The following is a 60,948-nucleotide window of genomic DNA, read 5'->3' on the forward strand; positions in this document are numbered from 1 at the left end:
CGTGTTGATCATATTTTCTAAAAAATTGATTTCGAACCATGGCATTCAAAGATCAACCCTTGTGTTGTTCATATTTTTCTAAAAAAAATTGATTGCAAATCATTATATTCAAATATCAACCCTTGTGTTGATCATATTTTTCTAAAAATTGGTTTTGAATCATTACATTCCAAGATCAACCTGCGTGTTGATCATATTTTCTAAAAAAAATTGATTTCAAACCATGGCATTCAAAGATCAACCCTTGTGTTGATCATATTTTCTAAAAATTGATTTCAAATCATTACATTCAAATATCAACCCTCGTGTTGATCATATTTTCTAAAAATTGGTTTTCAAATCATTGCTTCAAAAAATTAACCCTCATGATGATCTCTTGTGAATGATCCCTTTTTGAAAGATTAGCTCTCACACTTAATCCTCTTTTCCAAAAAATGATTTTTTAAAGATCCCACATGCAGGCAGGATCAAACTCTTTTTCTCAACTTTTATTAACCTTTTGTTTAACCATCTTTATCAGTTTTATCAATTTTTATTCATTTTTATTAATTATTCATCCATTTTATTAATTCTTCTTGATTCTTATTTCAAAAATTTCCCTTTCAGGTTAAGGGATAAACCTGATGCCTCTTTCCCATGAGATATTTCTTTTTCCTTCTTTTCTTTCTTTCCCCCCCTTCAGGTTAAGGGATAAACCTGAAACCTCATCCTACGAGGTCCTTCTTTCTTTAGGATAAGGGATAATCCTGAATGTCTTTCTCTTTTAAAGCTTCATTAATCTCTGCTAAATCTTTTTCTTCATCCAATTTTATCAATTTTATTTCTTAATTAAATTTTAATTCTTCCAAATTCTTTATCAAAGCTTTTTCATCAACTTTTGCCTAAATTTTATTCCTTTCCCATTCAGGATAAGGGATAATCCTGAAACCCCTCATAGGAAAAACAATGCTACCTGTGAGAATTCTTTTACAAAAATAAAATTCCATAAAATTACCTTGATTCTTCTCTTTTGTCAAAACTTCCATCAATTTCTATCTCTTTTCATCAGTTCTTTCTCAGATTTTATTTCCTCCCCAGTCAAGATAAGGGGGCAATCAGATAACATGCAAATAAATTCAGTCCTCTAAATGGTCATTCTCAATCCTAGGTCCGGTCCTCGCACTGGCAAATTTTCAAAAACTCAATCTTTTGATTAAAAACTTTCTGTCAAAAACCCAAATTCTCATTTAGGCTTCTTCCCTCTATTCTTTCATTTGAAGTTCTGAGTTCCGACCAGGACTTCCTTTTGAATCCAATCCTCGCATTGGAAATCAATCATTTCTTAGAAATCCGAGTTCCAGCTCGGGTTTTCCCTCTATTATTTTTCGTTCGAAGTTCTGAGTTCCGACCAGGACTTCTTTTTGAATTCAATCCTCGCATTAGAAATCAATCATTTCTTTAGAAATCTGAGCTCCAGCTCGGGTTTTCCCTCTATTATTTTTCGTTCAAAGTTCCGACCAGGATTTCCTTTTGAATCCAATCCTCGCATTGGAAATCAATCATTTCTTTAGAAATCCGAGTTCCAGCTCGGGTTTTCCCTCTATTATTTTTCGTTCGAAGTTCTGAGTTCCGACCAGGACTTCTTTTTTAATCCAATCCTCGCATTGGAAATCAATCATTTTTTTTCCGAGTTCCAGCTCGGGTTTTTCCTCTATTATTTTTCGTTCAAAGTTCTGAGTTCTGACCAGGACTTCCTTTTGAATCCAATCCTCGCATTGGAAATCAATCATTTCTTTAGAAATCCGAGCTCTAGCTCGAGTTTTCCCTTTATTATTTTTCATTCGAAGTTCTGAGTTCCGACCAGGACTTCCTTTTGAATCCAATCCTCGCATTGGAAATCAAACATTTTTTTAGAAATATGAGTTCCAGCTCGGGTTTCCCCTCTATTATTTTTCGTTCGAAGTTCTGAGTTCCGACCACAACTTTCTTTTGAATCCAATCCTCGCATTGGAAATCAATCATTTCTTTAGAAAACCGAGTTCCAGCTCGGGTTTTCCCTCTATTATTTTTCGTTCGAAGTTCTGAGTTCCGACCAGGACTTCCGTTTGAATCCAATCCTCGCATTGGAATTCAATCATTTCTTTAGAAATCCGAGCTCCAGCTCAGGTTTTCCCTCTATTATTTTTCTTTCGAAGTTCTGAGTTTCGACCAGGACTTCCTTTTGAATCCAATCCTCGCATTGGAAATCAATCATTTTTTTAGAAATCCGAGTTCCAGCTCGGGTTTCCCCTCTATTATTTTTCGTTCGAAGTTCTGAGTTCCGACCAGGACTTCCTTTTGAATCCAATCCTCACATTGGAAATCAATCATTTCTTTAAAAATCCGAGCTCCAGCTCGTGTTTTCCCTCTATTTTTTTTTGTTCGAAGTTTTGAGTTCCGACCAGGATTTTCTTTTGAATCCAATCCTTGCATTGGAAATCAATCATTTCTTTAGAAATCCAAGTTCCAGCTCGGGTTTTCCCTCTATTATTTTTCGTTCGAAGTTTTGAGTTTCGACCAGGATTTCCTTTTGAATCCAATCCTCGCATTGAAAATCAATCATTTCTTTAGAAATCCGAGTTCCAGCTCGGGTTTTTCCTCTATTATTTTTTGTTCGAAGTTCTGAGTTCCGATCAGGACTTCCTTTTGAATCCAATCCTCGCATTGGAAATCAATCATTTCTTTAGAAATCCGAGTTCCAGCTCGGGTTTTTCCTCTATTATTTTTCTTTCGAAGTTCTGAGTTCCGACCAGGACTTCCTTCTGAATCCAATCCTCGCATTGGAAATCAATAATTTCTGTAGAAATTCGACTTTTCAAAACTCGGGTTCCTCTTTATCTTTTATCTGAGTTCCAGCTCAGGTTTTTCATCTATTATTTTCGTTTGAAGTTCTGAGTTCCGACTCGGACTTCCTTCTGAATCCAATCCTCACATTGGAAATTAATCATTTCTATAGAAATTCGAGTTTTCAAAACTCGGGTTTCTCTTTATCTTTTATTCGATTTCCAGCTCGAGTTTTTTCTCTATTATTTAAGTTTGAAGTTCTGAGTTTCGACCAGGACTTCCTTTTGAATCCAATCATAGCATTGGAAAACAATCATTTCTTTAAAAAATTCAAGTTTTCAAAACTCGGGTTTCTCTTTATCTTTTATTTTCTGAAGATTCGAGTCTCAACTTGGACTCCCTTCTTTTTCAAAAAAATCCCCAATTGCCAGGCGGGACCTTCTTCCAAAATCTAGCCTTCCGGCTAGTCCGTTTCAAAATTTCAAAATTTCAAAATTCAGGTTTATTTCTTCCCTTTCCCCATCAGGTTAAGGGATAAACCTGATGCCTTCTGCTAACGAGCTATTTCTTTCCTTCCTTCCCCATTCAGGATAAGGGTTAAATCATGAAAAACCAGGCCACATACATTTAACTATGATGGCCTATTAAAATTCAGAAATTCCATCAATCTTTCCTTAAATTTTGTTACTCTCTATCAATCTTTCATCGATTTCTATCCTTCTTCATTTCTCATCAATTTTCCTATGCCCTTTTCAGGATAAGGGATAAAACCTGATGCCTCCTACTAACGAGGTATTTCTTCCCTTTCCCCTTCAGGTTAAGGGATAAACCTGATGCCTCCTTCTATTAAGGTATTTCTTTCCTTCCTTCCCAGTTCAGGATAAGGGGATAAATCCTGAAAACACACCACATGCAGTTAGGATGCGATGGTCCATTGAATTCAGAATCTCTCATCAAATTTTACTTTCCTAGCTCATCTTATTTCTCAAAATTCTCAATCATATGTTGAGCTCATTTAGAAAATCCGGTTCTCATGCCAGTAACCTTCTAAATTCAGTGTTCTGATCAAATTCTTTCCTTTTACAAAATTCAAGATCTGACTTAAATCTGATGTATTTCCAAAAAAAGATCCAACACTCGGTCATGTATTTCCAAACGTTCCAGCATTTTGCTGGTCAAGTATTTCAAACGTTCCAGCTCTTGCTGGTCAGGTATTCCAAACGTTTCACCTTTTGCTGGTCAGGTATTTCCAAAAGACCCAACACTCATTGGTCATGTATTTCAAACGTTCCAGTTTTGCTGGTCAAGTATTTCAAACGTCCCAGCTTTTGCTGGTCAGGTATTTCAAACGTTTAAGCTTTCGCTGGTCAGGTATTTCCAAAAGATCAACGCTCGTTGGTCATGTATTTCAAACGTTCCAGCTTTCGCTGGTCAGGTATTTCAAACGTTCCAGCTTTCGCTGGTCAGGTATTTCAAAAGATCCAACACTCGTTGGTCATGTATTTCCAAAACGTTCCAGCATTTTGTTGGTCAAGTATTTAAAACGTTCCAGCTCTTGCTGGTCAGGTATTCCAAACGTTCCGGCTTTCGCTGGTCAGGTATTTCCAAAAGATCCAACACTCGTTGGTCATGTATTTCAAACGTTCCAGTTTTGCTGGTCAAGTATTTCAAAGGTCTTAGCTTTTGTTGGTCAGGTATTTCAAACGTTCCAGCTTTTGCTAGTCAGGTATTTCCAAAAAATCAACGCTCGTTGGTCATGTATTTCAAACGTTCCAGCTTTTGTTGGTCATGTATTTCAAACGTTCCAGCTTTCGCTGATCAGGTATTTCAAACGTTCCAGCTTTTGCTGGTCAGGTATTTCAAAAGATCCAACACTCGTTGGTCATGTATTTCCAAAATGTTCCAGCATTTTGTTGGTCAAGTATTTCAAACGTTCCAGCTCTTGCTGGTCAGGTATTTCAAACGTTCTAGCTTTCGCTGGTCAGGTATTTCTAAAAGAGCAACGCTCATTGGTCATGTATTTCAAACGTTTCAGCTTTTGCTGGTCATGTATTTCAAACGTTCCAGCATTTTGTTGGTCAGGTATTTCAAATGTTCCAGCTTTCGCTGGTCAGGTATTTCAAATGTTCCAACTTTCACTAGTCATGTATTTCAAACGTTCCAGCTTCTGCTGGTCATGTATTTCAAAGGTTCCAGCTTCTGCTGGTCATGTATTTCCAAAATCAAAAGATTGCAACTCAAGATCTCATCAAAATCTATACTGAGTGATTATTTAACACAGAATTCATGAAAACTTTGCCAATTTGCTAAAAGCATTTGTTGATTCTAAATATTCTTACTGCACAAAAAGAATTTTCTCAGATTACCTCCAGTATTTCCTTCCAAAAGGTGAAACTTTTTGCGAAAGAGAGGTAAAATTCAAATCTTTTCCTGTTGATCAACCAAAAGGATGTAAGAAATGTCCTCGATATGATCAATGAAAGAAATCTTCAATGATGTTGAAAAGCCAGAAGTGAATTGATATTGATCTTGGCTATGGCGCATGTTTTAAAAAGACTTTCTAGCAATCAGGCAGTGGAAATATCTCGAGCTATAGAAAGAATCCACTCGACCCATATCTTCTCATTCGTTTAAATTTGCAATCAAATATCCGCAAAAGGGATCTCTCAATTGTCGTCAAGATGAAGACGAATATGCGAGCTAGACCCCCGGGGCCAAAGAAGATTTGAATCATCTCCGAGATGAAGGAGTTTATGAAGGATCCTTCCAGGGAAAGTTCAGATCACCGTCGAGATGAAGGCGAGTGCGATGAACCTACCAACAAACCCTAAAAGATATTTAATTTCTACTATCATCTAAAGACCTTTTGAGCCAATATCATCAATAGAATCCCTGAGATAAAAGAAGGATCAGAACATCTGCAAGATGAAGGAGTTTGTGACGTACCCTTCTCTGAAAAAGAGAGAAAAGTCAGGACCCATCCAAATGAAGTATGATGTAAAAGCCCGAAAAGCCCAATGACTCAAAAAGAGTGCAAAAAAGATCATCATGGGAAAACACCCAGATATCAAACTGCCAAAGTTGCCAGAAGTCATCTTTTCTCATGCGAAATTCTTTTATCAATATCCTTTCACTATTTGCTTTTATGAAATTAAGAATATTTCTTATCTTCTCATATCAAGGAACTGGATAGCTTCCTTGAAGCAAATCATCAGCGCTAAAATTTTGAATCTGACTCTTAGAATTGAGGAGTTAACCTCATTTGGGGGGAATACTCTAGGTAAAAGAGGGAATATCTTTTGCACATACGTGCACATTTCCAAGCGTTTGAATCAGCTATAATTTTATCTTATTGGCAAAATTTTCTAGCTATTCCAAGAATGAAATAAACATTCAATATCCATTTTTGATGCAACCTAGCATTGTCTATATCTTCAAAAAGAGTTGCTTCATTCAGTTGAAGTATCTCTTTCTGTCCCATCACGGTTTCTTCAGTCAAGGATTCTGTATGGTGTTCCCACTCAGGTTAAGGGTCAAAACCTGAATTTTCTGCGAGAGGTCATTTGATTTCAAAAAGCTATTTCAGTCTCAGCAAATGAGACACCCAAAATCATTCCTTTTTCCAAGCTTTAAGAACCCTATCCTCTTCCTCTCGTAAAACCCCTTTCGGATTTGTTCGTCCAAGCTCCGAAGGTTCCATTATAGTTTCTTCATTTGAGAAACTCGTATGGTAGATTTCCTATTCAAGTTAAGAGTTAACCCGAAACCTCGCTTCGCGAGGTATCTTCCTTTCAGGTTTGGGTTAAACCTGAGACTCGTTCCAACGAGATTCCTCGTTCTAACAAGACGTTTTCTTCCAATCCCATCATGGTTCTTCCCATCAAGGAACCCATGTTTTGTATATCCGTCCAGGATAGGATCCTACTTGAGCTTCATTTCATGAGGCATTCTCCAAAAATGTCCCATCAAGGTTCTCATGTATTCCTTTCCTCATTCAATTCATTTTTTATATATCCTCGTCCCATCCAGGTTAAGGGCTAAACCTGAATCATTCCAAAAAGAGTATCTTGTCTCACCCATGAGACCTGATCAAAATTCTGATTTTCCACCATTTCGGGATTTTCATTCAAAGTCCCATCATGATTTCCTCATCTTTTACTCAATCATATCATCTTCGAGGATTTCGTCTCCCCAAAACCATTCAGGATAAGGTTTTAAGCCTGAGAAGCCATGTTTCTAAAATAATTCTTCCACACCCAGTTCGGATCTGCTGACTGGGGCATTTTTAAAATTTGGAGTGTTATCTTTGCCACTAAGCTCGGCTTTCAACCGGCTTAGTAGCAAAGAGGGGCATCTGTGAACACCCCAAATTTTTTAAAGATTTGCAAAATGACCCTTTTGCCCCTGACTCCATCTTTTGAGAAAATCAAAGCGATTTCAAAGCTAAATTTCAGTCATTCTTCAGATTTTCTAGATTAAAACCCATATTGATCCATTCAAAATCGATTTCGAGTCCGAACCCAGTGTTTTAAATCCAAATCTGAGTCACGTTGTTCGATTTCAAAATTAAAATTATAAAAATACCAAAAATGGTTCTAAACGGCTCGGGCAATTCATCTAGCACTCTGTTGAATCCCCAATCCTATATTTCCCAGTTCGAGGTTGTAAACCTCGAATATTTCCTAAAAATCCAGACATAAATCCACTTTCTGAAGAAATTTTCTTAAAAATCGCCTTGAGTTCTCAGAAAAAACTCCCTTTTGTAAATATTTTACAAAAACACAAAAAATTAGTTTTAATCTTCGTTTTTTTGTAAAACTTTAGGATTTTATTCTAAAAATGCAAAAAAATGGAAAAATAACACAAAAAACCAAAAAAAATTAGAAAAGCTACGAGAAAATCAAATGATTTTAAAGTCTTTAAAAGGGAGCCCCTCTTGGTAAAATCTTGAAAATCCAAGGGGCTCCTCTGTAAAAGCTTGTTTTAGGGTTTGAAAACCCTTCGTAAGCGAGGAAGAGGAAAAAGAAAGTCGCCCCCCTCTCTCTCCCGTTCATCTCTAACTGACCAATCCTTCCCGACTCTTCTTCTCGGTTTATTTAAACAAACCACCCTAATTCCATTTTTTTCATCCGTTATCACCCTTCCCCATTGTATCTTCTTCTCCTTCACGAGGACCGCGTTCCACCCCTGCACCCCTCTTCTCTGTACACAATCCGTTTTTCACCCCTCCACTTGCTTTTATTTCCCGATCTTCTTCCTTTCCTCTGGATCGAACCGCTTCTTCACCTCCGCATTGCATCTTCTTCACCTTCAACAATCCAGCCTTCTCTCACGCCAATCTTGCAAAGCCACGCTGAAGGGAATCGACTCTCCTTGCAACGTTGAAGGAAGCTAACCCCTGCAACCATCAGGAGTTCAATCGGCTCCAGTAATCCTGCAGCAAAGGGGAAAGGGAAATTGACCCTCCCTGCAGCAATAAGGCAGGAGCAATACATCTTCCCCCCTTAATCAAGGCATTTGCCACAGTAAGGATTTCTGTCTTTTCTTTTTTTCTTTCTGCTTCACAAATTTCTGAGTAAGCCTCTTTGTAGCATTGATCTACATATGGTAGAATCAACTTACAAATGGCAATATTAATAGGAATGTTCTCATTCCGACATATTTTTTTTTAGTTTGGTTTGCTGTTTTGTTTTATTGGAATTTTTCTTTTACTCGTTTATTTGTATCTTTCCCCGGTGGTATATAATTAGCACTGATTTCCTTGCATCATCGTTCACTCTGATTTTGATTTTGTTGTAGCAGCGTGACTGCACCTTCTCATTACATTTCATAGCAACACGCTATGTTCATTGGATTTCATCAGCAACATGTTTTGACTCTGTAAATCATTGTTTCCTATTCCTGCGTTTGTTATCTTTCATGTTAGGTAGATACCTATTTCTCTCTGTATTTTCGATCTCTATTTGCCTTTGTTGATTTCCTGTCATTGTTGATATTCATCCATGATTTGCCATTTTCTTATATAGAACATCACCGACTGAGACAACCAAAAGTTCATTCCTATATCACGATGTTCATTTCTTTGAATTTCATGGTTACTTTTACACAACACTCACTATTTAGCATACGCCCCTTCGTGCCATTCTTTATTCTGCATATTAATTTTCTTTCTTTCTTCAGTATCATAGTCTAGATTCATATCTAAAATTACATTTACATCTGCATGTCTCGAGACATTGCATCTTCTGCACATTTCACCCTGTATCCATTTACTTAAAAGCCTTAACTCCTTAAGTTTTTTTTCTATGGAAACAAGAATCCCCACTAATGACTGAAATTTGCATTATGCTGGACCTGTCAAGTAACCATCCATACCTTCATCTACTGCGCCTGCATCTTCATTATACCCCTTTGCAATCCAAAACTGACCTGCATTCAAGGCACAATGATGTGAAAAATTTGGAAAAAGGAAAGATATAGCTACTGCTTTCACTCTCCTGAAACAGGTGAGCACGCGAGGTTTCGTTTCACAGAGGTATGTGGGAAATCGGTTGCAAAAACAACAATCCATCGCAATCCATTTTTCGTTAATGATTCACTCATTATTTCATTAAGTACTGAGAGAGGAATCTTCCGATTTGCTAAATGCAAACTTTGAATCGTTATGAAGATATCAGAAAGTGTGATATAAGGCCAATTCATGAGTGGTCATTTTTGCAAGAAATTTATTCATTGATTAACCTTGTGTTGCTGAATATGATGAATTTCTTATCTGTGCAATGGGCTTACAAGATTAGGTCCTTAGTTTACAATTACACCTGCTACTCATATGAGGGTTATTGCTAAACTTAGAGTATGGCGTGTTGAAGGGATGTTCCATTTGGAGTACGTATAGGGAAGGGCAATAATCTTACTTAATTCTATGTGGGTCGTCCAGCTGGGAATTGAGTTAGGACTGTAGGAATCATTTTAATCAGAATTTAAGGTTGAAATAGCTATTGCATGGGGTCAATTAACCCCCGTTTCGAGTTTAATATATTTCAGTCTCCAACTTTGGGTTCTCATAAAATCTTATTAAATTCTCTCTCACTGTATATTAGCATTATTGAAATTCCTACATTTTTTTTTCTTTAAGATTACCTGTTATCATTGCTCTAACATCTGTATATGTTGTTTTCATCATCTATTTTTCTGCAACACTGTCACATTCTCACCTCCCTCATCTGCATACACTCATTCACTGCATACTTAAGCATGTTTTTTTTCTCTTCTTTTTCACCAACTGTATATGCACATCTCCACTTCGTTTCTGCACTTAAAGTCTCCATTTTCACACACCACCTTCCACAGCTTGTACTTATATACCATCAGTTCACCTCTCCTTTTGTACTGTTACAAGTTGACATGTAGGATCTGCAGGTTTGATGAACACGTGATTTGAAGTTCTTAAAGAAAAATTAAATTCATGCTGCATAGTGTTTCTTTATCTAATCTGATGTGATTTGTCCAGGTTATGTGTGTGCTTTCTGTTATTTGTTGAAAAATGTGAAATTCCTAGTTATATGGTCGGTGGGAACAATTTTAGAATCGTGACTGATCTTTGAAATCTGCATGCCTATCATAATTTTGGATGCTTCTTTTTCATCAAGGCCAAACAAGCATTACTAATGAGTAGGTACTAGGTACACAATAAAAATATAGAGAAACAAAGCATAAATGAGTTGTGAACTGCGTCTAGACTCTTAGGATTTGTAGAGGTCATGCTTTGTGTTTTCAAAGTCCTTGGATTATTATTATTATTATTTTATTTATTTTTTGGTATATTGTAATAGTTAGATCTTAATGAAAATTTTCATTTTCTGCTTTAGATAGAATGAATGAGCATTACAAATATCATGAATTACTTGTTCTCATATTTTCTCCTTTATTTTTAAAATTCATGAATGGGAACACGAATGGCACGTGCACCATTTCGTAAGAGGTAATTAATCCTAAGTTGATGATTTACATCAATGGCCATAGTCAGGATGTAAACAAAACTTTGGATTTTTATCTTTTATAAAATAACATTGGATCTACACTGGATCCTCTCTTCAAAAATCATCATATTTTCAAATATTTCTGTCTTTTATTAAAGTTTAACTTAAAATTAACTCAAAATATATACCAATGGTCATAGTCAGGGTATATTGAGAGTTAATTTCATTTTAAACTCTATAAAAGCACAAAAATATGTTTTATTCTTCACTTGAATTTAAATATAGATCATTATATAATACATTCAATGACCATAGTCAAGGATATATTATATTTTCAATCTTATTTCAATTCATGTAAAGAATGAAATATGATTTTCAAAATCCAATTTCAAAATTTAAATTCATTCATCATTTAGGATAGAACTGCATCATATTTTCGAAATTCTTTTCAAAATCCAAGTGATCTCAAATATCCTTCTTCAATCTATATTTCAATTCATTCTTCTATCTTATTTCAAAGATTTAGATTTTAATTTCAAAGTCCAATTTGACTTTGAGATTTCAAAAATTCAATTTTATATTCAAAAATTCCAATTCAAATCAGATTTCAAAGATCAATTTGACTTTGAAATTCCAAAATTCAATCTATATTCAAAAACTCCAATCAAATTCAAAGTTCAATTTAACTTTGAGATTCTTTTCATTTTGCTAAATTCTAAATTCCAAATTCAAAAGCTCCAAATTCAGGTCCAAATTGACTTTGAAATTTATTTGTATATTCAAGATTCAAATTCTAAATTTCATTTTTCAAGTTCAAATTCAAACTTGGAAGTTCTTGATTCATCTTCTGAATTTAACAAATCCATTTTAGGATCCAGGATTCAACATTCATATCGGATCTCAGACTTCAGATCCAAATCCATGTTAGGATCCAGATTCCAATTCTACTTTGGATCTCAGATTTCAGATCCAAAATCCATTCTAGGTTCCAGATTCAAATTCTACTTTGGATCTCAGATTTCAGATTCAAATACATTCTAGGATCTAGATTCCAATTCTACTTTGGATCTCAAATTTCAGATCTAAAATACATTCTAGGATCCAGAACCCAATTCTACTTTGGATCTCAGACTTCAGATCCAAATCCATTCTAGGATCCAGAACCCAATTCTACTTTGGATCTCAAATTTCAGACCCAAATCCATTCTAAGATCCAGAACCCAATTCCACTTTTTGATCTCAGATCTTAGATCCAATTCCATTTCATTCCAAAAATTCAAATCCAATTCCATTTCATTCCAAAAATTCAAATCCAATTCCATTTTCATTTCAGATCCAATTTCTATTTCCAGATTTTAAATCCAGAATTCAATTTTGAACTTTATTTAGAATCCAGACTTTGGATTCAGATTTCATTTTGAAATTCCAACTTTCAAATTAATTCTATTTCTCAATTCTATTTTTCCATATTTTCATTCTGATTTCAAACTTCAAAAGTTAGAATTCAATTCCATTTCATCTCTATTCTGATTCGAAGTCCATTTATGACTTTGAAATTTCCTTTCTTCTCCTTTTATCTTAATTATTCCTTTCAAAGCCAAGATTTATTCTCAAACTCAGATTATTCCAAAAAAACTTAGAACTTTAAAATCTCAAGTTCTAAGTTAGAAACCATTTCTTCATTCTATCACCAGATTCAAGAAACACTTGGAAAATTTCAAAAACATCTTTCAAAAGAGAGCATACATCTTTGCATTGCACAAGCATGATTCTTTGTGCATTTTTTTAGACTTAGAATAAATTCTCAGATAATTTCTTAGCAAAGCAAAAGGCATAAATTCGACCCTTGGTTCGATTACCCCTGGTAAAGGCGCCAGGAACGGTCGAACCTCATACCGACGAGCGGATCCCGTCTCCCAGTTTTCCCGCAAATATTTCAAAAATGGAGGCGAGTTATTTTCTCAAATATTTTTAAAATTAAGGTCAAGTGAGACCCCGTAAAAGAGTTCCTCTTCTCTTCTTTTCTTTTCTCTTCTCTCCTTCTTTTCGTCTTTTATTTTCTCCCTTCAAAAAGGAGGAAATAGAGGTTGAAAAGGAAAAGAGAAGGAAGAGAGAGAATATTACGAGAGAATTTTTTTTGCGATGATCACACTTGATCTCTCTCCCCCTTCAACGATTTCCCTTTGAGTGGTTTGAAGATTAGTTGCTTTCAACCTTTTTCCTCTAAAGTGTAGTGTGAGGTACCAAGAAGGGATTTCACTCTACACGATTTTGAGTCTGAGGTTTCTCTTGTGATTTTGTGGAAGTGTTCTTCAGAAAAACTTGGTAAATTTTCAATAACTACTTTGTTCAAGCTTTAACTTTCACCCACATACATACATGTATTTATATGGTAATACATGTAAGTATGAGTATGGATAAGCATGGAAAAAACCTATGTACATACTTGCAGATGTTCTCTTTAACCATTTGTAATCTAGTTATATTTTCAAATGGTTAGATTTTATGTATTTTGATTCTTAATGGTAGTTTTCCATTTTTAACTCATGCCCATGGTTAGATCTTATGTATTTCAATTTTTAATAGTTGTTTTTCATTTTTAACTCATGTTCATGGTTAGATCTTATGTATTTCAATTTTTAATGGTAATTTTTCATTTATAATACATGTTCATATTTAGATCTCATGAATTTCGATTTTTCAATGGTAGTTTTCCATATTTAACTCATGTTTGTGGTTAGATCTTATGTATTTTGCTTTTTAATGATGAATTTTTATTTTTAATACATGTTCATAGTTAAATCTCATGTATTTTGATTTTTCAATAGTAGTTTTCCATTTTTAACTCATGTTCATGGTTAGATCTTATATATTTTGATTTTTGATGGTGAATTTTTATTTTTAATACAGTTTCATAGTTAGACCTCATGTATTTTGACTTTTTCATAGTAGTTTTTCATTTTTAACTCATGTTCATGGTTAAATCTTATGTATCTTGAGTTTTAATGGTAGTTTTCTATTTTTAACTCATGTTCATAGTTAGATCTCACGCATTTCAATTTTTCATGGTAGATTTCCATTTTGAATACATGTTCATAATTAGACTTCATGTCTTTCAAATTTTAAATAGAGGTTTAACAATTTTAATACATGTTCATAGTTAGACTTCATGTATTTTGATTTTTAAATGGTAGTTTTTCACTTTTAATACATGTTCATAGTTAAATCTCATGTATTTCGGTTTTAATGGTGGTTTTCTATTTTTATAATGTATTTTTGCATTTTAAGGATGGCTTTCTCATGTAGATGCATGTGATACATGTTAATCATCATGTATTCCCATGTATGCATAAGCTGGATTTAAGGATGAATCAAGTGCGGGTTCCAAATGTGGAACTGCACAAGATGTTCTAGGATCCAATTCATGAGGGATTGTCTAGTTCGAAAAGAAAATAAGTATAATATATACATCTCGACAATTCTCAAATATGTTATGTTTTTAAAACAAAAAAATATATGTTATATATATATATAATCATTTATGGTTGATGGCTCGGATCAGACCAGACCCAAGCCGAGTTTGGTTCAAGTTAGATCTAACCCAGTCCGGTTTAGTGCAGATCTGACCTAGGCTGGTTCAGACTAGACCTAAATCAAGTATTTGGTTTAGGTCAAATCTGAACCGCAGGGTTGTTCAGGACCGAACCTGAACCGATTTGAACTAGGTTCAGTTCAGATCGGGTCTGAATTAGGTCCGGTTCATACCATATCTGGACCCAAGTGAGTCTAGATCTGATCTGAACCAGCAAGCCCTGTTGAGCGTGCTGTTAACAAAAAAAAAGGAAAAAAATGATAGCAGTAGAAAAAAATTAGAGGCATATACTAGCTAGTGCACCCGCAGGTAGATGTGTATATATACAAACACTTCAGAAAAAGAATAGATATGTATGCAGTTTGTATGTATGTGTGTGTGTGTGTGTATACGCGGATGCAACTATTATAGATGTCGTGGCAGGGGCCAAGGGAGAGATTTTCCTCAAAATTCGCCTAGTGGCACTCAGGTTACACAAAACCAAGGAGGCCGCAGGGCAGTCACTTGTCAATACTATGAAAAATGAGGTCATATTGCCAAAAATTGTTAGGATATACCTAAAGCCTTTTCTGCAATGTCCCTTCATCAATCTACCGATGACTATTGGTATCCTGACACTGGTGCTACAAATCGTCTCACTATGGATGACCAACAAGTCTCCAATAAATCCCAGTATTATGGAGGCGAGACAATCATGGTTGGCAATGGTAAGATGCTTCCCATCTCTCACACTGGTAATCTTATTTTGATATCACATGGTTCTACCTTTGATTTAAAAAATATTCTTTATGTTCCTGATATCAGGAAAAACCTTTTTATCTGTGAGCCAATTTTCTGAAAATAATGATTGCATTTTTTAATTCACACCCTTTGAATTTCTTGTTAAGGACCAACAGACAAACAACATCCATCTCAGGGGGCCAAAATTCAGCACGAGACTTTATCCAATCAAAATCGACGACCATATAAAAGTGGTGACCTATGCAGGAAAAGTGACATCCTTTGATCTCTGGCATCAATGTCTTGGGCATGCAAATAAGAAGATAGTTTCTTTCTTAAATTTCAGTCATGCAATTTCTGTTAATAAGAATAAAAAAATAAATGTGTGTGAGCTGTCTTATTGAAGAAGCTCACAAATTTCCTTTTAGCCACTCTCTCTCATCCACAATATCACCTCTTGAACTTCTCCATGCCGATGTCTAGGGACCCGCTCTAATTTCTTCCAGAGAAGTGTTTCATTTTTATCAACTTATCGTGTATGACTTTACTCGTTTTTCATAATTTTTTCTAATGCATGCTAAGTCTTAAGTGTTTGAGTGTTTCAAGACTTTCAAGCATGTAACTAAAAAGCAATTTCAACTTTCCATCTGATAATGGAGGTAAATTTATTGGTCATGATTTTGAAAGCTTTTTACGCGAACATGATATCCTTCATTGATTTTCATGTCTGCATACCCGTAAACAAAATGGATTTGTTGAGCGCAAACATTGGCATATTGTTGAAACCGGGCTAAGCCTGTTGCACACTGCCTTTCTTCCTTATACTTTTTGGGTAGTTGCCTTTCGCACAACCATTTATATCATCAATCGTCTTCCAACCTTAGTGCTTGGTTGCAAGTCACCATATGAGCTTCTTTTAAAAAACTCACTGATTATTATTAGCTCTCTGTGTTTTTGGTGCTCATTGCTATCCTCTTATGGCCCCTTATCGTACCTCTAAATTTTAACCCAAAACCAAACCCTATATTTTTCTTGGTTATGTCTCTCATCACAAGTGTTATCTATGCTTTCATCCTTCCTCCAACAGTACATATATTTCTCTTCATGTTTACTTTGATGAGTTTGCATTTGGTTCTGGACATCAATATGATCATCCCCTCAACCAATCTGCCCGAGTCGGGTCTTTTCCAGCCCGTTGTCTTACCCCCTCTAGATCCTCCTCACTTGAATTTTCCTATTCCTACAACCTCTTATGTTCTTACCGATTCACCCGGTCCGATTGTCCCAACCTCCTATATGGTCCTTCTTACCGTTGATGACTCACCCGACTCCCCTCGGCTCTAACCCTCATCCTCTATTGTCCCTTCATCCCCTATTGTTGATGCCCCATTAGCCGACCAATTGATCATATACATCCCATGATCACCTGCTTTATGACCAACTCCCTTGAGCCTCGAGCGTTCTTCACTACCCGCTATCCTATTTCCCTTTCTTGCTTGAGCTCTGTTTTACTAGCAACCAAGCTCACTACCTTTAAATAGGCTAATCTTGACCCTAAATGGTGCATGCCTATGCAAGATGAGTTTCACGCTCTCCAACTCAATCATACTTGGCATCTCATTCCTCCTAAACCCCACTATACTGTCATTGGATCCAAATGGGTTTTCGTATGAAGCGGCATGCCAATGGCTCGGTGGCTCGCTACAAGGCTCATTTGATCGCTAAGGGTTTTCATTAGGAAGAATGCATCAATTTTTTTGAAACTTTTAGTTTTGTTGGTAAACTCACCGCTATTCGGGTTGTTCTTACACTCGTGGTTTCATTACACTAACCCATTCACCAATTGAATTTTAATAATGCCTTCTTAAATGGTTTACTTTCTAAAGATGTTCATATGGCCCAACCTCAAGGTTTTGAAGACTCTTCTTACCCTCATCATGTGTGCAAATTGGATTGGGTTTTGTATGAACTCAAACAGGCCCCGTGAGTCTGGTACCAACGTCTCAACTCTTATCTTCAGTCCCATGGATTTCTTATTTTCCTCTCTGATGCCTCGTTGTTTATTTTTTAAGATAACAGTTTGATTGTCTATTTACTGGTTTATGTTGATGATATCATCATCACGAAGAGTTTAGCTCTTGCCATTAAACAGTTGATTCAGCGCTTAGGTCTTGCATTTTTCATTAAAGATCTTGGATATCTAAATTATTTTTTGGGTATTTATGTTCATTATGCCTCCTCCGATCTTTATCTCTGTTGATGGTATTTTTGTAAGCGTTATTTTAAAACATTATTTTATCATTGAAAGCATTTTGGAAAATCACCAATCAAGTAATAAAACCATTTTCCCACGTAAGTGGCGAGTATGGGTCAAATCCTCAAGGAACGGGATACATTCACAATTAAATCTAAAACTTCAATTTATTAATATAACAAAAGTTTACAATTACGTTAACATTACAATTCTAATTGAATTACAGTCTAAAAATGAAAATGAATTGAAATAGATTGTTAAGTCTTATCCATATCGCCAGGGTAATTTTGCCTTTTTGCCACACGTGCATTTGCACTCGCATTTTAAATACACCTATTGATATGTTTCTAACTTATCAACCTAAACAAAAGAAAATCAAAAGTTAGTAACAATTTCAGCAGTAACTCTAAAAATTAAACTAACACTAATTCTGAACTAATCACTAAACAAAATTACAACTATAGTAGAAATAAGAGAAAATGTAAAATCAACTAGACTAACTAGGCATATTAATTCTAACTAGTCTAACTACTATCAGTACATTAACTACATGCTAGAAAACATGAAAAAATACTGAAAATCAAACAATTGGTAAAATGACTGCTTTGCCCTCCAATAGTAAAAAATTGGATTATGATAGGTTTTCGCAATCAGGGAATTTGAAGGGGGAAACGAAGTCCGATTTGAAATATTTTTCTTTTATTCTGTGCCCGACAAATTCAAGAATCTGTCAGACTTTACAGAACTGAAACTTTTTCGGAAGCTCCAGATTTACTCGTTTCAAGTTCGATAAAAATTCTAGAATCGTTTGACCCAAAATCTAAAATCGCGAAAAACCTAATTTTGGAAAACGCTTAAAGGGCAAACCAAATCAACTCGAAATGATATGAATTTTTGGTTTGTAAACAATTAACACACTAATTAATAGAATAGAGCAGTAATTTTAGAAAAACTCAGAAAATTGCGAATAAAATGACGATTGCAAGTTGGTGCAAAAATCTGGTGTTTTCTTGAATGCACTATTCATATCGAGGAATCCAATTTATGCACTATTGAATTAAGACCCATTCAAAAACAATCATATGGATCTATGAACTAACTAAATATCAGTAAATAAAAGTAATTACTAAGGAAATGCAATCTAAAATACTACCTACATTACTTAGAAAAATACAAGTTAAAACACAACTAGATAACCCCCTAAATGAACTACCATGGGAACTTAATTCTAATTACCTGACTTACACTAAGATGCAAACTTAACTCTGATTTAACTAGTTTACTTTATGCCTAAAAACATTTAATCCAAGCTAACCAAAGTTAATTTGCTTAATAAGAGAACAAGGGACCGAACTTGATATTGCTTTAGACTTAAATACTCAAGCCCCCCTTTTATTGAATGTACCTACTACCCAAAGACAAAACGCCAGCATGCACCATTTAATTGAATTAGCTAATATGCATCATAATTAATACATGCCATAAAAGATAACTCCATCCCTAAATTGGGTCATACTACTAAATTACGAAAATGAGATACTTAGGTTAATAAATCTACAAGGAAGGAACGTTTAAAGAGGCTAGGTGGACTTGCTCTAACCGTGGACTCCACAACTCCTCCTTTCTAGAAAACACAATTTCTTTTGGGAAGCTTGAACGTTAAAAACACATGCTTCAAATGCTCAGTCCTGTTTCACTTCCCAAAAAAAAAGGGAAAGTCTTCTTTGAATCACACGGTGTGCATAACAGGTAATGGTTGGAGAATTTAAAAGTTCTTTCCTACTGTGCACTCTTTTCTATGCTGATTTTTAAGAAAGATCCAGACTTTCTTCAATACAATCTCCTGAAAATGGAAACCCAACCGATAATGCTAATGCCTAACTTTGATATCCCCAAAACGCCTTTTATTGAAATTTTAAATCTTAACTGGTACTACATTAACCTAATGCAAGCTAATCTATACGCTAGCTAAATTCCTTAATGCAAGGACAATCATGGAATGAATGACAATACAGACCCAGACAACTCGTGACTAGCCAAGTTAGTCAAATTAATGCCTATGCTAATCAATTTATGAATGCTTTTCAAAAACGTATTGACCCACTTACCCAAACTACCTTAATGACTGAATTAAGAAATAGCCAATCTGATCGTAACTTACTAAACTTGACCTGCTGGACCCTTAATGGATGCCTTCTCCTTTGGAGAAGATGGCAGCCATTAGAACAGTACAACTCGATTTTACAAAATGACAAATAAAGAATACTTTTGAATTAACAAATCAAGCAAGTAAAACCCTAATTTTAATTGGACTAACCCACGAATCAACCTACTCTAGACTGAATAAGCAAAACCACAACACTTAACACATGTTGAGGGCTTCAATTGGATTGCTTCAGCCTGCTAGAATAGCTCTAGCGGATTGGATGTTAACAGCGAACCAATGCCAAGGAAGCCAAATTTCAATAAAAAAACCAAACACAATTACGCCATACACACTAAATGCATCTTATACTGATATAATCTATGGATTAGAAAGTAAAACATCTAATGCTAATATTAACACAGAAAATTATCAAGGTTAGCCTAATTATATGAAACACATACATTGAATTAGCATCTACTTATTCACAACTTCGAAACTTTGAAACAAATTAAACAAAATCCCTAAACTACCAATTACCGTGCTGGTTTAAGCACAAAACCTCTATACTATGGCTGTAACAACATGAAAAACGCAGACAGTAAAAAAAAAACAGAAAATACATCACGCAAATAGGTTTTTAACTAGAAGAGGGGGGTGAGAAGCTTACCGGTGGCCTCTTCCGGTAATCCGACGATTGAAGGGGCGAAGGTAGAATGGTTCAAGCCATGGAGAGGGTTTCTACCAGTATGCCATGATGCCTACCTGCTGTGTGCTCCACGGTATTGCAGTTTAGAGGTGCGCTGAGTTGGATGGAATGCAAACCGAGTTTAGTTCGGGTGGTGAAGAGGCTGACAAGAAGAGACCGGCGTTTCAGACGATGTGGGTGTCACACCGGATGGAAGAAGCACCCTCTTTGTGCTGCTACACTTGCAAAACACAGAAACTTGACATTAGAAGTTGCTGAGAAAAATTGATTAGGGAATGAGAAGGAGAAGAAATCAAGATGGGAGGGGCGACTAAGGGGAAGAAGGTAATGGAAAACCACCAAAACCCAAGAAAATGGAAGAAGGGATATGGAGGGCTGAAAGAGAGGGTAGAAGAGACAGTGGAGAGGAGAGGGCGACTGCTGGTTAGTGCAGATTCCAAAGCAAGAACCAGGCATTTAGGATTTTGGGTGGTTTTTAAAGACAATCTCTCAAATTTTGGTATTTCCAAAAGAGAGATTAAAAATTTCTTAATTGCTAGGCGCCTAATCTAAGGGTTTTTTTAGCAAATTGTTTTCAAATTCGTGAATGAGACTAATATGGGTTAGATTGGGTACGTTTTGGCCCAGATCCGAGGCACAAAGGGCCCTTTTGCATTCGAAATGACCCGTATCGCCTTGAGGTTTGACCCGTTTCACTAAAAATGCAATATCTCTTTCGTTTTAAGTTCAATTTGAATGAAATTCAAACCGTAGCTCAATGACATCTATATGCATCTAAGTGTAGGTTCTAAACCTATAAATGATGCATTTATGCAATAAAAATATATTATAATTATGAGTAATTTATGCATCATCATCTGTCAGTGCACGTATGCTTTTACTTTACTTCAGTGAGCTTCTATGGTAGATGAAAAGCCTATATCTACTCCCCTAAGCTCCATTACCAAGTTATCAAAAGATGATGCTCCTCTCTTTCATGATCCTACTTTATATCGGAGCATCATGGGCGGGTTACAATATCTGACTATCACAAGACCCGACATTGTCGTTGTTGTCAACAAGGTTTATCAGTTCATGCATCAGCCCATGGTTACTCATTGGTCTGCTGTCAAACGCATCCTGCGCTATCTCAAGAATACCATCCATCATGGGTTATTTTTTGCACGCTCATCTTTTTTACAACTGGCACCTTTTCTGATGCTGACTAGGATGGCTGCCTTGACGACCGAAAGTCTACCAGTAGCTTTGCTATTTTTCTTGGCTCTAACTTAGTTTCTTTGTCTTTTTGCAAACAAAGGATAGTGGCTCGATCTAGCACCAAAGCTGAATACAAATCCCTTGCCTGTGTCGCATCTGAACTTCTTTGGCTCAAGTCACTTCTAATAGAGCTTTGGTTTCATACCTCCTGCACCACCCACTCCTTGGTGTGACAATATTGGGGTCTTATATCTAGCTTCCAACCTGGTGTTTCATGCTAAAACCAAATATGTAAAATTCAATTTTCATTGTGTTCGAGATCATGTGCAAAAAGGTCATCTTCAAATTCAGTTTATTACCTCTTCTGACTAGTTGGCCGATGGCCTCACCAAGCCTCTCCCATACACTCGGTTTATTTTCATTTGAGACAAGCTAAACGTGGTCTACCCTACGTTGAGCTCGCAGAGGCATGATAAGGATAAAAATCAAGAAGTTAAAACCGATAAGATCACTGTGAAGAAGTTCGTCTTAGTAAGAAACTCCAGCATCAAATGTGAAAGAAAAATGGAGTCCTTCCATAATGGATGGTCTCACATTTTGGATAAACCAAAGGAGTTAACATCAAAATTATCATTTTTGATAATATTGTTTTTGTATTTATTAGTTTTGATAATTATTGTTATTATCTTTTGATAGTTGTTATCGTGTTATCAAAATAGTGTATTCCATAACTATTATAACAAATTATGTTTATATAATAGAGTGCTCGATCCTCTAGGTGGACATGACAATGATTATAAAGTTTGTCTATCGAGTTTATAGTTCTTTCACTTTTCCCTTAGGAAAGTGATTTCCGACCTTATAAAGGAAAGACACTAGGGTTTTGTGTTGTAACCTGTAAAGTTAGGTCTCAGGGAGTGTTGTCAGTGCTTCAATTCCCATCATTCGTTTTTGGGAGTAGAGTCATCTTATGCAGATAAGGTTGGTAGGTCGCATGTGATGATGACATTTTGAACGCAGGGGTGGATACATATAATTCATGCAAGGATCCACACTGAACATCAGACAACATATGTATTTTTTTTCTTTTTTACCTTTTTCCCTATCTATATGCTAGATTTGTATCTGAATTAAGAATGGATAGATTTTATTCTTTAGAAAATATGGATTCCATTCAATTGAATCACAACTACACTCATGCTCATTTTTTTTATTAAACCCATCGCACCACATTGCCCCCATGGTTTTAGGTCTCTTGAAGGCCTCCTGAGTTGAAAGTGTCAGGATCGAATCTTTCTACGTACTTGCTTTTTTCATGAGAATGGTCCTTGTAAGTTGTTTCTAGGAAAGTTCCTCATCATAACGGGTCATTTGTTTCATGCCCCACTTTCATGTGAACGGCATCTTTAACATGAAAAGTGGTGCTCTTTCCTGCCTGGGTTGAAACAAACACCAAGCGAGAAAGTGTGAGTGTGTAAGAACCAAGATTTTTCTAAGAAAATATAATGTATGTTGTGATTCAGTGATGGTAAGTGGCTTGTGTTAATTATGAAGTTTTCGCATATAGTTATGCATTATACATATGTATATGTATATAAGTATGGATATACGAGACACTAAATCATGTAAGTAAGATGTACGATAATGATTGAAGGCAATCTATAATTCATTAATTTCTGAAAATTCTAAGGTAAATTTATAACGTATATATTTAGTTTATCGCCAAATTTGGGACACAAACGAGGAAAAAACCTTATTATTTCATGCGAATTACTGGAAAGTGTATATCGATAAGATGTGGGTCATAACGAGAGCGATTTTCTTAAGAGATGAAAATTTAAATTTTTGAGAACCCTACAGTAAATTCATAATATATTAGATTAGCCAATCCTTGAATTTGAGATTAAAATGAGGAAAAAAACTCGTTATTTCATGTGAATTACTGGAAAACCTATATCAATAGTATACAAGTCGTAACAAGACCAATTCTTGTAAACAATGAAAAAGCTTATGAAGGAGCTTTAAAAATTTAATGGTAATTGAGAATTTTTAAAATAGACATATGTCATGATATTTTTTTTATTTTTTGAATAAATAATTAAAAAGGCATTATATATTTTTTTGAAAGAAATCATCTTTGAGCTAGGTCCGATCGGGGGCGACCCAAGCCCTTGGTCGACCCCCATTTAGGACGTTTGTGGCCTTGGTGGACCAGCTGGTTAAGGGTTGACCATCTGGGTGGTGGCATGGGTGTAAAAACCCATCTTTCTATTTGAATGCTAGCCATGGGTTCGCCAAGTGGGCGGCCGCCCATTGCATTCTTGAAAGAACTCAAGTGCAACCAAAATGGTGCACTCCCAGTGGTTGGAAAGGGGTGGCAGCCTTGGGGCTCCCCTTGTAAATTTTCCAAGTTTTAATGATCTTTTAATACCTTAAAGAATGGTATTTTGAAAACCTTTTTGAAGCTTTTGAATAGAGGAAAATGTATGGTGGAGTGGGCGGCTATGGGGGGAGCGTGAATCACCCCAACCCTTCATATTTTCTCAATGCATCCTAGCCATCCATTGTGTTTAACCTACATACATAGGCCTTGAAGAAAGAGAAAGAACCCTATGGGAGATTTTCCCTCTCTTTCTCTCTCTTTCCCGCATTCCCTCTCATTCTCCTCTCCTTCCCAAAAACCGTGGGGTGTATGTGTGGGAGTTAAGCATCATTTTCGTGGAAGCTCCTAAACTTCTCATCCGAAGCTTCCTCTCCATCATTTTGAAAGCCTTTGAGGGTGAGCTGCCATTTAGCATTTTTCCATGTTGTGGGTTTGTGTGTAACTAAGCTCTTATGTGTTCCCCATCATTTTTAAGAGAAACTTGTTTTCCATGAGCCCCCCCTCCCCCTTTCTTTGAGAAAAACTGTGTACTTCTCCATGAAGGCTATACCCTCATGGTAGGTGTTGCCATGAGTGGGAAGTGGCCGGATTATAAGTGGTTTCTATTCCAAAAATTTGCTATCTTCACTTTGCCTTTGATGCACAAATATGCTCACTCACGCAAGGCACCACGCCGACCATTTTATGTTGTTTTGATGCAAACCGTGTGGTTGTATAAGTGTGTCCTTGAGGTAGCATGACGCAATCTTTTTATTTCTTGCATTTTCTGTTTGTTTTCCTTTCATTGTCATTTCTTTTTTTGTTGTTCCATGGTAGCCTATGGTCCTTCCCTATTATGGCAGCGAATTCGGGCTGCCATGGTGTGTTCGGTTGGCCCAGTCCAAGCTGCTGGACGTGTCCAGCAGATGGGACTCGAAGCCGACCACAACCGGGTTAGCCTGGGTCCACTCTCTCCCTTTTGTCTTGCACGACCCACGGCAACGCCCCCAATTCGGGTGGCTGTGGATTTGGTTTCTTTTGGTTTGACACAGTCTGAACTGAATCTGGTCCAGACCTGTCAGAAGCCCTTGGTCGAACTGGGTTCGGTTAAGGGCATTTCACCATTTTCGACAGGCTAAGGCTAGCGTTCGTGGGCCTGCTGCAACCAGGTTACGACAGGTGGGATGCAATCGGGTGCAGGCACGTGGGCCTGCACCCTCCCTTCGGTGGTGGCTGAGCCACACTCGAGTCTGGACACCCGGTCCAGACCGTACTCAGATCTAAGCAAGCCCAGCATGGGTCTGGACCAGTTGGTCTAGACCAGTCAGTCTAGACCTGGGCTATTCACTATTGCCAAGACCCACTCCTGTGGTCTTTCCCCGGACCAAACCCACTTGGTCCAGGTGGTTCGATCCCTACAACAAACTGAATGTAGATGCCTTGCAGCGTAGTCTGCTGCCCCTTTTTGGTTCAGCAGTGCTGCCCAAACCGGGCCCTGCTGTATGTGCATGTGGTGCCCCATGGCACCGTGTGGCTCATGACCTGGCGGGTCTGATCTGGCCAGACTCGTGCTTAGCTCATTGGATTTTTCCCTCTCTCGTGGTAAGCTACTCTTCGTGCTTTCTAGCCTCGTTAGCGCGCCTTGAGGCTGCAGCTTTTTGGGGCTGCATGTGAGCATAGGGCACAGGTTCCCATTGCTTTGACAAATTCTGTAGATTTTGACTTGTCACATCATGGACGATGTGCGCGATTACCAAAGCAAAGATATATATATATATATAATAGAGCCTAATAAGTAAATGCACATAGTATGGTTTCATACTCTTGCTCATATTACCACCTTTGCGAAATAGAATGCATAGTGTTTGCGAATGACACCTTATCAAGTGCGCAATAAAATGATATAAGGTTATTGCATGAATAAGAGGCTTATTGTGTATGTTGAATCGTAACACTTTGCTTAAAATGATGAAAATGTAGTGTTATTCTTGTCGCACACTCTACCACGAAAGCAAGTGCACAAATGAATGTTAGCATACTTTAGTATTTGTTATTGTGGACACATAAATCAGTTTGGGCACTCAATGTGTCCCGTGAGTATAAGGGGGCTCGAGGCATATGGTGAGGTTATAATGGTTTTATGAGGCTTCTTGAATGTTGGAACTCCGTGATGAGTTATGTGTGGGCGATGAACTCACCTTGTGAGTCGAGCTCACTTATGCTAGAGATGCATGGCCACACATACTCTCTCTTTTAGTACAAAGCTGATTATAAGTTTTCAGACATGACTTACTTTGGTTAAGTGTTTTCAATTGTCTCATAGCGATGCATGTAACTTTGTATCATTTACTTACATAATTCGCTTAATTGCATTGACTTATGTTTTAAAAGCATGTTATTACTAGTTGTTATCACTTATTGCTTCGCGTTCAGTTTGCTTACTGTCTTTATACTTGCTTATGTTATACCTGTGAAATCATGGTGAATGAATGATAATGTTATGTGTTGCATAATAGCTTTGCTTTCGATTTTCACAACCGATATTTTCTGATTCGTTTATCTCACCAGCTCGCAAGAGTATTGACCCCATTTTATGGAGATACAGGTGTTTGCTTGCTTCCCGTAGTGCAATAGAGCTTGATGGGCAGCGGAGGACTGAACCCACACTCTACAACATTGAAGATCTTGGCAATTGTCTTTTGTAAAGAGAAATGTTGTATCATTTTGTAAGAAGTATTAATAAAATGTTTCTCCTTTTTGTTTTCTCTATAACCCGCCCAGAGTTTCTACTTGTTTTTCTCTTAAGTTTTTTCGCTTTGCGCAATGCATTTAAAAAAAAATACTCTAAAAACTTAAGGATTTTCCAAGTTGAGATTCTGGGGCGTTACAACTTTGGTATCATAGCTGTGTTTTAGAAGTGTGGTTCAAGTCTTTGCACGCATCGACCATCACACTGTAAGTATGCCTAAATTACTAGAATTATGTTTCTATTGCTTAATTGCTCCTCTTGCATGTTTAGATAAATTTGAATGATATTTCAGTTGTCGTCCGATATGAGACATGATTTTATGCTTAAGGCCTTGTATGAATTAGCTCAAGGTATCAAGTGTCGAATCCAAGAGGTTCAGACTTCTATGCAAATAGAATTTGTAAGGCAAATTGGTCTCGGTCTGCTGAGCTTTGGCACCTATTGTGGTATGAGAGGACACTTAGAGATTTAAGTGTCAGTTAAAACTTGGTATAGAATTCTTGAGCGATGGTGCTTCTACGCTTGTGGATATAGTTTCCCAAGCTAGGTCATGTCAACTTCTGCGAGAGTTGAAGTCGTTGATCTAACCCAGAGACCTCTTGCGTATTTCACTTTCTCGTTCCACATTACTTGAGTGGAGACGATGGATGAATCGTAACAAATATCGAACTGGTGCACTAATCGTGTTAAAGACGATGTGGTTTTGATAAGAGTCGTTCGATGTAGCTCCCAGCTAGTGTTTTTCCTTCTCTAATTTCGTTGGAGATGCTTGTGACCCTATCTTTGATGAAGGGTACCTCTCTGGGTGTGATCTTCGGACAGAAGGTGACAACATAACACCGGACTTCAGGGTGTTATTGCTTTTGAGAAAGCATTGTGGGAAATTCTTGTTTCCTAGCCATAGTCATAAGGGATTGTGGTGAGATGAGTTGGCTCAGGTGGTGATTCTTGGTAGTGCCAACATTGTCATTAGGGTGGTGATTCTCTAATGATGTTGTTGAAGTGGTGATTCTTCAACAATATCGTTAGGGTGGTGATTCCCTAACGGTTCTATTAGAGTGGTGATTCTCTAATGAAGGTTGTTAGAGTGGTGATTCTCCAGCAATGCTGTTAGAGTGGTGATTCTCTGACGATGTTGCTAGGGTGGTGATTCTCTAACAATGCCATTAGAGTGGTGATTCTTTAATGAAGGTTGTTAGAGTGGTGATTCTCCAGCAATGCTGTTAGAGTGGTGATTCTCTGACGATGCTGCTAGGGTGGTGATTCCCTAACGATGCCATTAGAGTGGTAATTCTCTAATGAAGGTTGTTGAAGTGGTGATTCTTCGACAATATCATTAGAATGGTGATTCTTTGATGATGCAACTAGGGTGGTGATTCCCTAACGATGCCATTAGAGTGGTGATTTTCTAATGAAGGTTGTTGGAGTGGTGATTCTCTAGCAATATCGTTAGGGTGGTGATTCTCTAATGATGCCATTAGGGTGGTGATTCCCTAATGATGTTGTTGAAGTGGTGATTCTTCAACAATGCCGTTAGAGTGGTGATTCTCTAACGCTACCATTTGAGTGAAGGCTTTTTGTTTTGTTGTCGGAGTGGTGATTCTCCGTATGGTGAATTAGAGTGGTGATTCTCTAATAATGGTCATCTAGAATGGTGATTTTCTAGCGATAACGTGGTGTTGCTTGAGGTTGTTCAAAGAACATGTTCATAGATTGTGTTGCTACATAATTGGGTTGCAATGTGGCATTTGCCCAAGTTGTGTGTAGTGAACTCGTTGGCATTTGAAAGATTGTTGCGATCATTATTTATCAAGCTTAGTTGTCAGACCTATTGATTAATCATTATGTCTTTTTGTCCTGAAAGATGGCATGAGAGTCCAGGTGTGATGATATCATGGGCACTGTGAGCAACCTTGCGGAGGTTGTGCAACAACAAGTGATTGCAATGCAATAGATGGGTGTGAACCTTCAACATGTAGCCGAAGTTGGGCAGAACATAAGTATGGTTATGTAAAAGCGCTTCATAGAATTGGATCCTCCTGCTTTTGAGGGTAAGACAGACCGTGAGGGTGCAGAATCATGGATACGCGAGATAGAACATATTTTTCATATTTTGAATGTCCCAGAGGAATTGAAAGTGAACTTCGGTACCTATCGTTTGAAAGGTTGCGCTGAGAAGTGGTGGGACACGATCTCTTCGGTTAAATTCAGACATGAATGCTACGTGGGATGAATTTGTAGAAGTTTTTAACTTGGCGTATTTTCCTAAGCATGAACGAAGTAAGAAGATGTAGGAATTCCTAGACCTACAACAGGGGACGACAACCCTGTCTGATTATATTACTAAGTTTCGTTGTTTGGAGCGATATTGTCCAAATATTTACGTCACAAAAAAGGAACGAGCAATGAAGTTCGCTTGTGGTTTGAGGCCTACTCTGAGAACCAAGGTGTTTACTAGCCGACTAATGTCACTCGAGGAGGCCATTGAAGTAGCTACTCTACTGGGAGAAGACGGGATCGGGGAGCAAAAGAATCAGTAGAATGAAACCGAATCATCGATTTTGATGCATATGCATACCAGTGAGAAGAATCCCAGTAGGAAGGAGTCCTCGCCACCTACTAAAAAGTGAAAGCATTAGAAAGGACATTAGAACCGCCAACAAAGGCAATCCAAGTGACCGAATGTCCAACAAAAGTGTCAACGATGCAACGAAGATCATCTTTTCAGAATTTGCCCTCTCTATGATGGCAAATGTTTCAAGTGTGGACAACCGAGGTATATTGCCAAGTTTTGTCCGAGGAAGTCTACTAGAGACTTAGTTGTTGCCGATTAGGCACCGTCAAAGGAAATCTAACCATTTTATTGTCGTTTGATGTTTGGGATTTTGTGGACGAAATCCTTTTTAAGGAGGGTATAATGTAAGACCTGAGATTTTTCAGAGAAAATGCAATGTATGTTATGATTCAGTGATGGTAAGTGGCTTGTGTTAATTATGAGGTTTTCGCATATAGTTATGCATTATATATGTATATGTATATAAGTATGGATATACGAGACCCTAAATCACGTAAGTAAGATGTATGACAATGATTGAAGGCAATCTATAATGCATTAATTTCTAAAAATTTTAAGGTAAATTCATAATGTATATATTTAGTTTATCCCTGAATTTTGGACCCAAATGAGGAAAAAACCTCGATATTTCATGCGAATTACTGGAAAGCGTACATCAATAAGATGTGGGTCATAACGAGAGCGATTTTCACAAGCGATAAAAATTTAAATTTCTGAGAACCTTACAATAAATTCATAATATATTAGATTAGCCAATCCTCAAATTTAAGACCTAAACGAGGAAAAAACCTTGTTATTTTATGTGAATTACTGGAAAATCTATATCAATAATATATGAGTCGTAACGAGAACAATTCTCGCAAACAATGAAAGAGCTTACGAAGGAGCTTTGAAAATTTAATGGTAATTGGAAATTTTTAAAATGGACATATGTCGTGATATTTTTTTAGTTTTTTAATAAAGAATTAAAAAGGCATTATATATATATTTTTGAAAGAAATCGTCTTTGAGCTAGGTCCGACCGGGGGTGACCCAAGCCCTTGGTCGACCCCCATTTACGATATTTGTGGACTTGGTGGACCAGCTGATCAAGGGTTGACCAGTTGGGTTGTGGCATGGGTGTAAAAACCCATCTTCCTATTTGAATGCTAGCCATGGTTTGGCCAAGTGGGCGGCAGCCCATGACATTCTTGAAAGAAATCAAGTACAACCAAAATAGCGCACTCCCAGTGGTTGGAAAGGGGCAGCAGCCTTGGGGCTCCCCTTGTAAAATTTTCAAGTTTTAATGGTATTTTAATACCTCAAAGGATGGCATTTTTTAAAACCTTTTTGAAGCTTTTGAATAAAGGAAAACGTATGGTGGAGTGGAAGGCTATGGGGGGGCGTGAATCACCCCAACCCTCCATATTTCCTCAATGCATCCTAGCCATCCCTTGTGTTTAACCTACATACATAATCCTTGAAGAAAGAAAGAGAAACCTATCGACGATTTTCCCTCTCTCTGTCGCTTTCCCTCATTCCCTCTTATTCTCCTCTCCTTCCCCCAAAATCGTGGGGTGTGTGTGTGGGAGCTAAGCATCATTTTCGTGTAAGCTCCTAAGCTTCTCATCCGAAGCTTCCTCTCTGTTGTTTTGAAAGCCTTCGAGGGTGAGCTGTCATTTAGCATTTTTTCATGTTGTGGGTTTGTGTAGCTAAGCTCTTATGTGTTCCCCATCATTTTTGTGAAAAACTTGTTTTCCATGATCTATGTACTTCTCCATGAAGGCTATACTCCCATGGTAGGCGTTGCCATGAGTGGAAAGTGGTCGGATTAGATGTGGTTTCCATTCCAAAAATTTGCTATCTTCACTTTTCCATTGATGTACAAATATGCTCACTCACACATGGCACCACGCTGACCATTTTATGTTGTTTTCATGCAAATCGTGTGGTTGTATAAGTGTGTCCTTGCGGTAGCATGAGGAAATCTTTTCATTTCTTGCATTTTCTGTTTGTTTTCCTTTCGTTGTCGTTTCTTTTTTTTGTTGTTCCATGGTAGCCTATGGTCCTTCCCTATTATGGCAGTGAATCTGGGCTGCCATGGTGTGTTCGATTGGACCAGTCCAGGCTGCTGGACGTGTCCAGCAGATGGGACTCCAGGTCGATCACAACCGGGTCAGCCCAGGTCCACTCTTTTCCTTTTATCTTGCGCGACCCACGGCAGTGCCCCCAATTCGGGTGGTTGTGGGTTTGGTTTCTTTTGACGTGACACGGTCTGAACTGAATCTGGTCCAGACCTGTCAGGGGCTCTTGGCCGAACTGGGTTTAGTTAAGGGCATTTTTCCCTTTTCGCCAGGCTAAGGCTGGCGTTCATGGGCTTGCTACAACGAGGATGCGGCAGGTGGGCTGCACTCGGGTGTAGGCAGGTGGGCCTTGTGATCATCGCAAAATTTTTCCTATTCTTGTGGATTCTCTCTCTTCCTTCTCTTTTCCTTTTCTAGCCTCTATTTTCCTCCTTTTTAAAGGAAGAAGAATAAAAGATAAAAAAAGAAAGAGAGAAGAGAAAAGAAGAGAAAAGAAGAAGAGAAGAGGAACTATTTTGTGGGATTTCACTTGACCTTAATTTGAAAATATTTAGAAATTTAACTCACCTCCGTTTTGAAAATTTGTGGGAAAAATGGAGAGACGGGATTCGCTTGTCGGTACGAGGTTCGACCGTTCCTGGCGCCTTTACCAGGGGTAATCGAACCAAGGATCGAATCTATGCCTTTTGCTTTGCCTAAATATTATCTAAGAAATTATTCTAACTCTAAATGCACAAAGAATCATGCTTGTGCAATGCAAAGATGTATGCTCTTTTTGAAAAATTTAATTTGGAAATCTCCAAGTTTTATGAGATAGACTTGATAATGGAGTGAAGATTTGGTTTTTGAATGGTAGAATCTAACTTAGAACTTGAGATAGATGAGAGAAGTTCTAAGTCTTTGAAATGATCAGAGTTTAGGAAAATAAGTCTTTGAATTCGGAAAGAATGATTTGAAGATGATAACAAAGGAAATGAGGCTTCAAAGTCAGAAATGGACTTTGAAGTTGAACTTGAATTTAGGAAAGGAAATGAATACTTGAGATGAATTTTGAATTTTGACTTTTGAAGTTTGAAATTAGAATGGATCTGAGAAATCCAAATGGTATTTAAAAATAGAGATGAATTTAAGAAATTCAGATATGATCTGTAGATGGATTTAGGTCTGAAATCTGGAAATGAAATAGAATTGGATTTGAAAAGTTGGACTTGGGAATGAAATTGAATTCTGGATCCTGGAATGGATTCGGATCTTAAAGTCTGAGATCCAATGTAGAATTGGACTCTGGACCCTAAGATGGAATTTGGATCGGAAGTCTGAGATCCAAAGTGTGATTGGATTTCAGACCCTAAAAGGGATTTGGATCTGAAGTCTAAGATCCAAAGTAGAATTGGATTCTGGATCCTAAAATGGAATTGGATCTGGAGTCTGAGATCCAATGTAGAGTTGGACTCTGGACCCTAAGATGGATTTTGGATCTGAAGCCTGAGATCTAAAATATAATTGGATTCTGGATCCTAAAGGGGAATTGGATCTGAAGTCTGAGATCCGATATGAATGTTGAATCCTGGATCTTAAAATGGATTTGGAGTTTGTTAAATTCAGAAGATGAATTAAGAACTTCCAAGTTTGAATTAAACTTGGAAAATGAAATTTAGAATTTGAATCTTGAATATACAAATGAATTTCAAAGTCAAATTAGACTTGAATTTGGAGTTTGAATTTGGAATTTAGAAGATGAAAAGAATCTCAAAGTTAAATTGAAGTTTGAATTTGATTGAAGTTTTGAATATAAATTGAATTTGGAATTTCAAGGGCAGATTCAACTTTGAAATCTGGTTTGAATTAGAGTTTTTGAATATAGCATGAATTTGAAGTCTCAAAGTTAAATTGAACTTTGAGATTGAAGATGAAATAGGATTTGAAAATGAAAAGATGAATTGGATTTTTACAAGAATTGAAGATTTGATTGAAGAAGATATTGACATCACTTGAAGTTTTTGAAAAGGAATTTTTGAAAATATGATGTAGTTCTATTCTAAATGATGAAAGAATTTGAAGAATTTGAAATTGGATTTTGAAAAGATATTCCATTCTTTAGATGAATTAAAATAAGATTGAAGATATAATACATCCTTAACTATGGTCATTGAATGTATTATATAATAATCTGTATTTAGGTTCAAGAGAAGAATAAAATACATTTGGTGCTTTTATAGCATTTAAAATGAAATGAACTCTCAGTATACCCTGACTATGGTCATTGGTATATATTTTGAGTTAATTTTAAGTTAAATTATGATAAAAGTCGAAAATATTTAAGGAAAATATGATGAATTTTGAAAACGGATCCAGTGTTATTTTATAAAAGATAAAAATACTAAGTCTTGTTTACATCCTGACTATGGCCATTGATGTAAATCATCAACTTAGGATTAATTACCTTTTACGAAATGGTGCGCGTGCCATTCGTGTTTCCATCCGTGAATTTTTGAAGAATAAAAGAGAAATAATATGAAACAAGTAATTTTCATGAAAATGCTCATACATTCTAGTCTAATAATTCTCATCTAGCTATTACAATAATGGAGATTGAAATTTAAAATTACAAAAATCCCTAATTTAGGATGAAAGAATAGTACTTTCCATGTATTTTCTGCAAAACAAGGTTAGCACAAAACATATATAGAGACAGATGACAAATATCATATTGAATTTAGGAATGCATAGGAATGTGCCTACACTAATGAAGAAATGATCATGCAAGAGATCATGTTTATGGAAATGATGATGTACACACCTTATGAGAAAATATATGTATGAGCCCATGTATAATATCTTATGTGAATGGAGATCTACATATGAGAAAGGCATATATGACGCTTTATATTAAATGAAAGTCTGCATATATTCGCTTAAGGCCAATGGAGATCTGTATGAGAAAAGGGATGTGCAAGTGGTCATGCTTATATTGATGATGAAAAGACTACATGCACATCTTATGAGAAGATATCCATATGAGTGTACATATGTAACTTCTTAAGCTAGGGATAATCCATATATATGATGACATGTGCAGGGCCTTGGTTTAGTGAGGATGCATGTAATGGGTGATAGGCATTGCTACAACTACAACAATGAGATATTGGAAGTGACTGTTGTGCAGTGCCATGATGAGTACAACAGGAAGTGGTGTGCTATAAGCGAGTGCACAACAGGTAAAGTGGGTGAATGTAGCCAATATAAGTGATGGAATGAATGATATAGTATGAATGCAGGAAGGTGAATATGAAAAGTGAGTATGGTATGCTGATGTGTATAGGTGCGGTGAATGTGTTGTCATGATAACAGATGGTGTGATGGCTATGTCAGCAACTAATTCAGCATTTTCACAGTGGTGAGAATATGCAGAAATGTGGGGGTGCTGTAAAGTGCTATAGTAAGTGAAGCTACAGGGGAAGGTGAAATGTTACAACAGTGGGTATTATGTGAGTGAAATTAGCAGTGACATGAAAATATAGATGAGGTGTTGTGTAACAAATGTGAAAGGTACTGAAGTTTGTAGGGTATAGTTTACTGTTGTGCATGTGAAAGTGCTGGAACACACGGAGGATAAAGGTGCAGTGATAGGCTGGGATGCGCTGCTACAATGGATGAAGTCAAGTGAGAAGACTTGGTTGTAGGTGGTGAGGGCAATGTAAGTGCAGGTGAGTATTAGCATGAAGGTGAGGAAAAATGACAAAGGGCAGCAGTATATTGTGCTTAGGGATACTGTTGTTTGAAGGATGATGGAATTGGAGGTGTGGTTATGGAAAATGGCAAGTGCGGCTGAAGCATAGGGGTTGTTGTGAAAGATAGTGCAATTGAAGATATGCAGCTGTAGGAGTATATGCACAGGGGATGGAACCAGGGTGAAGCAATGGATAATCGCATCATGGTGGTAATAGTGACAGTGGGACATAATTTGGTATGTGGTGCGTGCAATGGATATGCAAGTGAAGAAAATGAAAAAAAAGGGACAATAGCTGTGAAAAAGGGGGCTGTAGGTGTTGTGGATGATATGACCAATGAGATAGAGAGGTCACAGTTAGATGGAGAAGGAGCTCACTGACCCACATAACCAGATAGAAAACAAAATTTAAAACAAGGAACTTCAATTCAGAATACCAACTTTTATATACAAAATTTAATATTGCCAACTTGAATAAAAAAAAAATGAGCTCATGTAGGGTCAAACTAAATACCAACTGCTGTAGATTGTCTCTAATGCCCGAACCATAAGCCATATCAGCATCATGCGAAGATGAAATTCCCCAAAACAAACCTGCAAATTTCCTTGGATGCTTGTTGGAGACCTGTGACAACTATTTGTATCCAACAATGAATTACAGGAAGGGGCTAGTCACAGAGAAATCCTCAGTAGGACTGTAAATCTCTTGGCTAATGCTACTTTACAAGTCATATTTAAACATGCACGTGCTTACTGCCAACTGGTCTTCCTACTACTAGAAGAAACTTACTTACTGCCAACTAGTGGCCCTATCTTGTTTAAACCATATAGTCAAAGGATACGACACATAATATGCATAATTGATCAAATGGTAAACAACAAATGCAAGTATTTTATCATCACAGAGGAAGAAAAAAAAAAAAGACCCAGTTGTTGATACTAACTCCTAGAGACACTTGGGTTGATTAAGATTTTGCCCTTTTGATAAACAAGATGAAAGACTCCAACGTAACTTCCTTTTTTTTTTTTTAGGCCACGCTTTCAATCAAAGAGTTATATATTGTATTTCCTGGGGTTGAACAAGACAGTCGAACCAACTATGTTTGCATCATCTCAACCAGGAGACCTTGGATTCAAGTCTTACTGGGATCAAACCCCAGCTTAACTATATCTTGAGGAAAGAAAGAAAGGACTTTTAGGATTTTCGGGTGAAAAACTTGGGTTGCAGATAAGGTAGTGATGAATATTGTGGGGATATAGTGTAGATAAACAAGAACACATACTACACAGAAAATACATGTGAATGTCGGGGCGGTTTGTTGTAGGAAAAGGCCTAATCAGAAAAGAATATAACATGACCAGAGAGATGTTATGCAGAACAAAGGATCGTGATGGATAGGATGACAAAAAAAAAAAAACTTATGGGAGCTAAATGCACAACGGATGCATGATTACAGGGATGCAAAGAGCAAAGAGAAAAAAAAATGAAATGAAAAGAATTAAAACAACAGTAGATAATGATTCACTGAAATATGGAGAAAAGATGTATAACACATATTATACCATTACAAAAATGGGACTTAGACAAATTGGAAGCTGAAATTATGAATTGAGAATGAGATACGAACTGAAGTAACAAATGGATTCAGCATACAAGGCTAGAGATACCGATAAAACTTGAGTATAAAAACAACTATACCAAGCTTGATCTAGAGCATACTTTCAAAATTACTATAGAAAATCAAGCGTGTATATAGAGAATTGACTATGATACATTGTAACCTCTGAATGGGCCTTGATACTGTTACAAAGTTGTAACATCGGCACTGCTATAGGCAGCCCGATGGTACAGAATATGCTTGTAATGAAGGCTAAGAATGGAGATAAAAATAAAGAAATCGGGAAAAATCAGGGAGAGTGAAGGGAAATAGAGAAAAGAGGAGAAAAGAATCGTTTCACCTTGGTTCTCTATTACAGGATTAGTTCGGGTTGCTGGAGTCGATTGAAGATGCAGATTCAGTGAAGAAGGAGGGAGAGAAGAGGGATCTAAAGAGGCACACATGGGGCGTAAACAAACGATTAAGGTGAAACAGGAAAAGGCAAACAAGGAAATCTGATGTAAATTAAATATGTATTGAAAATGAAGAGGAAAAATGTTTTATACCAATCCATAAACAATGTTGAGACAAGATTAACTAGCAGATCACATAGAGCATACAAAGAGTTAAAAGAAATGTCTAAAAAAAAGAAAAGGAAAAGAAATAGGAACAACGGATGTTGGAATCAATATATTTCTGTTGATGTAGCAGTGGATGGGTTGATTTTGCTATATGCAGGTCAATCCCATCACTCTGCCTTACGATAAAAAAAAAGATGAAGAAGAATAGAATTTAAAATAAAGGGATGCTATGAAGGAAAAACAGAATTTCTGCAAAGAATCATTGATAAAGGGGACGATCACTTACCTGTAACTGCGGTGGATGGTCGATCGATCTCCTTCGGCTCTGGTTGCTGGGATGATTGATCGACTTCCTTCAGTTGTAGCTTGAGCTTCAAAGTGGTGTTCGATCTTCAGTCATTTTGGGGGAATAGAAAACAGGGAAATAAGAAGAAGAAAATGAAGAAGAGGAGAGAGGTGGAAGGAGATCGGGAGGAGAAGATGTAACTGTGAAAATGAAAAGTGGAGAGGTGAAAAACGAATGTTCCTGAGATTAAATGGATGGAAATGGGTGCCGGATGGAAACTCGATTGATGCTTCTCCCCCCCTTGAGAAAAACCTTCCGCCCCCTTCTTAAAGAGAGGAGGGAAGCTTCCTAAAGGGGAATCGGTTAAGAATCTATGGAGGAAAATGAAGGTGGCTGTTTGAAGATGGACGATGGTGGGGAAAGAGGAGAACACGCGGAAATGATCCGTTGTGGATTTTCCCTTTTTCAAAAGAAGGGTTCCTTTTTAAAAAAAAATCATAAAAATGGTTTAAAACGAGGTTTTTGGCAAAATTCAACTTTTTCAAGTTTAAAAACCATTTGCCTTCCTTAATTTTTTGGATTTTGATATCATTTTTCTATTTTTTTATTTTTGTAATAGAAAAGTAAGATTTTATGAAAAACAAAGTTTAAACACTAAATTTTTGTATTTTTTCTGAGAGATATTTACAAAAAATGTTTTTCTGAGAATTTCAGGCCCTTTTGGGGAAAATTCTTCAGAAGAATGGGTTCGGACCTGAGTTTCGAGAAAATGTTCGAGTTTTGGAACTCGAATCGAGAAATACAACATGATGGATCCAAACGAATGTCGGAGGGACTGTCCGAGCCTGTTAAAAGGTAATTTTGGTAATTTTGAGAATTTTGATTTAAAAATTGGGCAACGAAGTTCAGATTTGGATCTGGACAATGGATCCGGATCTAAAATCAAGTCAGACATATAAAATGAATTTAATTTCAGTAAAACTTGAGAAATGAACTGAAATTTAGAAAAAGTGGCTCAATGGCTCAGAAAATGATATCAGGGGCAAAAAGGGAATATTTAAAAGATTTTGAAAAATTTGGGGTGTTCACAGATGCCCCTCTTTGCTACTAAGCCGGTTGAAAGCCGAGCTTAGTGGCAAAGAAACACTCCAAATTTTGAGAAATGCCCCAGTCAGCAGATCTGAACTGGGTGTGGAAGAATTTATTTGAAAGACATGATTTCAGGCTTAAAACTTTATCCTTGAATGGCTTGGGGGAGACGAAATCCTCGAAAATGATATGACTGAATAATAGAGATGAGGAAATCGTGATGGGACTTTAGGTGAAGATCCCGAAATGATGAAAGATAAGAATTTTGATCAAGTCTCATGGGTGAGACAAGATAAGCTATTCAGAATGACTCAGGTTTAGCCCTTAACTTGGATGGGACGAATATATCTCAAAATATCATGAATGGGAAGGGGAATATGTGAGGACCTTGATGGGACATTTTTGGGAAAATGCCTCGTGAGATGAAGCTCGAGTAAGATCCTATCCTGGATGAATATACAAAGCATGGATTCCTCGATGGGAAGAACCATGATGGGACTGGAGGAAAACACCTCGTCAAAACAAGAAACCTCGTCAGAACGAGACTCAAGTTTAACCCAAACCTGAAAAAGAAAGATACCTCGATGCACGAGGTTCAGGCTTAACCCTTAACCTGAAGGGGACGACCATACGGAATCCTCGAGTGAAGAGACCATGATGGGACCTTCGGAGTTTGGACGAACAAATCCGAAAGGGGTTTGCGAAAGGAGGAAAAAAATGGGGTTCCCTAAAGCTTTGAAAAAGGGATGAACTTGGATGTCTCATTGTTGAGACTAAATCAGCTTTTGAATTTAATGACCTCTCGCAGGAAGTACAGGTTTTGACCCTTAACCTGAGTGGGAACAACCATACAGATTTCTTGAAACCGTGATGGGACAGGAGAGATACTTCAACTGAATGAGGCAACTCTTCTGGGAATATATAAACAATGCTAGGTTGCACCAAAAATGGATATTTGAATATTTATTTTATTCTTAGAATATCTAGAAAATTTTGCCAATAAGATAAATTTATAGTTGACTTCAACGCTTGAAAATGTGCACATGTGTGCAAAGATATTTCCTCTTTTACCCAAAGTATTTCCCCCAACGAGGTTAACTTCTCGATCTTAAGAGTCAAATTCAAAATTTTAGCACTGATGATTTTCTTCAAGGAAGCTATCCATTTCCTTGGTATGAGAATAGAAGAAATGTTCTCAATTTCATAAAAGCAAGTAGTGAAAAGATATTGATAAAAGAATTTTGCATAAGAAAAGACTTCTGGCAATTTTGGCAGTTTGATATCTGGGTGTTTTTTCCACGATGATCTTTTGCGCTCTTTTTGAGTCATTGGGCTTTTTCGGGTTTTTTACATCATCCTTCATTCGGATGTGTCCTGACTTTTCTCTGTTTTTCAGGGAAGGGTACGTCACAAGCTCCTTCATCTTGGAGATGCTCCGATCCTTCTTTTATCTCAGGTATTATATATGATATTGGCTCAAAAGGTCTTTAGGTGATAGCAGAAATCAAATATCTTTTAGGGTTTGTCGGTAGGCCCATTACACTCGCCTTCATCTCGATGGTGATTTGAATTTTCCCTGGAAGGATCCTTTACAAACTCCTTCATCTTGGACATGATCCAAATCTTCTTTGGCCCCGGGGTTCTGCTCACCTATTCGCCTTCATCTTGACGACAATTGAGAGATCCCTTTTGCAGATATTTGATTGCAGCTTTAAAATGAAATGAGGAGACATGGATTGGAGTGGATTCTTTTATGGCTTAAGATATTTCCACTGCCTGATTGCCAGAAAATTGTCTTTAAACACGCGCCATAGCCATGATCAATATCAATTTGCTTTTGGCTTTTCAACATCATCGAATATTTCTTTCGCCAATCATACCGAGGACATTTCTTTCATCCTTTTGGTTGATCAACAGGGGAAAGATTTGAATTTTACCTCTTTTCCATAAAAGGTTTCACCCTTTTGGAAAGAAATACTAGATGTAATCAGAGGTGATTCTTTTGGTGTAGTCAAAATATTGGAATCAACAAGTATCTTTAGCAAATTGGCAAGGTTTTCAAGGTTCCTTTGTGAAATAATCATTCGATATAAATTTTGATGAGACCTCGAGTTGAACTTGGGAAGGAATATTTAGATTTTTGTTTTGACTGACCAGCTCGAAAGCAGGATTTATTTGCCGACCAGCTCGAAAGCAGGATTTGTTGGAAGTACCAACTCGAAAGCAGGATTTGATGGAAGCACCAGCTCGAAAGCAGGATTTTTGATGGAAGTACCAGCTCGAAAGCAGGATTTTGGATGGAAGTACCAGCTCGAAAGCAGGATTTGTTTGCCCGACCAGCTCGAAAGGAGGATTTTGATTGTCCGACCAACTCGAAAGCAGGATTTGATTGACCGACCAGCTCGAAAGCAGGATTTTGATTGATCGACCAACTCGAAAGCAGGATTTTGATTGACCGATCAGCTCGAAAGCAGGATTTGTTTGCCCGACCAGCTCAAAAGCAGGATTTTAATTGACCGACCAGCTCGAAAGCAGGATTTGATTGCTCGACCAGCTCGAAAGCAGGATTTTGATTGACTGACCAGCTCGAAAGCAGGATTTGTTTGCCCGACCAGCTCGAAAGTAGGATTTTTTGCCCGACCAGCTCGAAAGCAGGATTTTGATTGACCGACCAGCTCGAAAGCAAGATTTTATTGGTAAGAATGATTGACATTGATAGAGTTATGACCTGAAGGTTTTGAGAATTTTGATGAGATTGTAACCCGAAGGCTTGAACTTGATATACATTGATGAAGTTGTAACCCGAATGCTTGAAAAGGATATACGTGGATGAATTTGTAACCCGAAGGCTTGACAGTGATAGACATTAATGAGATTGTGACCTAAAGGCTTGAAATTTTGAGAGATATAGATAAAATTGTGACCCGAAGGCTTGAAAACGATATACTTTGATGAAGTTGTGACCCGAAGGCTTGAAGATGATAGACATTGATAAAATGGTAACCCAAAGACATTTGATGAATTGATAGACATTTGGTGAGAATTTAGGATATAATAGACAATGATTCAGGTTTATCCGTTAACCTGAAAGGGAAGGGGGAGATTTTTGAGGATATACTTGGGACTTGAATTTAGAAGAGATATGACAAGATTTATGATTTATGATCTAGGATTTAGATGGACCAGCACATTTGGCTGTATGCGGTACAATTTTCAGGATTAACCCCTTGTCGTGAACGGGAAAAAGAATAAAATTTAAATAGATAGAAGGAAAATAAAACTTGATGAAATATTGATAAAAAATGGAGAAAATTCTGAGGAAATTTATTTACTTTGTAAAAGAATTCTTACAAGTAGCATTTGTTGCTCCTATGAGCAATCTCAGAATTATCCCTTATCCTGAGAAAGAATACCTCGAATGTCGAGGTTCAGGTTTATCCCTTATTCTGAAAGGGGAAAGAATAGAATTTAAGAAAATAAATTTAGAAAATTGATTTGATGAAACTTGTATTTGCAAAAAGAATTCTCATAAGTAACATTATTGCCCCTACAAGAGGTCTCAGGATTATCCCTTATCCTGAATGAGAAAATAGAATAGAATTTAAGGAGAATAAGAAAAAATTGATATAAACTTTAGAAAATCAATAAAGGTTGACAAAACTTGAATTTACAAAAGAATCCTCATAGGTAGCATTATTGCTCCTACGAGGGATCTCAGAATTATCTCTTATCCTGAAGAAAAAAAATAGAATTTAAGAAAATTTAGTGAAGGCAAATTGATATAAATCTAGAAAATCAATAAAGATTGGAAAAACTTGTATTTACAAAAGAATCCTCATAGGTAGCGTTATTGCTCCTACGAGGGGTCTCAGGATTATCCCTTGTCCTGAATTGGAAAAAGAATAGATTTTAAGGAGATTTAATGAATGGAAATTAATATAAATCTAGAAAATCAACAAAAATTGACAAAACTTGTATTTACAAAAGAATTCTCATAGGTAGCGTTATTGCTCCTACGAGGGGTCTCAGGATTATCCCTTGTCCTGAATGGGAACACCTCGGACAACGAGGGTCAGGTTTATCCCTTAACCTGAGGGGGAACACCTCGGACAACGAGGGTCAGGTTTATCCCTTAACCTGAAAGGGCATATAAAAGAATAGAATTTTTTGGGGAAAATTTAAAAAGAGAAATTGATAGATATTTACAAATTTGTGGAAAATTGAAAAATTATTTTTACAAAAGAATCCTCATAGGTAGCATTATTGCTCCTAAGAGAGGTTTTAGGATTATCCCTTATCCTGAATGGGAACACCTCAGACAACAAGGGTCAGGTTTATCCCTTAACCTGAGGGGGAGCACTTCAGACAACGAGGGTCAGATTTATCCCTTAACCTGAAAGGGTAAAATACCTCGAACAACGAAGGGTCAGGTTTATCCCTTAACCTGAAAGGGCAAACACCTCGGACAACGAGGGTCAGGTTTATCCCTTAACCTGAAAGGGCAAAATACCTCGGACAACAAGGGTCAGGTTTATCCCTTAACCTGAAAGGGTACACCTTGGACAACGAGGGTCAGGTTTATCCTTTAACCTAAGGGGGGGGAAAGAATTAAAAGAATACCTCATGGGAAAAGAGGCATCAGGTTTATCCCTTAACCTGAAAGGGTAATATGAAAGAATAGACTTTGACCAAAATAAAATTTGATGAAAATTTTAGTAAAAGGTGAAAAATTGACAAGATTGACAAAAGATTAAAATTTGATAAAAATTGAGACAAGAAAAGAAAATTTATTTGATCTTGCTTGCATGTGGGATCTTTAAATCGAAAGGAGAATGTTTTAAAAGACAAATGAGAAATCACTTTGAGAAGAAAATCAACCACGAGAAGAATGATTAGCACGAAAGCTGATCCTTAAAAAGGAATCATCATTAGAGATCATCATGAGGGTTAATTTTGAAGATGATGGTTTAAAAACCCATTTTGAAGAAGGAAAATCAATGTGATAGTTTATTTTGAAGAAGATTAGATTAAAATATTGAACTTTTGGTGATCATGAAGAAGTTTTTGCCAAAATTCTCAAGATTTTTATGATTTTAAAAATCCCTCATAGGTAATATCATTTCTCTCATGATGATGTTTTGGGATTGTCCCTTATTTTGAAAAGAATAGGAAAAATACAATTTTTTTTAAAATAAATGCCCCATCATGGCGAAGGATAGAAGTATTTGATATTTACAGATATGAAGAAAATTGACATTTCATTGATAGGAAATATTGATAACAACGACTGAAATATTTACAAGTTTGTTGACCAAAGGGTCACAAAAGACTGGGACTGAGTTGTCCCTATTTAGGTGACTGAAAAAGAGAAAAAGCAGAAAAATATTGACATGGTTCGAGGGGCTAGGCCAGAACGGGTAGCTACTCTTCTTCTTGATCTTCCACCAGCAGCTTTTTATCAATGCAGTCTTGGACGATGTTTTTGAAAATAAAGCAGTGCTCGATGTCATGACCCATCGCCCGATGGAATTTGCAGAATTGATCCTTGAACCTTCCCATAGTCAAAGGAGGATCTGCTACCTTGGGAAGTTTAACCATCTCTTTTGTTGTCATATAGTCAAGAACTTCCTCAAGCGATTGCTCTAAAGGGGTAAACTCACGGTCGTATCCCCAACCATCGTGCTTTGGTTTCCCTTGAGGCTTTGATTCTAACTAGATGCTCGAGGGAGTGATGTTATTCTGCCTGTTGATCTCATTCTTTTGACCGGAGCAGTCATCTTTGCCTGATCCGCCAGTGTGGTTCTTCCTGCCACCTCTTTTGCTTTTGCCATTGTTGTTGGAGGAACTGGTAGAAAAGGCGAAGTTGGTTTTCTTTTTCACGTTTTGACTGCCTCCTGCCAAGGTGAGGCCATGATAGGTTTCATTCTCTAATCTCATTTCGAGCCATTCGACTCGCTCTATTAACTTGATGAAAGATTTAGACGGAGAAGTAGAGATCAGACCCTTCAAAGGTTGAGAGAAATTGTTCAAAATTATTGAGAGTGCATGCTCTTCTGATATCGGATCATTCATCTTGTTGCAAGTGGATCTCCATCTATGAATGAAATCTTTTGCCTTCTCATTGTCATTTTGCTTTAGGTTGAAAAGATGGTTGAGGGTAGGCGAAGCCTCAGTATTGAAGAGAAACCTTTCGATGAACAGGTTGATGACTTTGTCAAAGTCTCGTAGCTCAATCGGGTTGATGTGGTCGGCATACCATCTTGCTGTAACTCCCTCCAGACTGCGTGGAAAGCATAGGAATAATGCCCTATTGTTATTCCTGAATCGGTTGCACTCAGCGAAAAATGTAGCCAGATGAGCCTTGGGGTTGCCGGTCCCATCAAACTTTATGAATTTACGAGGAAGATCTTCCCAGTTGTCATCTTCTTCTAAGCCGTCATAGAAATCTGCACCGGTGTAGATCTTTTTGCCTTTGTCCTGGGTTTGTAAGTCTTTGATTGCACGAGTCATCTCTTTCATTTGCTCATGCATCGGATCTTCTGCTGGGATCTGAAACTTGGTTTTATTTGCTGACTCGTGCCCCTCATTGACTTTCTTGGGCCGATACAAGGGATTGTGAAAATATGTCGGCTGCTCTTTCTCTGAGTCCTCCTCTGCTGACTCTGAAGTGCTGTCATACTGAACTTGCTTCTTGCTGACTTTTCCCTTGGTTTTGCTTTTAGAAGATATTTTCTCAGGGTTTTCCTCAGTCTGTTCAGCCATCATTTTGGCCATCACTTTTTGAAACAACTTGTATGTAGCTGAATCAACATTGCTTTCCGCTTCTTGGCCCTGCTGCTTGGATGACCTGATGGAGTTCATTTCTTCTCCTTCACTGTCGCTTTGCTGGGGCACTGTTTCCTTTCGAGTCCTCATTCGAACCATGATGAAATGTTAATGTCCTTTCTATAGGTAAAAATGGGATATTTAGGAAAAAAAAATTTGGAGGAAAATTATGATAAAGGAAGAAATCAAAGATCTGATAATGAAAATATTCCATTAAAAAAATTTATTTTATCACAAAAGAGGGTAAGGAATAAAAAGGAATTTAAAAGAGGATATAAAAGAAAAATTTGAAGAATTTACAGGCAGGATCAAAGAATTTGAAGAAATCAGAAGAATAAAGGAAAAATACACCTGGGTTTTAAAAACAAAAGAGGAAATGTTGAATAATATATACCCAGGGTTTTGGAAAATATAAGAATGATATAAAATATCAAACAATCACAGATATACAAACAAGGATCTACAAACAGCACTCCCTACAGCTGACTCTATATGTAATATTTGAAATGGCTGATAGAACCTTAATCCTAACTCTAAGATTTAGATCATCTGATTCCAATCAAGGTATGCCGATATACTCAAGCCGAAGCTCGAAGTACGTGGCATATAAGATATCTCTCCAGTTCTAAGGTAAAGGCTTCTCAACATCCTTGAGCACCTACCAATATACCTCGGACTATGGCCCTTAGGTACATGGTAGGGGGCGCAAACCCAAATAAGTGGTCCAGTTGTGAGGCTCTCTTCCGAACTATGGTTCAGTGAGACAGCCCAGCAACGTGAAGACTGGGACAATATAGGTAGGGATGTTTTCAAAAACATGATCACATGCAGATAAAACCAGAAGGCTCTAATGCAAGTCCTAAAGAGATAGATTTAAATGAAAAGAAGCATACACTTGCATACCTTCAATCCCTAAAATTGAGGAGAGTTTTATTTAAGACCTAAATCTAATGTGAACATGGATATAATCTCCTCAATATGGTCCTATCAAACCATACTTAGATCCTATATGCAATGATGTCAGCTTAGGACAGAGTCTAGGCCCCTAAGGTTTGTATAAAAAATATAGCTGACATAGAAAGAATAAAGACTTAGAAAATATTAAAGCAAAGCAAAGGCATAATTCGACCAGATGGGAACGTGTCCCATCACGGTCGCCAAAACTGTGATCATCGCAAAATTTTTCCTATTCGTGTGGATTCTCTCTCTTCCTTCTCTTTTCCTTTTCTAGCCTCTATTTTCCTCCTTTTTGAAGGGAGAAGAATAAAAGAAAAAAAAAAGAAAGAGAGAAGAGAAAAGAAGAAGAGAAGAGGAACTATTTTGTGGGATTTCACTTGACCTTAATTTGAAAATATTTAGAAATTTAACTCGCCTCCGTTTTGAAAATTTGCGGAAAAAATGGAGAGACGGGATTCGCTTGTCAGTACAAGGTTCAACCGTTCCTGGCGCCTTTACCAGGGGTAATCTAACCAAGGATCGAATCTATGCCTTTTGCTTTGCCTAAATATTATCTAAGAATTTATTCTAACTCTAAATGCACAAAGAATCATGCTTGTGCAATGCAAAGATGTATGCTCTTTTTGAAAAATTTGATTTGGAAATCTCCAAGTTTTATGAGATAGACTTGATAATGGAGTGAAGATTTGGTTTTTGAATGGTAGAATCTAACTTAGAACTTGAGATAGATGAGAGAAGTTCTAAGTCTTTGAAATGATCAGAGTTTAGGAAAATAAGTCTTTGAATTCGGAAAGAATGATTTGAAGATGATAACAAAGGAAATGAGGCTTCAAAGTCGGAAAAGGACTTTGAAGTTGAACTTGAATTTAGGAAAGGAAATGAATACTTGAGATGAATTTTGAATTTTGACTTTTGAAGTTTGAAATTAGAATGGATCTGAGAAATCCAAATGGTATTTAAAAATATAGATGAATTTAAGAAATTCAGATATGATCTATAGATGGATTTAGGTCTGAAATCTGGAAATGAAATAGAATTGGATTTGAAAAGTTGGACTTGGGAATGAAATTGAATTCTGGATCCAGGAATGGATTCAGATCTTAAAGTCTGAGATCCAATGTAGAATTGGACTCTGGACCCTAAGATGAAATTTGGATCGGAAGTCTGAGATCCAAAGTGTGATTGGATTCCGGACCCTAAAAGGGATTTGGATCTGAAGTCTAAGATCCAAAGTAGAATTGGATTCTGGATCCTAAAATGGAATTGGATCTGGAGTCTGAGATCCAATGTAGAGTTGGACTCTGGACCCTAAGATGGATTTTGGATCTGAAGCCTGAGATCTAAAATAGAATTGGATTCTGGATCCTAAAGGGGAATTGGATCTGAAGTCTGAGATCCGATATGAATGTTGAATCCTGGATCCTAAAATGGATTTGGAGTTTGTTAAATTCAGAAGATGAATTAAGAACTTCCAAGTTTGAATTAAACTTGGAAAATGAAATTTAGAATTTGAATCTTGAATATACAAATGAATTTCAAAGTCAAATTGGACTTGAATTTGGAGCTTGAATTTGGAATTTAGAAGATGAAAAGAATCTCAAAGTTAAATTGAAGTTTGAATTTGATTGGAGTTTTGAATATAAATTGAATTTGGAATTTCAAGGTCAGATTGAACTTTGAAATCTGGTTTGAATTGAAGTTTTTGAATATAGCATGAATTTGAAGTCTCAAAGTTAAATTGAACTTTGAGATTGAAGATGAAATAGGATTTGAAAATGAAAAGATGAATTGGATTTTTACAAGAATTGAAGATTTGATTGAAGAAGATATTCACATCACTTGAAGTTTTTGAAAAGTAATTTTTGAAAATATGATGTAGTTCTATTCTAAATCATGAATGAATTTGAAGAATTTGAAGAATTTGAAATTGGATTTTGAAAAGCTATTCCATTCTTTAGATGAATTAAAATAAGATTGAAGATATAATACATCCTTGACTATGGTCATTGAATGTATTATATAATAATCTGTATTTAGGTTCAAGAGAAGAATAAAATACATTTGGTGCTTTTATAGCATTTAAAATGAAATGAACTCTCAGTATACCCTGACTATGGTCATTGGTATATATTTTGAGTTAATTTTAAGTTAAATTATGATAAAAGTCGAAAATATTTAAGGAAAATATGATGAATTTTGAAAACGGATCCAGTGTTATTTTATAAAAGATAAAAATACTAAGTCTTGTTTACATCCTGACTATGGCCATTGATGTAAATCATCAACTTAGGATTAATTACCTTTTACGAAATGGTGTGCGTGCCATTCGTGTTTCCATCCGTGAATTTTTGAAGAATAAAAGAGAAATAATATGAAACAAGTAATTTTCATGAAAATGCTCATACATTCTAGTCTAATAATTCTCATCTAGCTATTACAATAATGGAGATTGAAATTTAAAATTACAAAAATCCCTAATTTAGGATGAAAGAATATTACTTTCCATGTATTTTCTGCAAAACAAGGTTAGCACAAAACATATATAGAGACAGATGACAAATATCATATTGAATTTAGGAATGCATAGGAATGTGCCTACACTAATGAAGAAATGATCATGCAAGAGATCATGTTTATGGAAATGATGATGTACACACCTTATGAGAAAATATATGTATGAGCCCATGTATAATATCTTATGTGAATGGAGATCTACATATGAGAAAGGCATATATGACGCATTATATTAAATGAAAATCTGCATATATTCGCTTAAGGCCAATGGAGATCTGTATGAGAAAAGGGATGTGCAAGTGGTCATGCTTATATTGATGATGAAAAGACTTCATGCACATCTTATGAGAAGATATCCATATGAGTGTACATATGTAACTTCTTAAGCTAGGGATAATCCATATATATGATGACATGTGCAGGGCCTTGGTTTAGTGAGGATGCATGTAATGGGTGATAGGCATTGCTACAACTACAACAATGAGATATTGGAAGTGACTGTTGTGCAGTGCCATGATGAGTACAACAGAAAGTGGTGTGCTATAAGCGAGTGCACAACAGGTAAAGTGGGTGAATGTAGCCAATATAAGTGATGGAATGAATGATGTAGTATGAATGCAGGAAGGTGAATATGAAAAGTGAGTATGGTATGCTGATGTGTATAGGTGCGGTGAATGTGTTGTCATGATAACAGATGGTGTGATGGCTATGTCAGCAACTAATTCAGCATTTTCACAGTGGTGAGAATATGCAGAAATGTGGGGGTGCTGTAAAGTGCTATAGTAAGTGAAGCTACAGGGGAAGGTGAAATGTTACAACAATGGGTATTATGTGAGTGAAATTAGCAGTGACATGAAAATATAGATGAGGTGTTGTGTAACAAATGTGAAAGATACTGAAGTTTGTAGGGTATAGTTTACTGTTGTGTATGTGAAAGTGCTGGAACACACGGAGGATAAAGGTGCAGTGATAGGCTGGGATGCGCTGCTACAATGGATGAAGTCAAGTGAGAAGACTTGGTTGTAGGTGGTGAGGGCAATGTAAGTGCAGGTGAGTATTAGCATGAAGGTGAGGAAAAATGACAAGGGGCAGCAGTATACTGTGCTTAGGGATACTGATGTTTGAAGGATGATGGAATTGGAGGTGTGGTTATGGAAAATGGCAAGTGCGGCTGAAGCATAGGGGTTGCTGTGAATGAAGGTGCAATTGAAGATATGCAGTTGTTCGAGTATATGCACAGGGGATGGAACCATGGTGAAGCAATGGATAATCGCATCATGGTGGTAATAGTGTCAGTGGGACATAATTTGGTATGTGGTGCGTGCAATGGATATGCAAGTGAAGAAAATGGAAAAAAAAAGGGACAATAGTTGTGAAAAAGGGAGTTGTAGGTGTTGTGGATGATATGACCAATGAGATAGAGGGGTTACAGTGAGATGGAGATGGAGCTCACCGACCCACATAACCAAAAAGAAAACAAAATTTAAAACAAGGAACGTAAATTCAGAAGACCAACTTTTATATACAAAATTTAATATTGCCAACTTGAATAATAATAAAAAAAATGAGCTCATGTAGGGTCAAACTAAATACCAACTGTTGCAAATTGTCTCTAATGCCCGAACCATAAGCCATATCAGCTTCATGCGAAGATGAAATTCCCCAAAACAAACCTGCAAATTTCCTTGGATGCTTGTTGGTGACCTGTGACAACTATTTGTATCCAGCAATGAATTACAGGAAGGGGCTAGTCACAGAGAAATCCTCAGTAGGACTATAAATCTGTTGGCTATTGCTACTTTATAAGTCATATTTAAATATTCACGTGCTTACAACAACTGGTCTTCCTACTACTAGAAGAAACTTACTTACTGCCAACTAGTGGCCCTATCTTGTTTAAACCATATAGTCAAAGGATATGACACATAATATGCATAATTGATCAAATGGTAAACAACAAATGCAAGTATTTTATCATCACAGAGGAAGAAAAAAAAAAGAAAGACCCAGTTGTTGATATTAACTCCTAGAGACACTTGGGTTGATTAAGATTTTGCCCTTTTGATAAACAAGATGAAAGACTCCAACGTAACTTCCTTCTATTTTTTTTTTTAGGCCACGCTTTCAATCAAATAGTTATATATTGTATTTCCTGGGGTTGAACAAGACAGTCGAACCAACTATGTTTGCATCATCTCAACCAGGAGACCTTGGATTCAAGTCTTACTGGGATCAAACCCCAGCTTAACTATATCTTGAGGAAAGAAAGAAAGGACTTATAGGATTTTCTGGTGAAAAACTTGGGTTGCAGATAAGGTAATGATGAATATTGTGGGGATATACTGTAGATAAACAAGAACACATACTACACAGAAAATACATGTGAATGTCGGGGAGGTTTGTTGTAGGAAAAGGCCTAATCAGAAAAGAATATAACATGACCAGAGAGATGTTATGCAGAACAAAGGATCATGATGGATAGGATGACAAAAAAAAAAAAACTTATGGGAGCTAAATGCACAACGGATGCATGATTACAAGGATGCAAAGAGCAAAGAGAAAAAAAAATGAAATGAAAAGAATTAAAACAACAGTAGATAATGATTCACTGAAATATGGAGAAAAGATGTATAACACATATTATACCATTACAAAAATGGGATTTAGACAAATTGGAAGCTGAAATTATGAATTGAGAATGAGATACGAACTGAAGTAACAAATGGATTCAGCATACAAGGCAAGAGATACCGATAAAACTTGAGTATAAAAACAACTATACCAAGCTTGATCTAGAGCATACTTTCGAAATTACTATAGAAAATCAAGCGTGTATATAGAGAATTGACTATGATACATTGTAACCTCTGAATGGGCCTTGATACTGTTACAAAGCTGTAACATCGACACTGCTATAGGCAGCCCGATGGTACAGAATATGCTTGTAATGAAGGCTAAGAATGGAGATAAAAATAAAGAAATCGGGAAAAATCAGGGAGAGTGAAGGGAAATAGAGAAAAGAGGAGAGAAGAATCGTTTCACCTTGGTTCTCTATTACAGGATTAGTTCGGGTTGCTGAAGTCGATTGAAGATGCAGATTCAGTGAAGAAGGAGGGAGAGAAGAGGGATCGAAAGAGGCACTCATGGGGTGTAAACAAACGATTAAGGTGAAACAGGAAAAGGCAAACAAGAAAATCTGATGTAAATTAAATATGTATTGAAAATGAAGAGGAAAAATGTTTTATACCAATCCATAAACAATGTTGAGACAAGATTAACTAGCAGATCACACAGAGCATACAAAGAGTTAAAAGAAATGTCTAAAAAAAAAAAAGGAAAAGAAATAGGAACAACGGATGTTGGAATCAATATATTCCTGTTGATGTAGCAGTGAATGGGTCGATTATGCTATATGCAGGTCAATCCCATCACTCTGCCTTACGATAAAAAAAAGATGAAGAAGAATAGAATTTAAAATAAAGGGATGCTACGAAGGAAAAACATAATTTCTGCAAAGAATCAGAGATAAAGGGGACGATCACTTACCTGTAACTGCGATGGATGGTCGATCGATCTCCTTCGACTCTGGTTGCTGGGATGATTGATCGACTTCCTTCAGTTGTAGCTTGAGCTTCAAAGTGGTGGTCGATCTTCAGTCGTTTTGCGGAATAGAAAACAGAGAAATAAGAAGAAGAAAATGAAGAAGAGGAGAGAGGTGGAAGGAGATCGGGAGGAGAAGATGTAATTGTGAAAATGAAAAGTGGAGAGGTGAAAAATGGATGTTCTTGAGATTAAATGGATGGAAATGGGTGTCGGATGGAAACTCGATCGATGCTTCTCCCCCCCTTGAGAAAAACCTTCCGCCCCCTTCTTAAAGAGAGGAGGGAAGCTTCCTGAAGGGGAATCAGTTAAGGATCTATGGAGGAAAATGAAGGTGGCTGTTTGAAGATGGACGATGGTGGGGAAAGAGGAGAACGCGCAGGAATGATCCGTTGTGGATTTTTCCTTTTTCAAAAGAAGGGTTCCTTTTAAAAAAAAAATCATAAAAATGGTTTAAAACGAGGTTTTTGGCAAAATTCAACTTTTTCAAGTTTTAAAACCATTTGCCTTAATTTTTTGGATTTTTGTATCATTTTTCTATTTTTTGTATTTTTGTAATAGAAAACTAAGATTTTATGAAAAACAAAGTTTAAACACTAAATTTTTGTATTTTTTCTGAGAGATATTTACAAAAAATATTTTTCTGAGAATTTCAGGCCCTTTTGGGGAAAATTCTTCAGAAGAATATGGTCGGACCTGAGTTTCAAGAAAATGTTCGAGTTTTGGAACTCGAATCGAGAAATACAACATGATGGATCCAAACAGATGTCGGAGGGACTGTTCGAGCCTGTTAAAAGGTTATTTTGGTAATTTTGAGAATTTTGATTTAAAAATTTGGCAACGAAGTTCAGATTTGGATCTGGACAATGGACCCGGATCTAAAATCAAGTCAGACATATAAAATGAATTTAATTTCAGTAAAACTTGAGAATTGAACTGGAATTTAGAAAAAGTGGCTCAATGGCTCAGAAAATGATATCAGGGGGAAAAAGGGAATATTTAAAAGATTTTGAAAAATTTGGGGTGTTCACAGGCCTGCACCTATCCCTTCGGTGGTGGATGAGCCACACTCGGGTCTGGACGCCCGGTTCAGACCGTGCTCAGGTCTGAGCAAGCCCAGCGTGGGTCTGGACCAGTCGGTTCAGACCTGAGCGATTCACTCTTGCCGAGACCCACTCCTGTGGTCTTTCCCCGGACCAAACCCACTTGGTCCAGGTGGTTCGGTCTGTGCAGCAAACTGAATGACACCTTGCAGCGTAGTCTGCTGCCCCTTTTTAGTTCAGCAGTGTCGCCCAAACCGGCCCCTGCTGTGTGTGCGTGTGGTGCCCCATGACACTGTGTGGCTCGTGAGCTGGCAGGTCCGATCTGTTTAGACTCGCGCTTAGCCCACTGGGTTTTTCCCTCTCTCGTGGGAGGCTACTCTTCGTGCTTTCTAGCCTTGTGAGCGGGCTTCGAGGTTGCAACTTTTTGGGGCTGCATGTGATCTTAGGGCACGGGTTCCCATTGCCCCGACAAATTTTGTAGATTTTGACTCGTCACATCGTGGACGATGTGCGCGATTACCAAAGTGAAGATATATATAATGGAGTGTAACAAGTAAATGTGCATAGTGTTGTTTCACACTCTTGCTCATATTACCACTTTTGCGAAACAGAATGCATAGTGTTTGTGAATGACACCTTATCAAGTATGCAACAAAATGATATAAGGTTATTGCTTGAATAAGAGGCTTATTATATATGTTGAATTGTAACACTTTGATGAAATGATGTAAATATGGTGTTATTTTTGTCGCACACTCTACCACAAAAGCAAGTGCACAAATGAATGCTAGCATACTTTAGTATTTGTTATTGTGGACACATGAATCAGTTTGGGCACTCAATGCGTCCCGTGAGTACAAGGGGACTCGAGGCATATGGTGAGGTTATAATGGTTTTATGAGGCTTCTTGAATGTTGGAACTCCGTGACGAGTTATGTGTGGGCGATGAACTCACCTTGTGAGTCGAGCTCACTTATGCTAGAGATGCATGGCCACACATACTCTCTCTTTTAGTACAGAGCTGATTATAAGTTTTCAGACATGACTTACTTTGGTTAAGTGTTTTCAATTGTCTCATAGCGATGCATGTAACTTTGTATCATTTACTTACATAATTCGCTTAATTGCATTGACTTATGTTTTAAAAGCATGTTATTACTAGTTGTTATCACGTATTGCTTCACGTTCAGTTTGCTTACTGTATTTATACTTGCTTATGTTATACCTGTGAAATCATGGTGAATGAATGATAATGTTATGTGTTGCATAATAGCTTTGCTTTCGATTTTCACAACCAGTATTTTGTGATTGATTCATCTCACCATCTTGCAAGAGTACTGACCCCGTTTTATGGGGACACAGGTATTTGCTTGCTTCCCGTGGTGCGATGAAGCTCGATGTGCAGCAGAGGACTGAACCCACACTCTAGAACATTGAATATTTTGGTAGTTGTGTTTTGTAAAGGGAAATGTCGTATCATTTTGTAAACAGTATTAATAAAATGTTTCTCCTTGTTGTTTTCTCTGTAACCCACTCAAAGTTTTCACTTGTTTTTCCCTTAAGTTTTTTCGCTTTGCGCAATGTATTTTAAAAAAAAAAATTACTCTAAAAATCTAAAGGATTTTTCAAGTTGAGATTTTGGGGTGTTATAGAGTGTGCCCCACATATTTTCAACCCAAATAAAGGGTTTTAGCGAAAACCCGTGTCACACCTCCCCTTTGGAGAAGCATTTTCCGCATAAGAGGGGGCTTTGGGGGGATTTTAGTTTCCATTGATTTTCCTTTCTACAGCGTGAAACAAAAACGCCTAAGAAAAATCCATTATACCACGTGGGGTTTTCATATTGATCAAGGGCAACTTCCAATGAACTGGACTAAAATACGAATAATGCATCTATTTTGATCTAGTTGGGAGCTACTTGATTCAAATACGCCCTTGGATCTATCTACATCTGAGTCTCTGACTCATATCAGAGTCTATTCTTTTGTTTTTTTGAATAAATACAAAAGACATGTTTGGCGTCTCTCTCTCTCTCTCCTACCAATAGCCATCCAACCAAAACCTCACCAACCACAATAAATTTTTCTTCTTTCTTATATTCAACCCTCATTTTCATAATGTACAACATAAAGTCAGCCTACGCCAACTCACCGGATCTCTCTTCTTATCTCTTTCTCTCCACCATCCGACTGCTAAAAACCAATTTCAAGATTCCAATCCAAGAAAATCAACGGTTGACAATCACCTAAAGCGTCAGCTAACATGTTCTCTACTATCAGCAGCGGGTGAGGTAGAAGCACCCTTGGCAGAAGAAAAAGGCAAAGACGGTGCAAGAAATAGCAAGCTTCCATTCTTCCCATTCCCACTATCATTAGCAGAAGTCTTGTTCCAATAGGTTGATCCACAACCTGCTCCATCTCCTGCTGATGAATAAGCAGCCATGGAAGTTGAAAACTGCTCCCTCCACTTCAAACTTTGAACCATACTCTCTCCATTGCTCTGCCCAGCAGGAATAGTCCCATTATTGTTGCTGCCGCCGACAATTGATGTGATCGCAGCCGCCAATGCCGATTGGAAATTCGGGTCCGATGTTAACACCTTCGTAGCAGCCGTGATCGTGTTCGCCGAGGAGTTTTGCTGGGATGATGACATTGGTGCTGATGATGAATGGTTCAGTTTTTGAAGATAGGTCTGATAGAATTCCTCATGTGGTGGTCTTGCTGGAGCTGATGACACAATTGGGCTCTTGTTGAATTGATGGGACCCATAGCTGAAGTAGCCAGTGTTGGTGGAGGGAGTGCCGCAGTTCCAAGATGCAGGAAGGGTGCTTTGGTCTGAAGAAAAGGTCAGATTTGAGAACCCAAGTGAAGAAGAGTACCTAGGGGGTGCAGAAAAAGCAGATGAAAGCCTAGTGAATTTGGGAATAGAGGATGAGGAGGTCAGATCCAGTGTGATTGTAGGGTAAGTTGGGGATGATGAAATGGCAGGTTGTGATAGATAGAATGGTCTTGTTCTCGAATTATAGGATAGATCAAACGTGAATCCAGCAGCGGTGGAAGCTGCTGCTGCCGCCGGAGCAGACGAGCCCGACATGAGCATGGAAGCGGCAGCAGAGGTGGTGGAAGCCATGGCTATGGCTTGGAGTGGGAGGCGGTGGTTGTGGGTTCCTTCATATGTGGTTATGAGTATGGACGTGTCTTCTGCACATCTTTGAACCTGATCAAAGTTAGAGAAGAATCATATTTAGTATCCATCTTTTAATTAAACTGCTAAAAAATATAACTTTATTACAATTCTTGAATTACATATACCTGTTTTCTTACTGGGCATGCTGATGCTACTGTGCATCTGTAGTAGGCTCTTGGGCATGGGTTGCTTTTAGCGATTTTTTGCCCATATTTCCTCCATTGGCATCCATCTTGCATCTGATCATTACAAAAAAATTTCAGCGTTAGCTCAATTAACTTCCTTTGATTCAATACATTCTTTGAGTTTTGATGACATAAACCACGAGTATGAGATAACTAATAGTGGTGCATGCTCTCATGCATAGAGTATATGCTAAGCACATGTTCATATGCACCAACATGGATGCAATATCATCATGACCATGCAATTGCATACCGGCAACGTGTTGTGTGTGCATGCTTGCACTCAAGCAGTGCAAGTTGTCTAGTATAGCGTCCATCCTTGAGCAAGCATTTAGGCACATGTGCATATGCATGTACATGCAGAAACTACCAATAAGGTTATGCTATGTACCGCAGTGGTTACCCATGTGGTCAAGGGGTTCCTATGTCAAGTTGAAAGCCCAGGATTGAATCCCACTGACGCATGGGGGCTACCGTTGATTTATCATGGTTGGGGCATGTAACTCTGAGGGGGCAGGAGTTTTACCTCAGGAAGGTGGGCTCCATTATGTTACCCGCTTCTTAGTGTGGGTATATATATCAACTTTATTAAAATAACTAAAATATACTTAAAATAATTGTATTTTTAAAAAATGCATGATTATTTTTTTGGGCATTATAATTCTTTTGAACTTGAAGCCAATTGAAAAGTCAAACACCTTTTATAAAAATGTATTAAGCTATCAAAAGTTACCATTATAATATCAAAAAGCAGCCTTACATTTTAAAAACTACCATTATTTTAAAAGTGTTTTAGTCATTTTCAAAAGGTTGAATCCATCCAAGGTTAAATACAATATATATATATATATATAATAGCAGTAACAATACTCACCGTGATTGTGTCACACAATGCCCTAATAGAAACACTAGCTTTCTTGACGTGGGCCTGCTGTGAGACATCATCTTCTGCACTTCTAGGTGTCTTCAAAAGCTTGTTTGGAGGCGAACCCTCTGCAACATCTTCCCCTTTTGATCCCTCATGGCTATTCTGTGAAGTCTGATCATTCTGCTGAAATTTGCAATCAAGTCCAAGATCTAACACTTCTTTCAAACGATCATCTTCCTCTTTATTGTTGTTGCTCTTGCCGTTCTCCTTCTCCTGATATTTCTTGGGAAGTGCTGTCGAATTGTTACCAAGACTTAGAGAAACCAACTCTGTCCCTTCAGTATCATGATCTGAACTGCTGGTAGTAGTAGTGGTAATATTAGCAGTGGCTTCTAAGCATTTCCTGTCGTTCTCTTCTTGTTGAACAATGTCAAAGAAATGCATCTGCAGTGCTTGGTAGTCCTTTACTATTCGTGATAACATCATCTTCAACCTCTCATTCTCTTCTCTCACTTCACCCATCTCAGCTTTGGCAGATTCAAGTTGGTCCTCCTGGATATAATGGTGATAGTGTTATGTTAGAATACATATATTATATGGGTAACTTTTTAATCAAGAATTTTGCATCTGTACCATAAAGATATGGATACAATCCAACACGTGACTCGATTTGAGACGCGAGTTCGTAAAATATTTGAAATATAGGATACAAGGGCATGGATTTTTAAAAATTTTAACCAATAAAGAATATTTTTTGATATTTTAATTTATAAAAAAAATTACTGGAATAATATAAAAAATCATCAAAGATAATTAAAAATAATATGTGTGTGTGTTTTGGCGTGCCACCAGGGACATGCAGCTAAAATGGCATGCCCCTGCAACAACGTTTTAATTGAGTCAGACTCTGTGGATATATGGTCCACATAACCGGATCAAAACCAACTGGATATCATTTGATATGGGTTCAAATTGGACCCAACATGACCAAGATCCAGCCTGCAACAGATGGATGGTTGGATCCAGGTCATGAATTGGGTCAGGCATATTTGACGTATCCTGGAGCTGCAGATCCACTCTGACTTGCCAATATGCGAATCGGACCCACTTGGAAATTTCAAGGGTACTATTTGTCTTGTCATCTATCTCTTAGCAAACAGTGTGAAAATGTCGGTGTTTTTTAAAAAAGAAATGACATTATGCAGCTGATGAAAATGTAAATATTGACTATCCAAAAAAAATGTAAATATCGGCAAAAATGATTGTTTCTGAATTTTTTATTTTGTAAAAATTTGTTTTCTTTTTTAATTAATTTTGTTGGGCATCTTCTGGAGATAAGAGTTCAATTTCTCACGAGAAAAAGTTGGTGTTATTTTCCTACTTTAAACTCTGTTAATTTTTCTTGAAAAGGAAAAATATATCATGATAAAAACCTTGACCCAACAACCATGACTTCTGTGGGATTGGACACTCCAATGCACAGATTGGTTGATTCTGTTAATAAACAGTCAAAATAAAAAAGTTGAATAATATTTTGTCAATTCACAAAAAAAAAAGTTGAATAATTAATTATCATTTGTCAATTCACAAAAGGAGATGTATAAACTAGCACCTGTAGCAACTATATTCTATCTAGCGACCTGAATCTGGTGATTCTTCAGTACAATTCAAGTGCCTCCAGTAATTAATCAAGATTCCAAGGTTTTCCAATTTCCCACCAGGAACACCAATAATCCAAGAAACTCTCAACTTTCAGTGGAATTCAAGGTAGTCTTCTGATACCTATTTAAGTTCCCAGTTTTCCTGGATATTTTATGATCCTAGACTTCCTAGTGATAGTATGCAGCTGAAGAATTGGAGACTCGTTTTTAGTGCCATCTCCTAAGCTAGCAATAGCATGATGAAGCTTTTTCTTGTCCTTAATTAATAAGAATTTCAGGGAACCAAAACAATAATTTTTCTTTATATTTACCAAATAATAGTAACTGTGTTTTGCTCTTTATTAATCAATAAAATTATTTTTCACATATTCACAATGAAACTCATATTAGGTACAAAAAAAAAATGGCAACAATATTTTCTTTGAATAATAATAAAGAACATTTTTGCATGTTCGCTAGCCTGAAAAATCAATATATAAAGAATGAAGCTCACCTTGTCAACGGAGACTGAATCTTTTAGGTCGTCTGAAAATGGTTTCATGTTACCTTCCCTCTCTGCCCTTTCATTTCCTCCTGAAGCCTGGTCAAGAACAACATATACCAGAAGGAATAAGAAATGCAGAAGACCAATAGAAATTGATATTTCTTTAACATGAAGCTTAAATTTTATTATCATACTGGGAAAGTAAATATATAGTCTGATAAATCATATTATATTCTGTGGCACATGGCCCACAAATACCGAAAGTTTTATTGGCCATTCAATCCAAATCTGTGATCATAAGATGAGTTTCGTCCACAATATTTAAGATTTCTCATGAATATCATGAACTGCAACAACCATAAAGGATTTTGTGGAGCTTCATAGTCGCATACTTCTAAAAGATATAAAAGAAAGAAACCGACAGATTAGATTCTAATACATCATCGATAAAACCAATCAAGTTTTTTTCTGCATTGCATAATAATAATGATGGTGGCAGAATCATTTAATATGATATTTTTCTTTCCTTTTGGAAGATTAAGAGATTCGATTCATCAATATAGCAAAGAAGCGATGATCTCTCTCTCTCTCTCTTATTTGCTATCTTAATGAAACGATTCTCTTTACTTAAAAAAAAACACATTGGTGATGTTTGAATTTTTCTTATGAGGAAAGGAAGGCTTCAAACTTTCACCTTCAACGGCAATCCACCTTCCAATCTGAAGAAAGGAATCCCAAGATTTTAATTTTAGAAAAAAAAGAAAAGAAAAAAGAAAACCAGGAGATGAATATATAGGAAAAAGAAAATAATGAAACCCATTTCCCATTTTCATCCAAACAGCAGGAAAAAGGAATAAAAATCAATGAATAGAAGCTGTAGAAGCCACACCTTTCCTATCTCTTTCTTGCATTCATGACTCCTCTCCTGAAGATAATGCAATTTCCAGTATATATAGGCGCGTGACTAAAACGCCCTTCTGTTATTATTATTATTATTTTCAATTGAAACAAAAGGCTGGTAAACGGACCGAGCTGCTCGCAGTTTTCTCAGTTCAGGGTTGTCATATGAGCTCAGTGAGCTGAGACATGAGCAGCTTGGTGTAGCATAAGCGAGTCGAGTACGAAGAATGAATGTTCAGCTTGATACGGCTTAGCTCTGGTCGTCTCTTATGGGCTCATCTTGGATGATATGTATA

At 37.0% G+C, this 60,948-nt stretch overlaps 1 protein-coding gene across 1 annotated transcript; it reads right to left on the bottom strand.

The window, feature by feature from the left end:
- Positions 1–55,448: 55,448 nt before the first annotated feature.
- On the bottom strand, positions 55,449–60,681 carry LOC149828530 (WRKY transcription factor 72A-like). The gene is made up of 5 exons (XM_090016874.1): positions 60,642–60,681; positions 59,762–59,848; positions 57,614–58,159; positions 56,680–56,793; positions 55,449–56,584 (listed from the first exon to the last, which is right to left on the bottom strand). Exons 2-5 carry the CDS (start codon positions 59,807–59,809, stop codon positions 55,622–55,624), a joined length of 1,671 nt encoding a protein of 556 aa, XP_089873000.1. The 5' UTR covers positions 59,810–59,848; positions 60,642–60,681; the 3' UTR covers positions 55,449–55,621.
- Between the last annotated feature and the right edge of the window lie 267 nt (positions 60,682–60,948).

The sequence above is a fragment of the Nuphar pumila genome, chromosome 9, assembly GCF_984573655.1.
Source record: "Nuphar pumila chromosome 9, dmNupPumi1.hap1.1, whole genome shotgun sequence".
Taxonomy (NCBI): domain Eukaryota; kingdom Viridiplantae; phylum Streptophyta; class Magnoliopsida; order Nymphaeales; family Nymphaeaceae; genus Nuphar; species Nuphar pumila.

Bases quoted from the DNA above. Each gene is read 5' to 3' on its own strand.
- LOC149828530 (XM_090016874.1), bottom strand. From the start codon at position 59,809: ATGAAACCATTTTCAGACGACCTAAAAGATTCAGTCTCCGTTGACAAG. The intron at 58,160-59,761 runs GTGAGCTTCATT...CATTATATCCAG, and splicing joins ATTCAGTCTCCGTTGACAAG to GAGGACCAACTTGAATCTGC. The intron at 56,794-57,613 runs GTGAGTATTGTT...TGTAATGATCAG, and splicing joins CATTGTGTGACACAATCACG to ATGCAAGATGGATGCCAATG.